Below are 52,434 nucleotides of genomic sequence, written 5' to 3'. Positions count from 1 at the left end.
AGGAAACACCCTGTATATACATATATATAGCTTACACATCTTATGGGATATCTTATAAATATCTTATAGATCATAGGATTCAGGAAGAAGACTGCTCTGCTCACGCATCTGTGAGAACGACGTGCACGCCTCCTAATGTACGGAATGGGTATGCAGTGCTGTGCAGTCTACCCTTGACATATTTAAGGTTTGTTTGTTTTTTTAGCAGAGAGACAAGGAGACAAGAAACAGACAGGAAGGCTGCGTACTCACAACTAAAGGAAAATTTTATTGTTGCACACTTAAATAGGTAATTTGCATGGCGTAGGCATATCACAAACCCGTGAGCACTAGGAACAACAACAACAACTTTATTTCGGGATGATGGCTGGGGAGTTTCGTCGCCGGGGACGATACTCTACCCCATTGCTGGAGGTGAGGCGGGGAATGAAATAATGAGTCCCGTCACAATAAGATCTTCAACAGCTCCGCAGTGGCTGCAGTGGGGAGGGGCAACTTGTCTCAAGCCATAGCGCCACTGTGCTGTGAAGGCCACGTCAAGGCGCATTCGATGAGCATTAATGCGGCATCTTGACGACACACACACACACACACACGATGGGGCTGATGCCGGCCAGCAGGCTGGGCGCTGCCCCAGTGCCACTTGTACGTGATGAGAGAGACGATGATGGAGATGATAAGGAGTCCGGTAATCAAAGAAGGGGCAAAGGCCTGTTGATGACAGGAAATCCCAAAGGTGACGGAGACCTTGGTGTGCATGAGCGGTACTGGACTATGGGCCCAGCACCTTGCCTATGGTAAATGGGCGATGATCGATCGCATGCAGTTCGTGCTGCAAGATCTCCTGCTCCCGCTGGTAGTCCGGGCAGTCCATAAGTAGGTGGCGCAGGTCTGCGGGTACGTTGCATGATGCACTAAGGTCCGAAGGCGCACGGCCAAGACGCTCCCTCATAACTGGTGTAAATGCAACATTCAGCCGCATGCGGTGAAGAAGGGATGCGTAGTGTCGTGGAAGGCGATGAGGAAGCGACAGTGAAAGAGAAGGATCCACTGCGTGGAGCAGAGAGTAGGGTGTAATGTCATGCAGCCACTGTGATCTTGTCTTGTCTGCAGAGAGAGCACGGACGAGGGCCTGACGATCACCTTTGGCATATTGTTGAATGCAGCAAGAAACAACACAAGGAAAACGAAGTCGACACCACTGCTGCTTGCTCACAACTGACAGAATATTTATCCTGCGGCGTGTGATCACCTTTGGGCAAGATGATAGAGTTGGCTGAAGCTATATGATGACCCCGCAGGGCAGCCCGGTCAGCCTCTTTATTGCCGTGTACGCGGACATGACCGGGTACCCACTGTAATACTATGCAGTGGCCCAGGTCCAGCATCTGCTTGTAAGTTTCAAGCACGTCAGCAACAATGGACATGAGATGACCTCGAATGCCCATTGTTGCGAGGCATTGGATAGCAGCTTTCGAGTCTGTGTAGAAGACCCATGGCCGAGCTGAACATTGCAGGATCTTGCGCATGGCAAAGAGCAAAGCATGTAGCTCAGCACATGTTGACGACGTCAGATGCGAGAGACGGAGGATACCAGTTATGTCTTCGGACGGAATAATATAGGCGCATGCAGAGCTGGCTTTTTGGCATCTTGACGAGAGATATGTGCTGGCATGCGGAAAGCGAGCGCTGGGTCTCACTCTGCTCAGCATGGCAGGGGGTAGCACGTCAGCGGTCCGTTGGCGGGTAGCCAGAGGAGTCACGAGGCGTCTAAGTATGCGTCTAGGAACATTAGGGCACGTGAAGACTAGGAATCATTATCGAGATACATTATCTCAGCTTGCTTGACATGTCAAATGAAAGCGTTGGGTTTCCCTCGCCTCTTTACGTCTCTAGTGCGTCGTTTACAACCTAGCGTCGCATTCACCCCTGCACTCCGGTATAGGCTGGGCCACAGCACCACGGCGCTGTGTACAACTTGTGGTTTACCGGCAACAATCCGACACATTCTCGAAGACTGTAGCCAGTACGTACGCGAGCGACGGGCCTTTAAATCTCAACTTGAAATGCTGGATCAGAGGCCATTCAACATCTGCAAAGTTCTCGGCCCATGGAGTAACCCTGGACATCAGTGCCGTGCACTTGGCGCTCTTCTTTCCTTTCTGAGGGCCACCGCCCTCCTTCACGAACTGTAGGGATTTCCTTCCCTCGTCATCCTTTCATGTGAACCTTTTTGGAATGGGGTAGGGTCCTGCACTCAACGCAGGGAAACATCCCACATCATCATCATCCATTCATATATGTTGTTGTTGTTGTTGTTGTCAGCTTGTTTGAGATCAATAGATGGTGTGCTTACACATTTATCACCTGCTTTGTTAATCAAGTAGGCTTCAAGGATACCCCTATACGCTTGTGTATAAAAAAGTACCTATACCGTTGCGTTTTTTTTAAATAGTTGTTCACACCCGCAGTTTTTGCAGTGAACTGGCAGATGACCAGATAGGGTGTTAGATTTTTGGGGAGTAGTGTGTTCGCTCAACCTTGTGTTTACACATCTGCTCGTTTGACTTATGTAGATTTTGCTGCATGATAAAGGGATATTGTAGACAGCCCCTTGTGTACATTCTACCCAGTTATTCTTGGCTTTGTATCTGACAAGCTCTAACCGTGTTGTCGGTTTTGTTTCTGGCAGGGCATAGGGCAGGTTTGTCCCCTCAGATGACGCACCCTTGGAAGTCGCTGGGGAGGCGTGTTAGCTTAGCTTAATTGGTAGAGCCCTGGACCGGTAATCCAGAAGAAGTGGGTTCGAGTCCTACAGCTGGCTAACCTTTTCAGTGACTTTCATCTTTCATTGAGAAGTTTATTCGGTGCCATGGTAACCACGGGAACTGCGTGCCTTTTTCCTATTTTTTTTTTTTGAAATTGTGCGTGATGCTAAGGATGTAAGGTAGCTTAACAGGTCTCATCCTCGCTTTCTGCTGTTGTGTCTTATTCGAACCTTTTAGCATGGTTTCTGCTATCTCTAACAACTAGGTTTCTTGGTGCCCGCTCCTTCTCACTCTGATTGCATGCAGAAGCCTTCATTGAGGGTATGCGTACATGATTTGTCCTAGGCTGCCGTAAGCGCGGACATGATGATAGCTCTTTTCACTATCCTTGAGTGACCCAAGTCATGTGGAAGAATACCTTTTTTGTATCTTGGGTGATAGGTTCAGAAGAGGTGATCAACCTCCCGCGTGATGTTGATGTCCAAAAATTGAAGCTTACCATTGTCAGGTAACTCATGTGTAAATTTCATTCCCTGTGCATACTGGTCGAAAAGATTCATTATATAAGTAGCACCACAGTCTGAATTGGCATGCGAAGTGTCTCAGCACACCAGAAAGTCATCTACATAGCGAAATATTTTCCATTTTTTTCAGTCGCGTAGGGCGTTCCAAATTCGATTGTCCATTTCCCCCCCAAAAAATTTCACACATAACTGGTGACACAGAAGACCCGATACGGGTACCTCCTTTTTGAATGCAGTGTCGAATCCAGCAATCTCCACAAAGGAAGAGAGCGGCATTCCCACGTTGTTTCGAAGGGAATTGACTCCTGGCACTTTCAGTAGCTCTTTGTAGATCCCTGCACCATCGGCGGATATCCGCAAGATACTTGCGGTTTCGAATGTAAATTTAGCACTTCCTGCGCTGTGCGGATCGGATGCGAATGGCTCGAGGTTGGATGCGGATGGGATGCCGATGCGGAGGCAGCGGATCGGTAGCGGATCGGATACACCACGTACTGTAATTTTTCCGACAGCAATTTATTTGTATTGCACGCCGACAGCGAGCGCAGGCTCGGGTTCGCCTTTGACAATGCACGGCCAAGACGGGAGAGGAGGGAGGCATTCTGGCGTCTCGAACAAGGCGAGCACTGGCGAGGAATAGTGTTCCACGCGTTCCTAAAGTCTCCCTATATAGCGTTTGTTGAAAGGTTTACGTTTCGTTAGCGTCGTGAGTCATTCCGTTACAACATGGAGGCATCCGAAATTATACCAACATGCTTCTGGCGGTCTTTACGCGTCCTTCGAAACGTGCGGATTTTGCGGATCGGATGCGGATGTTGCGTTTTGCTCAGCGGATCGGATGCGGATCTAAACGGTTGTGTATGCTGCGCATACCGATCAAATGCGGATAACGTGTGCGCAGATGCGGGTCGGATGCGGATGCCAATGAGCTCATCCGCGCAGGGCACTAGGGCTTTTGGGGAAGTGAATAAAACATATGCTCTATATCAATGGAAAAGAACTGCCACGCGCCTCTTCGTGTTGTAGGAAGTAACTGGTGAAGAGTCCTTGACCTTGAATGGGTCCACTATTTCCAATTTCCTAAGATGATTCTTAAGGTATCAAGATACTACTTTTGGCCAAGTTCCGTTCTCTGTGACGATGACCCTGAACTGTACATTGGGCTCGTGTGTTTGGGCCGTATAAAACGGTTGCTTTTTTGCTTTTTTTATCCTCATAGATAAATTCTATAGATTATTCTTCTTGCATAAGTCCATGGTGTTTTTCAAAGGCTAGTTTTTCTTTCACTTTCGATGTTACCTGGAAGTGTTTGTTGAGGGCTTCTTCACATTTTTCTTTGTAGGTGTCGGAATGGATAGCAACAAAGCTACCTTCTTTATCAGCTACTAACAGATTGAGCCGTTTTTCTTTAAAAAAATAACCAGGGTGGTGCTTACACGTGCTGATTTATTGTTATCCGTCTTTAGTTCCTGTACTCCTTGTGTGATGCACCCATTTATTTCTTAATCGGGAACATGCCCGGCTATTTCTCTAACAAGGCCCAGCAGCGCTGGTTTCTTGAGGGAAGGTTGTATCGAGAACTTCGGTCCTTTTCTTATTATTTTTTTAAATGTCGTTGACATCTTTTGGTAGTTCAGTATGTGTCATGTTGATCACAGGCTGGGGAGTCCAAGTTTGGTGCTTTTTTTTTTTAAGAAGGTGTCGAAGTCTTACCTTCCATATATTATCCGCATGTTGGCGGCACATCTTGAAGTACGCTGAAAATCTTTCTGAAGATTTGGTATCCGGTTCATCCGGAAGGTAGCAACGCACACGTAGTTCGTCCTGGGCCAACTTGGCTGATTTCCAACATTCTCCCTTCAGGATTTTTGCTATTCTTCTAGCGCATGGTTGAAAGATGGTGTAATAAAGTCCAAGATTTGCTGCACCTCTTCTGGAATATCACGCTGGTCAAGGGAAAGGGCGATGAATCGAACTGTGCACGTAGCGATGGCTGATCCGTGTATGCATATCGAAGAAGCGTGCGCTACGAATTATCCTTTCTGTCGGCCGTCTGGAGTCGGTGTCGTTCGCTTTTTCTCTTTTATCTGTACTTAATATTTTCGATCTCCGTGATTATAAAGTTGCCCTTCTTATGCATAACTTTTTCTACAGGTCTTTTGACAGACAACAACTTAACTTTCAAAATTTCGTTCCACCATATTCCCTACGGAACGTGTCGCATTCACTTCAATGTTCGGCCTTTCGCTCTAATTTCGGTTATTTCTCCCTTTCTTCTTTTGGAACTAGGTTGTGGAGTGAACTCCCACATAACCTAAGGTCAACAACTAGTTTTCTCGCTTTCAAGCGCTCTTGCAAATTACACTTTCAACAGCGGCATTAATATCTTTATTTAGTTCAATGACATGTCCATTTCTTCATTGTAGCAACGTACACCGTTTGTGCATATTATATGTATTGATGTGTATCATCTTGTATATTTCCTTGTTACATTATGTGCGGACTACTACCTTTGCATTACCTCTCCCTCATAAGATGTATTTGAATAATATGTTTTCTTGCGGGACCGTTTAACAGGGTTTCCCCCTCACGGTCCCTTATCTCAAGTGTGTTCCTGATTTTGTGTAGCACTAATAAACAAATAAATAAACAAATAAACAAAATAAGTATTAGGCACAAAAAAAAAAAGCTCTAGTAGTAAAGTCACGTTGATTTTGACACAAAACAGAAATTTACTCGCTTTTACCTTGCTCACCTTAACCAAGGGAACCTTTTTTTGTTGCGCTGGCGTTCTCGTCCTAGAGGTGCCCCCGGAGAAGAAAAAATAAGTGGAGATATAGTGGTAAATGGGAGAAAAACGTTACCATTAATCGCGTTTTCCGTTCTGTACTTGGCTTCCGGGTATCCACTTCCGGTCTAAACCCGACTTCCGCTTGACCATTTCCGGTCTAAACCCGACTTCCGCTTCTCCAGCTCCGGTTCTCCAACTCCGGTGAATACCTGACTTCCGATTCGGCACTTTCAATTACTATATGTAAGCTCATTCCATTAACTTTTAATTAGCCTCAGTTACTTTCAATTACCCTTTAATTACCGAAGGTAACGGCAGGTTACCTGAGGTAACCTTGAATTATTTCATTTGAGTTACGTTCACTTGCCTTAATTAATCAATTTCCCTTTAACTGACGTTAATTACATTTAATTACCTCCGCTAACCTGTGGTGACCTGCGGCAACCTTTAATTTCATGCAATCTTTCTCTTGATTACATATATCTTACAATCATTACCCGTAAACTCAACTTTCCCGCTTTAGTTACCTTTAATCACTCTTAATTACTCTCAGCTTCTTCATTTTCGTGTCATTCACCTCCATTTCCGTTTACCCTCTTCTATCCCCTTTACATGTTCCCTTATACTTCTGTCTCGATGAGACTTGACCGTCTCAAACACAGACACAGCGCACACGTGCAGCTTTCTTCCATTTTGACACTCCCAGTGCCAACGCATTAAAAACTGTGATGTTTAAAGCAACGGTTAGATGTACAAGCATCGACCCCCGTATGTTCGAATTAAAAAGCACGGGAATGCTCGCTGTCTGTCGACGCCAGCCATCATTCCTTGAGCGTCCTTGACGTGCGCGGTGCCAGTCGGGCTGGCGCCCCTCTGTTATGCGCCGTGACTTCTCAACATAAGCTGCGCAGCTCCGCTGTAGTTTGTCGAGAGAAGCTCTCCTGCGAATACTATACGTACCACAGACTTGTGCCCGTTACTAAAAAAAAAAAAGTAATTGATTACCCTTACTCTTGTAGTAAAAGTAATTGATTACATTTACAAATTACTCGACTCAAAATGTGATTGAGTAACGAGTAACAAGTTGCTCGGACCGTTACTTTCAATTCATGCAACCCCCCCCTCCCGCCCGCACGCCCACTGTGCGCTTTGAAAAAGAAAAAAAAAATGAAGAAGACAAAAGAAACGAAAACCAGCTCCCAAGATATTGCGACAGCTGAAATAGCGCGAAAGAATGACGTCCTACGAAGGACTCGCGCGTGAAACGTAAATATTTTTTACCCCGCTTACTACAGTAGAATAGACCAATTAAGACGCTGGAAATTTGTCACAAAGCACTGTTACTTGGAATCAGACTTTATTTTAAAAGTAATTGATTATGCGGTAATTGACTGCTCAAAATTGTAATCGAATTACTCGAAAAATTACTCGTTCAAATATATAATTGATTCCTCGAAAAATTACTAAAAACGAATTCATTACAAGTCACGCAATTACTTCTAACGCGTTACGTTCAAGTCAGCCAGGCCATACGGATGGCTGTGTACTGAAGGTCACACACGGGCGACACGGCGATAGGAGAACCTGGTTGAATGGCATGGGAAGCGGACCAAGATGGAGTTCAAGGAGTTATTCCGAAATCCTATGCTGTTTGGAGAAGGCGTTTGATCGAAGGCCGCTTGGTCGCAAGCCGTTCGATCGAAAGCCGGTTGATCGACGCCGCTTGTTCGAAAGACGTTTTTTCGAAGGGAGTTCGGAGCTCGCAGCGTGCTCTTAGCACCTCTTTTTCTGTAACTTTTGACTCGAAGATATGGAGCATGAGGCAATCAATGTCCTCTCCTATTTGTGTTTGTTTGTTTCTTGCTTTTTTTTTTTCAAGCTGAAGAGGGGAGACCACTGGTTATTTGCAGACCTTTGTCGTTCACAAACAGCACAGCCTTCTGGTTTTTTACTCTCTCCATCCGAAAGGAAATAAAATCGAATAAAATTGAATTGAATTGAATAGAACAATGCGGAAGTATCCCGCGTAGCAGTAGGACACATACCGAAGAAAATGTCTTCAAGTTGGGAGCAGCCAATAGTCTGTACTTCCTCTGGGCACCCTTTTCATTGCTGGGATCCGAAATGGGGTAGTGATATGTGCACGAAAGGCACTCGAAGTTCGAATGCTAACAAGGAAATTTCGCCATAGTATAAAATACAGATATTGTAGTAACAGCCATAGAAAACTTTAGTTCAATCTTGTATAGAGTATGCATCTGCTCCATACGAAGCAATAAAAAAATCAATCAAACGACCGCTGCCGTTTCGATCAAACGGTGTTCGACCAAATGGCTTTCGACCAAATGCCCCGCGTTCGATCATGGCATTCGGTGGCTTTCGTTCTTGCGGAGACGATTCCTCCGGGGGACATTTTTCCCTGGGGACGGTTCTTCCTGGGGGCATTTTTTTCCGGGGAGGAAAATCCGGCATCTCGGGCGAGCTTTGATTATATGAAACGACTTCTCCGTGATCATTCCTTCATTTGGCAACTAGCGCTCATATTCATCTCTGGAAACCCCAATTTTGTAATTGCGTCTGTGTTGCCCTTCAAGAATAGTGATTCTCCTAAAATACGCATAAATTTGGCTCACATGGTGTCCAGTTCTTCAGCTTTTCCACGACCGAATTTCACGTTTTCAAGTTTGGATTAAATTAACTGAGACCTCAGCATCCAACACAACGAAATCTGGAGTAAAAATTTACGCTTCAGAAGTTCTTCTAAAAAAAAGAAAAGAAAGCATATATTATCCTGTCCCACATAATAAGGAGGCCGAACTGCACTTTTTTGCAACACTCAAACAAGAACCTGTTATGTTGTCAGGTGACCATTGTTATTATTTTTCTACTCTGTGTCTTTCTATTTTTTGTCGAATCGTTCCTCTTGGCGTCCAGAAACAAAAAAAAAAAAAAGTACTGCGTTGGGAATATCGCGACTCCCGCTGCGAGGCCTTGCCGCTCGACCATCCCATATCTTATTTGGTTGGTTTCCGTGTGTGGACCCGAAGCCTTTATCGCCCTTCACCTGATTTGTACGGTTTTGCAAACTGGCAACCAGAAGAAAGGGAGTCCCCTGTCACTGGGGTTGTCGACTGACATCATTTTTCTGAGCGGGTGTAAGGTGAAAGAAAAAGAAGGGAGAACATGGGGGAAAGGAGCCTTTCAAATATGTTACTGAAGTTTCCGGGTAATAATAAGAAGTCTGTTCTACGACGGAAATTTTGAAAAGTCTTTTGCACCAACGCCTTGTAAACGAATTCAGATATTTGATAATGCTTACTCACCAGAAATATACATATGAAAATGTCAGTTTTGCATGACTAATAGAGTTATTATCAAGGTAAATTGCATGTAAGCGAGTGCAGAAAAAAAAAAGAATACCGTTTCGAGCACTAGATTTCCCAGACTCGCATTGTAAGCGATGTGTGTAGGCAGTGTTTATCGCCTAATTTACAGCCGCTGGTAGATCCAGTTGAGAGCCTCCGAGATACCGGCATCCGTACTATTCGATCACACTTGTACGTCGGCATACAGTAAGTATTCACTAGTAAAACAATACGAAGAGCAACTAAAAATTCCATAATCAGTCAGTACCGGCGCCAGTAACCTGTGAAAACAATAATTGGAGCATAAATATATAACAACAAAATAAAAATAAAGTACTCATATAGCTAAAGGTGACAAGCAAAAAGACGTGAATGTCTCGAATCGAACTGCGGACCTTTCGTGGCAAAGTCCGACACTTCACCTCTCGACAAACAGCGCAGAAGGCGCTGGTCGCCTTAAACTCGCCAGGTCAAAAATGCACAATGGGGATTATTTCGCGAGTCGGAGGTTAACGGCGTGATAAGTACGGCGAGCGTGGCGCCATCTAGAATCGGGAAAATCGTGAATCGGAGTTGCTCCCCGACTGGTGTGGCCTCTTAATTGTCTTTCTTTGTTTCCTATACCTCTATGGCTAGAGATAAGCGCCGAAGTGGCGCTTTTGTCCGCGGGGGTGTAGCGTGTATTTTGCAGACGGTTGGCATCCAACATATTGCTCCGTAGATGAAAGCGTGCTGGGCGAACGCAACGCATCGTGGACAAGACACGGTTTCACGTCACAGGACGCCAGTGACCAGCGGTCAAGCCGTTTGTTTACAATGCGGTTGCTGTTTCTGTGCGACATTTTGAATGTCATGCGACAACGGCAATTATTTTTATGAGATAATCTCGCAGTCAAGCGCGCAGTTTTGCACGCGAGGCTTCGTACTGTTGACGACTTCCAAAGATGTGATGACGACCGTGCATTAAGAGCATAGGTGGGGAAGTTACTTTTATTTTGTAGTGCACTACCGTTACCCACTACTTTTTTAAAAAGTAACGCGTTACGTTATTCGTTACTGTTGTGGTAGTAGGTAACACGTTACTAACACCGTTACTTCTGATCAGTAATGCCGTTACTTTTGCATTACTTCATGAGGTTTTGCTTATAATATGTACCATTTTTGGTTGAGTCACATAAGTGCATTCCGCAAATTAATACAAGCAATGTTGGGCACAAACAAGGGTCACGCATGAACATAACTTACATGTGCGATTTATTGCAACGCAGAAGTAGTTGATGTTCAAAATTTTCATCTGTGAGCTTCGCCCGTTGGGCTGAGAGGATGCCTAATGACCAGTGAGTGCCCCTTGTCAAGGTTGATAAAGAGGTGACCTTTTATCTCACACAGTACAAATCCAAACAGCCAATCCCTTGGTACTTTGTTGCTTGTTCAGGTAGAGGCTATTTTTCTGCCGCTTTTGCCCCCCCCCATTCGTCCGAAAAATACCAGAGGGAGTGAAAAACAGAGGTGGTAAGCAAAGGTGACATCTCAACCAGGGTAGGTCAATAACCCTTCCTTTGCGTTCTTCGTAGTTGTCGATGTGACCTTCTTCTCATTGTTGAAGATGAATAGAAAAAATCGGGGATTTTCCCGGACTCTGCAGGCACGGTCCTCGCTCAAGCATTCAAGTTTAGACGATGAAGCAATGTTCCCGAACACGCAGTAACGCATAACGCCGTTACGCATTAGTTATTAAAAATGTAATGACGTTACGTTACTCATTACTTTTCTCCCAAATGTAATGCGTTACCACATTTCACTACTCGAATGTAACGCGTTACCGGTAACGCACTACTTTGTAACGCGTTACTCCCCACCTATGATTAAGAGTCACTGAGCTGATGCGATGTACTTAAACTAAGGAGAAATGGGCTACCATGTTGCGGAAGAAGCACCGCATAGTTCAATCTGGGAACCCTGGGAACCAAGTGGTAGTCTAGTAGACATCCAGACCTGTTCTAACCATAGACTTTAGTACATGTATCTTGAAGCGAGGCGACAGAATGAAAACAACACAGACAAGACGTCGCAACTTTCGACCACCCAAGCTGAAAGTCGAGTGCAATAGGGGTGGACGGTATGTGCAAGGTAAATATAAATGGTAGCGAAGTTTGCATTGGCCACCACGTCTTCAAGGGCGGCCATGATAAAGACCGTCAGCGCCATCCATCCGTTGCGGGGCAAACTACAAATTCCGTCATACTGATGTCACCTGGTACGTCACCATTACGTATAGAGCGGGCCGTGCGCTCGCGCTGCGCGTTCCTTCCGTCGCGATGTCGAGCCGTGGAATATCACAATCTCTGTTGAAAGCAAATCCAAGAGCAAAAACTCATAAGCAATTTGTAAACTGGGAAGAATGAACACTAGCGACATGCGTGGGCAACAAAGGACACAGGAGACCAGGTGGGGGCTTTCTTTCTTTTATCACAGGTAAACGCTATGCTGTTGTAAACAGTATAAACACCCGCATGAGACAATTGACGTTCTGAGGCTGGAACACAGAGACTTTTCAATGATTTCCATCTTTCATCATAAATACCCACGACAGAATAATGTGCAAAATAACCAGTATGACAGTCCATGTACTGAATAAGCACGAAAGGATGTGTACAAATTCCAGCAAATACAGGTGGGGCCCAGGACCTTAATGTCCAATGCATGCTGCTATAGCTGTCCTCATGCACATCTGGAACTTTCCACATATCTCTCGTACAAAGAAGGTGGAAGTGAACATATTTAAACTTGAGAGAACTGATGTTCTGAGGTTGGAACAGTTCTGCTGGGTTCGAGTCCTACAGCTGGCTAACCTTTTCAGTGACTTCCATCTTTCGTCATATTTGCACCTGAAGATCATATTATATGATATTTGCATACTGTGTGGTGCTATGTCTGCCCACAGTTTATTGTAACGAATGCTATGGGGGAATTAGGAGGCACAAGTCTATTAGCTTGGTTTGGAAGTCTGTGATACAATCTTGCAAAACAGCCACAATAATATCAGCTTCCAGCAATGACAACCTTGTTCAGTGTGTACACACCCTGCCAATGACTACTTCTACTTTGATTACAACAGCATTTTTGTATTAAAGGCATGTCAAAGCATTGACAATGTTCTGTGCTTCTGCAATTTTGTGCACATTTTGCCATGTGGTGTAGACTTTCAAGCTGCACAGAGTGCTTAGCCCTGCACATAGCTGCGCCTACATACTGGCGGCTGTGCACACAACTACTGAACTCAGTGCAGGATTCAAAATATAAAATTACGTGCTAGGGATCTATGTACACAGGTATACACTTAATACGTATCAACGAATAGGCAAACTGCTAATATTCAAAATAGAAAATGTATGCCAAATCGTATGCTACACAGGAATGAAAGGACTACAAGAGATCATGTGTAATCTACAGGGTGTGTGCAGAAAAACATGACCCGCATTTAGGCACATAGCTTGTTGCCTACCTAACTAACGAACTTCCGGTGGCGCACGATGGCGCATTTATGCGTGCGAAATCTGTAGAAAAATTGTGGAAGCCATACCCAGCTTAAAAAATAAACGGAACAACGAAAACGTCGGCTTCCGTGCATCAGAATAGGGCAACATGGTGGACAACAGGGTGTATGTGAAAGGGCAACATGGTACACGTAGGAGAGTTGTGTTCAAGTACCGCTAGGGGAGCTATCGGTGCATAAATCGAAACGACGTCCCACATGAATGCTCATCGGTGGTACCCCTAGCGGTGCCTGCACATAACTCTCATGAGACGGAAATGCACTACAATGCACTGTCATGACCGCCCTATTCTAATGCATGAAAGCCCGTGTTTTTGCGCTCTGTTTATTTTTTTACACTGAGTATGGCTTCCAGGATTTTTTTGTAGCTTTCGGACGCATAAATACGCCGTCGTGCGCCACCGGAAGTTCCTCGGCTAAGTAGACAACGAGTTACATGTAAAAATGCGGGTCATGTTTTTCTGCACACACCCTGTAGATTACAACTGAAAACACTGGATAGATAACAGAACCATGCATATATATCCTTTCGCATGGAAAGAAACCTTCTGGTTACATCACAACAACGTGCAGAGATTACGAACTTAGTCTCGCTGCCTGCTGCAGTGCCTTCTGACGTAACGTACGACTTCGCACTTCCTCATTTCTTTGCCGTGCAAACCAGAACAGTCGTACCCTCAGAAAAAAGTGAACTAGATCATCATACACAGGTGAAGAACACAAGCTCAATGTCTTTGGCACAAGTGCGTCTAACACTTCACACAGCCTTGAACCTGACCCCTTGGGAGGTGAGGAATGTCTTGACGTTGGCTTTGAAGGCTTCCTCACACGCACACACAAACGTCGCAAAGGCAGGAAGAGGAACCGACACCTCCAAAGTCAGTACTGTCCACATTCTTGACACTCAAATAAAGCAACAGCTGACTACTGTCCTGAAATGTGGCATCCCTCCGAGGAATGTCCCATGTTAGACTTGGTGGTTTGAAATTGAAGAGACGACGACGAAGAAGAAAACGGCTATGAACAGTCAGCGTGCGGCAAACTAGTGCGCAGTCAAAGTGCGCAGTCAACGTACGGCAAACTAGTAGCTAAGAACATGGAGAGGGACAGGAACCGGAAGCGTACTCGGCTCTGTCTATAATCTTACGTATTACTGGCAGACCGCGCGAATTGTTATATTAAAAACATGCATATTGCATCAGTACACACATTATTCGCGCCTCCGATTAAATTATTTTTGTTTACCTTCGTAGTTTGCCCCTCAACAACCACGCTCGCATGTGTATCATGAAGGGCGCAGGGTTGCTAACACAGCTTTCGTATTTTTTTCCCGCCTTCGCTACCATTTATATGTACCTTCCCAAGCAGCACAATGTACTGAAAGTCGAGTGCAATAGGGGTGGACGGTATGTGTCTTATCAATGTTCTCTAGTTTCATCAGTCTGTTCAAGGCCTTCCACCTACCCGTCCACCCCTATTGCACTCGACTTTCAGTACATTTTGCTGCTTGGGTTGGTATGTGTCTTATCAATGTTCTTTAGTTTCACGAGTCTGTTCCGCCTACCCGTCCACCCCTATTGCACTCGACTTCCAGTACATTCCCAGGCAGCAAAGTGTACTGGAAGTTGAGTGCAGTAGGGGTGGACGGGTAGGTAGAAGGCCTTGAACACACTCGTGAAACAAAGAACATTGATAAGACACATACCGTCCACCCCTATTGCACTCGACTTTCAGTACATTGTGCTGCTTCGGCATTTACTCACACTGAAATGAGGCTATACGAACTCAAAAATTTTACCCGACACTCCCCCACATGATATTAGGCAAAAGATAACACCTGATGTCAAACACCGATATCACCCGAACCAACAACCCTCCTTTATCACTTCTTCCTGCTTCTTTGTAAGCAAAGCGGTGAGGGCACTAACACAATCTTGACCTTGTTCTGCAATGAGTTGGGTTTCTACAATCTGCCTGACGTACACATTCTTTGACTTATACTTTACCTCGGTCGCTTCAAAATTCGGCTCACAACCGCAACCCATCACATGCCCAGCCACATGCGAGGAGCTGCCCTCTCAATTCAATAGGCCTGTTGCACTAATCAGGCGGCGCGCTGCGATTTCCGGACACATGCGCCACGGGCGCCCAGACACGAATAACCAGTGATGGCTAATAACTACTTCTAAAGTAGTTTAACTATAACTACTAACTACTTCGCGACGGAGCAGTTTAACTAGTAGTTCAACTACTTTTCAGGGGAGGTAGTTAAAACTACTTCTTTAACTGCTGCAATGTATTTTAACTACATCTTTAACTACTTAACGTTGTCCATCAACACCAATCCCATTCTATAGTGTTCTTGGACACCTAAATATGAATCACAAGCAGCGATAAAAGTGAAGATTTAGTACACAAGCACGGCACAATTGCTCCACACCTCCGTTCTCATCAAACAAGTAGCTCGAGGTAAAAGTCGGAAGCGCAATCGTGCCGTAAAGCTTGCGGCAAAATCGGAAGTAGTTGGCGCCTGCAGTAACCTAACTACTGTAGTTAACTACTCGAAATAGTAGTGTAACTAGTAGTTGCACACTACATTTCTGCAAGTAGTTGATAACTACTTTTTAACTACAATCAGGTAGTTTAACTAGTAGTTTAACTACATGTAGTTAACTACTGGCCATCACTGCGAATAACTTCCTAGTTCTCCGGCGGTCGGTCGTGCTGGGCATGATGTGATTTCTCCGTGTAGGACGTTTCTGCCATTTTTACTGATGTGCAGTACTGTACAAAATAAATCATGTGTTAGTCAACATACACTTATGTGATGATGTGAAGTGTGAGTTGGCTAGAACACGACAGACGATGTTGAACACAACACGACGATGGTGAAGGAGCCTCACGCGTGGAAGATGACGCCACAGTGCCGCCTCATGCCCTGGAAGATTAGCTTTAACTTGCGGAAACAAAACAAAAGCACATGTATCGGGTGACGCAATCGGAACTGGTGTTATCTTGGGTTGCATTTTCTGTTAATCTTATTCCAGTACGCAATAGGCCACCAGTGTGCTCTTTCCCCCTCTCACATTGTGGGTGAGGGAAAGACGCGTCTCCGAAGATGCGCAATGAACAAAATAAAGAAAAAATTGGTGTTCCCTCACGAATTTTTTGCAGACGATCTACCGAACGGATTTTTGTTGTGAAAACGGCTACGATATCAGGTCACCGAAAGGAAGAGATGTTCTCATTGGGACAACATCGTAGCTTTTATGATAAAAAAGTTAATTAACGATTTTTAGGCAATTAGTGATTTGACGGTTGAGCAACATATGGCCAAGAACGTCCGCCGGCCCAGAGATGATAGAAATGAAAACAGCATGTCTATGGCCCTTATAGTTTCGCCTGTATCTGTATCGCCTAAAAGAAGACACCATGTACATTGTAATGCTCAATATTGAACATTACAGAAGCAACCTATATAGGTTGCTTCTGTAATATTACTAGTGACTGCCTGTGTTACATTTGCAGCAACCTTGCGTAGCTCACATCGCCACAATGTTAGAGTAATTGTACTTCAAAACTGGTAAAATGTCTGTCAACATTGCCATAAGCACTAGCTATCAACACTGCAGCATATAGGGCACTGCATCATCAACAGTGTTGGGTTCCAATTCCCTCTCAACACAGCATCTGAGGGGGGGGGGGGGCATGTTTATTTCTGGAAGGTCAGCCTGACCCAAGGTCGGCTTGCTATTCCTAAGCTATTCCAGCACCTAGCATTCAAACAGCATCCAGAGACAAAAGTTGCAGCAACATCTTTTTTTCTTTTTTTTGTTGCAATCTGACTTTAGCAGCAGTACAACTACGTACGTTTTGTGCTAACTGGGCAAGCATCGTGCGCATACGGTGCCTGCAGGTTGGACCTGAGAAAGCACGTTGATAGCGTCAAAGGCGTCTGGACTCGGATCACCATGGGAAATGCTTCTAGTCGTATACTATTAGTTACACCAGTGCACTTACGTTTCCAGATTCAGCCAGTCTTGTTTTCTGAACAGCGACAACAGAAGCTCCGCTCGCTCTATCGCCCCTCTTGCCGTGAATGATTTGCCGGCAGCAAGATTCGCGGCCTCGGCAACAGCTGCCCATCTCGCCGCGGACACGTAGGGATTCTCGGCAAGAACCTCTTGAAGAAGGTGCAAGTCGTCCACAATTGTGAAATGATTACGCGCAGCTCAAGTTGCAGCAGACATTCCTAAGCTTAAACCGTCGCGGACGCGGTGATGGCATCCTCCGTCCGGAGCTCCGGAGCGGCGCGGTCCGGAAGACGCCAGAGGCGCATACGCGGTTTCGTGTCTCCTCCGACGGTAGCACACTGTACGGGAGAAGATTGTCCGCTAAAACGCTAAAACTCCCTAATAATCGTTTCCATTACCTAGCGTTTCCTTCGGCGGTCACCTGGAGTACTTCAGGATTCACCGTCCGGGTTTTCCCCCAGTCTGTTCCATAATTTCTTTGACACGTGACCAAAGCATTAAAACAAGCATCGCACCGAGGAGTATACGGAGTGGTCTTGTTGAAAGGGCAACTAGTTACAGTGCTGACGACAAGGTGGGACACGAGCGAAAGCTGCGCTGCGATTACGTCAATGAGAACCCTGACTTTGAGGTCTCCACATCGTCCCGCGGTCGCGATGCAGAGCTTGTCGCATGTAAGTACCAGGCTCCCACAGCTCCCCATAGAGCCCATAGTTTGAGATAATTCAGGCAACACTGGGCATGCAACCAATGAAAATGAACTATGATGCCTACCATTCGGCCGATCAGGAGTTTCTCAGTTTGGCTCGCCTTTCGGCCCGGCACTGGCTACCATATCGGCTTTTATTTTTACTAGTTTTCATGCCCGACGCTCGTTATTCCGTATTCCAGAACTACTAGGCAAATTTTGTACAAAATACACATTTATTTGAAACATCGTACTGATTCAATAGTCTGACACAAATATTCACCGTGCGTACAGAGTCCAAGTCGTTGCGTTCGTTGGCCAAGTTCTAACTCTCAAAACACACTCCACTCTACTCACAGAAGCGAGCGACGCTCACACGAATCCATGCGATTTCATAGTGAGCATCTCCTTTCGTTGGTCGCAGTGCGAATGTTTCAACGAAGCGGGAAATGCTTGTCGCACGGACACCGAATCCTGTCTCCGTTGTGACTGCATTTGAAAATGCGACGGCGCTCACAAGTGTTCCTCAGGCGTCAGCTCACCACTGCATTCCAGTTCTGAACTCGAGAGACTGTTCGTACGTAGGATACTTGTGTCGGGAAACATCACAACACGCGCTGAGTTACTTTGACACACTAACAAATCTGCGACTTCTCTTTGAACAATGCCATCATACCGTGGTGTCAACTGATGTCAGTGGCACCGGCGTCTCGCATCTCGACGATGTCGTCGAGATGCGAGACGCCGGTGCCACTTCTCTCCCTTCTCTTCTCGTAACTGCCCGCCAGACAGGCAGCCCGCGAAAGAATGCTCTTTTGAAACTTTGCCAACCAATAGCGGAGCGCGCAATGTCCTTCGGCCAATGGGTATCAACTATGATGCATGACGGAGTAATACCACGTGTTTATGACGTGCAAACATTTTTTTAGAGCCGCGAAGAGGGGGAGCTATGGGGGCCTGTAAGTACTGCCGCATAACAGTGAGCAGTGCACAAGGAGAGGGTCTATTTGGAATTTTCGGAACTCCCTAGTGTGCGTCGCACGAAATGCGTGGCTAAGCTTGTGTCTCTTTAGTGTATATAAGCAACAAATGTGAGAACAGTGTTTTCGCTGCACAACTGTGCGTGCGTCGTCAAGTTTTCTCCAAATTTCGCATATTAGCTGAGCTGTCAATCATACACCCCGAAAGTAAAAAAAGCAATAAACTCCGAAAAACATCACGCGGTAACTTCCAGAAACAAACTTCGAAAGCTCGGAACCCCAGGTATAAAGTATTTATACATTTTCGGGAGGTATAACTTTATACCCTGATATGTACGAGTTACTGCACGGGCGATTTATACCTTAAAAGGCGTAAATGTTTCTAACAGCGAGCTGCAGCAGCTTCATCACCGAAAGTACGTATATGCGCGAGATGGAAGCCACATTTGCTCAGTAACGTTCGTCAAGAGTGACGAATTTTGAGCAATTAATTCAGCTTGCATTTTCCTGTAATGGTATCAAGACGGTCAAGATGAATTTCTTGGAAGCATTACTACGTATGAAACGTGGGTGCATTACGCAAATGGGGGTGGGCCCTCGTCAAGCAGCAGTCTTGCTGCTTTTAGGCCATCCCTTGTACATAGCCAGTGTAATTTACATTCGCATAGCTTGAATAAGTTCAATTCAGTTCAATTCAATTCAAATGCCGAGACAATACACCGTATGGAAGTCGTGGTGGGCGCCCGTGTGGAAGCACTCAGAAGAAGGTAAAACTCGCGTTTCGCCTGCAAAGGTTATGCCCACCGTGTTTTACGACTGCGTTTTTTTTATTTATTTATTTTTATTTATGCGAATACCTCAAATGCCCGCGAGGGGCGTTACATGAGGGGTGTGTGAACTAATAATACAACAAGCACTATCACATAATGAATATATTAATATAACTAGTACGCGAGGTTACATATGTTCAGTAACACACAAACAAAATAATACAAGTAAATGAGACACACTTTATAATTCAAAAAAGGAACACAACTGTCTGCGAAATGCAGAAATATCAGAGATGGTGGCAATGGATTGGGGAAGGTCATTCCAAATGTCAATAGCATATGGAAAGAAGGAATTGAGAAACTGGGATGAACGACAATGGATATGCTCAACTTTGCATGTGTGATCAGTCCGGGCGGAGACGTAGTGTGCTGGCGCAATGAAAGAGGGTCGGATGGCTTGATTGATGTAAAACTTGTGAAAGAGACACAAACAAAAGTATCTTCTACGGAGTGCAAGAAGGGGAAGATCGATGGATGACTTTAACAAGGTAATACTAGACGGATATGAGTAGTTGTGTGCAACTCGTGTGCAACATGACGGTTGTGCGCAACTCGTAGATTACCTGACATGCGCGAACACGAATGCAGAGATGTTCTGTGACATCCTTGGCAGGCTTCGGAATGCAATCAAACAACAATGCACGGAACACGGAAGGGTGTTGCGTACCACGCTAACGCTGTTTCCACTCGTCTCGGAAAGCCCAGGATTTGTTCCAAGAAATTCCGTTACCCGCGAGGAGGAGTTCTTTCTACATCGTTTTCGGCTGAACGTTGCCCTCACCCGTTCACTCCTGTTCAAAATTGGCCGCGTCCCATCTCCCACTTGCCCCTGTTGCGCCGTAGACGACGATATCTCTCATCAGCTCCTCCACTGTCAGCGTCACCACCATCCTCGGGCCGTGCTCTGGCACCTCTCAGAGCTTGGGTGCACGGACGGACGGACAGACGTTCCTCTCGCAACACTCCTTGGCCCTGTGCAGCGAGCAAGACAGTGGAGTGTCAAAAAAGCGGTGCTCCGCTTTCTGCGTGATACGGGCCTCCTGGGCTCCCTGTGAGCCGAGTGTCTGTTTTCATTTTTTCTTGTTTTTATTTATTCATTTATTTATTTTTGTTATTTCCTTTTTTTGTTGTCGTTTAGGGAAGAGCAAGCCGGCGTGCTGCATGGCTGACCTTTCTCCTTTCTTTTTTTCCTTTCTCTTATTTTTTTCTGCCAATAAATTCCCGCCCCTCTAATCCGTACATTTGTTCAATGTCATTCTGTGGAATTATTATTTTGTTCACAGTAGTGAAACTTGGTGAAACTGTTGGATGGCCCCCATACATGAAGGGAATTCTATATCCTCTTAAGGCCTGTTCCGACATATAGCTGCGCGCTAATATAGAGCTACAAAACAGCACGCAAAAACAGCGCTCACTGTTATCGGACGGTTCACACTTGCAAAGCGGCGCAAGTGCTATAATTTAGTGGAAGTTATCTTTTCCGGTCTCTCCCAGCATGACGCCTCCAGAGTTCGACAGCGACGGAAAAATTCGATCAACTGACTGAACACCTTATCAAGGACAATCAGAAAAATTATCAGGCATTTGGGATGACGCACTCGCCGGTTCCAATGCGGTCGCCATGCCGTGAAATGCGGAAGCAAAACAGCTCCACTGAAGGGCCTCCTCATTGGCCAACACGAATGTAGTGCTAATATTAGCGCTGAAAAAGTTGACTGAAGCTCAACTCCGGCAAGCACTAATTTTTAGCGTTTCCGAGCACTACGAGGAGGAAAATATCGCCCTATTTTGTAGCGCTATATATCAAATCGCTATATGTCGGAACAGGCCTTTACTTTCCATCACACGTGTGTGAAGCAGCAAATAGAATCTGTTTGCAAATGGCCATACTGAGGTAATCGAACTGGGCTCGGTGAAAATTTTTAGAAATTATGCACGAATGGACCACATTAACTTCGTCCGATTATATTATGACAAAGTGGATATGTAGTTTCCGGACAGCTGTATGCCCATATATTCGAACAAAAGATCAATCACGTGAATTGAAGCCAATGTGACTGAGGTAGATCATATTAATAATGTCCATAGATATGATGATGATTCGAGTTCTTCGTTTGTTTTTGTTTTTGTTGTTTTGTTTTGTTTTCCTTTTGTTTGTTATTGTTGTTTCTTTGGCTCATCGACTTACATATCTATTGCGTTCACGACTGGGAAACATTACCAGAATCGAAGTGTTGTGAAGTACTATGTTATTTGACTAAATATATTTCTTTTTTTGTTTGTTTCTTTTTACGAAATTGCGCATTTCTTAATTGGGGCTATGTTTCTTGAACTAACGTTCCTGATAGTGTTATCGTTGTTGGTAAACGTAAATTTTGTCCGTCAGTAACTCCCCTGCAGATGATATACCAAATATAAAGAAATTACGAACAAAATTATCTAGTCATTGAAACATTAATAAAAAAAGTCGACGACTCCTAGGAATCGTTCAGAGCAAGCATTATAAACCATAGCTCTATACAGACACGGAAGCACTTTGCCCGTACTGTGAGCAACAGATGGCAGATGATTGCTTACTGCGCATCATAGGCGACATAGGCGACTGCGGGGGAGGCTTGGGGGCACTGAGCCCCACGGAACTTTCCTAAGGGGGGAGTAGCATGCCCCCACCGGGAGGTCACTCAAGACGAACTTTTCGAAGGATATCCTAAGAATCTCGTGTTTCGTGCTAGTCACCATTAGAATCCTGTAAAAATTTGCCTCACAACGTCCCGACACTGAATTCCCGATGCCCTACCTGACCTTTGTGTGTGAAAAAAAGAAAGAAAGGGGGCGTTGTGCCCCCCTGGCAGATTGAAGACTCTCCGCCAATGCTGCACATAACGTTTTTGCACAAGCTACGCTACTGCAACTGCAAAAAGGAAACTGACGTGACTCAGCCTTCAGGGCCCCTCAAAGAACAGTGAAACTAGCCATTGTATCTAGTATTTGAAATCGCTGAACAGGCAATGCACTAACTATTAGCACATTAGCTCAATAACTAAGTACCAGTGTTACAGTGCACTGATAAAATGGTTCGACAGCGATTTCCAACACAGAATACTCCGCAATACTCTTCGATACAACGATGGCGTGATGATGATGATGATGATGATGCTGGTGTCACTTCCGCTGGATCGGCATATGTGTTATTTAACATTTCAAGGAGCGGTCTAAGAACGAGAAGAAAAAAAAACGTTTTGATCGTGACGGAATGTCCGATAACTAAATAAAGTTTTCGCGCAAGAAATATGAGCCAGGCCCCCACAGCTCCCCCTCTTCGCGGCTCTAAAAAAATGTTTGCACGTCATAAACACGTGGTATTACTCCGTCAGGCATCATAGTTGATATCCATTGGCCGAAGGACATTGCGCGCTCCGCTATTGGTTGGCAAAGTTTCAAATGAGCATTCTTTCGCGGGCTGCCTGTCTGGCGGGCAGTTACGAGAAGAGAAGGGAGAGAAGTGGCAGCGGCGTCTCGACGATGCCAGTTGACACCACGGTATGATGGCATTGTTCAAAGAGAAGTCCCAGATTTGTTCGTGTGTGAAAGTGACTCAGCGAGTGTTGTGATGTTTCCCGACACAAGTATCCTACGTACGAACAGTCTCTCGAGTTCTGAACTGGAATGCAGTGGTGAGCTCACGCCTGAGGAACATTTGTGAGCGCCGTCGCATTTTCAAATGCATTCACAACGGAGACAGGATTCGGTGTCCGTGCGACAAGCATTGCCCGCTTCGTTGAAACCTTCGCACTGCAACCAACGAAAGAAGATGCTAACCGTGAAATCGCGTGCACTCGTCGCTCACTTCTGGGAGTAGAGAGTGTGTGTGTTTTTCGAGTTCGAACTTGGTCAACGAACGCAACGATTTGGACTCTGTAGGCACGGTGAATATATGTGTCAGACTATTGAATCAGTACGATGTTTCAAATAAATGTGTATTTTGTCAAAAATTTGCCTAGTTGTTCTGGAATGCGGAATAACAAGCGTCGGGCATGAAAACCAGTAAAAGTAAAAGCCGATGGTAGCCAGTACTGGCCAGTACCGGGCCGAAAGGCGAGCCAAACTGAGAGACTCCTGATTGGCCGAAAGGTAGGCATCATAGTTCATTTTCATTGGTTGCATGTCCAATGTTGCCTGAATTATCTCAAACTATGGGCTCTATGGGGAGCTGTGGGAGCCTGTATGAGCGTAGCTGAAAAATATCGCGCGCAGCAGTCGTTTGATTCTCACGAGTGCGGAGAGCTCTCTGCTACACTCGTGGAAGACACGTGAGAAATGCCAGGCACTCCATCACGATGTAACATTGTACGTTGTGTCACCTTCTAGGGCCGCAAGTGGCCTCGGCTGCGACCTGACACCGACAGCCGTCACGGTGATGGCGGGCGCCTTTCGTGCGCGTTGTTCTGTCGGGAGACGCATGCGCATCAGAAACAGCTTTTTTTTTTCCTACAGAACATGGCGTCGGAAACATTCGTCTTCTGATCAGTCTGCCACCAGTGAATTGTGCAGAAGGGTGGAAGAGATATGACGTTCGCTGTGAGGCGGAGCCGGTGTGAATCGAATTACAGCCGAAAAGAGCCTGGAAGAAGACCGAGAGACAGGGACACAGAAGACGACACGTGAGAAATTAAAAGGTAAAAGCTTAGCTTTTACCTTTTAAAAGGTAAAGGTTAAAAGGTAAAGCTTAGCTTTTAAGTTGAGATGAACCAATACATTATTGCTGTGTTTGAGAACTTACGTGTGCCGTCTTCTGTATCCGTGTCTCTCGGTATTCCTCATGGATCTATACCAGCTAGCCTGCACCATTACCCTTGTTTGGAAAGAGCCGTGCCGAGCATTGCTCCTTAGGCGGTGTCCAGCATGGAGGAAGGAAACACAGACGCCCCGGGGGGGGGGGGGGGACTAGCGTAGTCACCCTCTAGCGGTCGCTCGAGTCAAAATCGCCACGTGATCCCCTCTAAAGTTTCGGTGTTTCAAGGCCCTGTTTCTCGCGCTGCTCTCAGTGCGATTTTCCTTTCCGAAAGTAATTTATTGTGAAAATGTGAGCACCGTCGTGGAAACGACATATGGTGATGTCTTCCTGCCCGGCTGCGGCTCTCGTTGAACCGAAAGCAACTCTGTCACGGAAACACGTTTTGTTCGTAAGTACAAGTACAGTTGTTTTAGTCGTCTGTGTGTGTTCGAGTCATCTTGAATTGTTCGTTTGGGACCTGACACAGTGCCGCAGATTCATTTTATAACCTCTGTTGTTGTACACATCTGAGTAATAGTGTTCTGAGTCATGCATTGTTTACCACTTAATCCAGGACAAGACGTCCTCCCAAGCAGCAAAATGTACTGAAAGTCGAGTGCAATAGGGGTGGACGGTATGTGTCTTATCAATGTTCTTTAGTTTCAAGAGTCTGTTCAAGGCCTTCCACCTACCCGTCCACCCCTATTGCACTCGACTTTAAGTACATTGTGCTGCTTGGGCTGGCGTCTCCCGGCTTTTTGAGTATTTTTGCACTTAATCCAGAGACGTACAATACGCTGGAAGTCACCGAAGCCACACGTGATCTTTCCGGTCCCGCGTATTCCTTTTGCGTTCTGTACACTGTGACCCGCCTTCTAATAGAAGAAGTAAACATTCGAACGTACAGAAATAAAGTGCAAGCAGGCGTTCAGCGAAATACTGCAATCTGAACTGTGACACCACTACAGCTTGCATCGCCTGCTCTGGTGGCGCCATGCTGCCTGGAAAGACATGTGGTAGACAGGAGCATCCCAGTATGCAATGCGACGCCGCCTACGCTTGCCGATGTGGAACACTGTCGGAGGCAGTCGGAGGGACCGCTTCTTGTGTTTCCCTTCCCCTGGCGGAGAAACTGCGCAAATGCTCCGAGTGACGTTTAGCGCCGCCAGACGACGCTGCGCCCGTTTGCGTTCATATTTCTTGCCAAGGTTCTCGTATAGGATTGCTTCATATTAGATATAGTGTGCCTAGTTTTCGAGCAGGCGCTTCTTCATAAGGGTAAAACGTGTGTAATTTTTACCACATAATTCTCGTATCGTTGTTGGCATTCAGGCAAACCGTCTCAACAGATCGACATCCAGTTTGCCCGATGATTCTCCATTTCTCAAAACTCGTGAACCCGTGAGAAATTGTTTCTTTTTCAACAACAATCAGCAACAATTTTCGACAACTATCATGGGCTTTCGAAGAATATCCGTATTGCTGAGTGCACATAAATTATATTCAGATTGGTGGGCACACTCGTTGGGAGATCTGGGATTATTACAAAAGCTAATAAGGCTTGTTAGTCTCCCTTCCTATTGATACCGATGAGGTGGAAACAACATATTTACAATAACGATATGACTGAATGTCGCTGTTTCGCGGCGCTCAAACTTTACTGGGTCTCTCAGAAAGGAAGATTGCACTTATGACTAGAGGGGGTGGGTCAACTCTTGAACAACAACGACAACAACCTTATTGTGAGACGGTAAATGGGAGGGAGGGGGATATATTTATTAGACGAAAAAGGAAAAAAAAAACGGAGGAAAGGTCAGCCAAAGGGAAGTTGGCTTGCTATTCCGGAAATAAATAAATAAATAAATAAAATTAAGAAATAAGAAATAAATAAAAGTAAAGAGAATTAGGAAATAAAGGATAAACTAACAAATTATGAAAGAAGCATGAGGTAGATTAAAGACAAAGATGACAAAAAAAAAGATGACGAAAAAACGGTGAAAGAATGATGAGATGGGATCACAGAAGATGACTTTAAAAGGAAAGCGTGAGGTTAATGCGTTGAGGGTGAGAGTGGGGCACAGAAGAATGAGATTGCACGACTGAGTTCACGATAAATGGGGAGTTTCATCGCAAGGTGCGATACTCTACCCCATTGCTGGTGGTGATGCGGAGAATGAAATAATGAGCCATTTCACAATAGCAATAGACTGTTGACTTACACTTACAAGACCTATTTCATACACTACCGCGTATGTGTGCAGATGTAACGGGTTAATTGAACTAATGCGTTTAACTGAGCTAGAAAAATAGCACAAAAGTCACTCTTTCCGCCACGCGTCACTTCATGCTTAGGCGGAGCGCAACGCCATCTATGCGGTTCTCACGCACGGAATGCGAAGATGGAAGTGTTCCTATTGCAATAGTACAAGGTAATGGACCAAACAGTGCTATGCTTACTTTGTGAACTTGCGCCTATAGTGTGGCGAATATCACAACGTGTAACAACGTATTGGAGAATGTTGTTGACGATGCCAGTCGAACTGTGTTTTTTTGACTGTTCATGTGAGCCACGGGGGCTTGTCAACCAGTTCATGTTATGTAGGGGGCGCTGCACCTGCACCCCTCGCTGGAACGTCCCCGAATGGGTCAGTGTAACCCTTTACCCAAAGCAACGTCTTCCGAGAGGCGCATATGGTGACTGTTTCTTGTGCCTCTCTCTCTCCCTTCTTTTTGTAAATAAAATGGGCGTCTCTTTTCAAAGCTACGAAGTGGTCGTGTGTTTTCTGGTCTCTGCGAAGTTCGGGCGCCCCCCCGACGTTTCAGTTCGACGGACTTACATTTTTATCAGAAGTGGGATAAGGACTGATTGGACTGATGAGCAGGTGAACATTTTCATCAATTTTGACTCATCTGGACTTTAGCCCTTAGGCACCGAAGGTAGACAATGCCGGGATCGCAACGAAGACGCCCTCAGGGATCGGAAACTAACGGCACCGAAGATAACGTTACGACCAGCGACGAACACCAGCAGCAGTCTGGTTTAAGTGACGAAGACGGCTCGTCAACGATTATCGAAGCTCACGACGGCAACGACGTTCCAGCAAAAACGATGACTGAGCTGGAAAAACTTATCAAGTATATGCAAGAACGTGACGAAGTTCGTGACAAGATGTTCTACGACTTCATCGAAGAGGACCGATGGTCAAGCCCCTTCTGCACGCATCATGCCGGATATCTCCAAGGAGGTCCATGTGTTCGACGGCGCCGGTGACGAGAAGCAAGCAGAAGAGTGGCTAGAGACATTTAAGCAGCTGTCCATCCAGTGCCAATGGACTGAGCCTATGAGGCTAACCGTGATACAGACAAAGTTAAAGGGACCTGCAGCAACGTGGTATCGCAGTAAGTCAAAGGAATGTGACACGTGGGAACATTTTGAGTATCATTTTAGGAATATGTTTGTGCCTGTTACTAATCCCGTAACTAAGTACGAAGAAATGCACAACAGAGTTCAAGTTAAGGGCGAATCAGTGCTTGGTTATTTTATGGATAAGATGCATCTCTGTAAACGCTGTGAGCTAAAGGACGACGAAACGAAGGAAATGATCCTTCTAGGTATTGCCGACAGGTCAACATACCAAATGCTTATGCCTAAACATCACAACTCATTAGAACAGCTACTGCATGATCTAAAGCGTCACGTCCGATTCGAAAAAGAAAGAAATGACATGTTTGGCACAGGAACTCAAAAATCAACCCCTGAAAACAAGAAAAAAGTCGGTATCAGTGCAACTGAAAATTCAATCCAGACTCGTAAAGGAGGAATGTGGGCCCCTGCAAAGGACTCGCAGGGCAACCAAAAATGTTTCAATTGTAACGAATACGCTAATCACATAGCTAAGGACTGCCCCAAAGAGAAGAGGATAAAGTACTGCACGACATGTAACAAGTATGCTCACGGAAAACGAGAGTGCAAGTCGCGAAGTGAGAAAGCGACGAAAGAATCCCTCTGCGTCGGCGACAATGGACCCAGCAAATACGTAAAAAAAGCCGTCATCAACGACGAAATATTGGTGACATCATTTATTGATCAAGGTAGTGCCGTAAGCATGATTACAGTTTCCGCAGCAGCGAAATGGGGATTGACAATTTTTGATGTCGCCGAGAAGGATGCGCTGTACGGACTCGCGCAAAAGAAAACTATGCCAGTTGGAAGGACTATCATTAAGATATCTATCGATGACATCACAGCTGAAGTCCCAGCCTATGTTGTGAGCGATGATGTGATTTGTTACGATGTAGTCGTGGGACGAACTCTGCTCGATCTTGACAGTGTTGTTATGATTAAGGCGAAGAACTGCATGAAACTAATCGACAGTCGAAAGGACGGCCCGTTTAAGGATTTCACACTGGACGATAGTGACATTAAATATACTCTGAGGAACGAAGGCCCTATTAAAGTACCGCCAAACTCCGTGCAGTTGATAGACGTTAAGGCCGAAAACAGCGATGATTCAGGAACTGTTATGCTTAACTTCTACGAGCAAGACATCGGATGCCTACTAGAGCTACAAGATGGAAGGACGCGAATTCCGATTGTAAACAGAAGCTCCGATGAAATAACAATGAAGAAGAACTTTTCATTCGGTAGAGCGGTCAAAGTAGACCCAGTTTCCACACACGTTTGCGAGCTCAACGACGTTGACGAGAGCACGGCACAGGACATAGAACAAGTCCATGATGTCTCTCCAGTGCTCACAGTCAAGGATGCCGTAGATGCGCGATGCACCATGGAACACGAAGTACAATGCGGACCGACGGTAACACGAGAACAGAAGAGCCAACTGATCACATTATTGACATCTTACCGAGATTGTTTTGCGTTAGACATCCACGAACTCGGAAAAACAAAGATGGCTGAAATGAAAATCGAAGAAATTGATGATACTAAGCCAGTCTACAGCAGACCGTACAGAGCAACGCACGATGAAAGGGAGCACATGAGCACCATTGTTCGGGACCTCAAGGAGGCAGGAATAGTAAGGGACTCTGTATCGCCATACGCCAGCCCATGTCTTCTAATTAAAAAGAAAACAGGAGAGTATCGCAAGGTTGTCGATTACCGACGGTTGAACCAACAAACGAAGAAGGATCGATTTCCCATCCCTATCATCGATGACCAGTTAGATCGCCTAAGCGGCAACGTGTTTTTCACAACCCTCGATTTAACGAGTGGCTACTTTCAAGTACCCATGGCAGAAGAATCAATTGAGAAAACTGCATTCATAACTCCAGATGGCCACTACGAGTACTTGTACATGCCGTTTGGTTTATGCAACGCTCCTAGTGTATTCCAACGGCTGATAAACACTGTACTAGGACAGCTCCGGTTCAACATAGCTGTCTGTTATCTTGATGACATCCTAGTGGCCGGGAAAACGTTCGAAGAAGCCATAAGCAATCTTGAGAGCGCATTGAAAGCTCTACAAGAAGCAGGATTGACTTTAAAGTAGCACAGAAGTCATTTTTAACACCCAGTTTTCTTCCTATAAAACTGTTAAGTTTGCCAGTAAGATGCAGCATACGAAGTAATTTACACCACAGAGTCATAATTATCACAGAAATTGAATTTAAAATACGCCGCAAAAAGCGACAGTGCGCAACGGTGGTGAAGAGCAGTACCAGCCTGTGATCTGCCTGGAACCTCGCGCTGACGCTATAAGGAGAACGCTCGCTGATTGGCCTAGAGAAATGTTGTCTGCTACTCCGCTGTCGTCTGCTACTCGGCCGTTCGGGGTTCTGATAAAGCCTTTCTCCTTGCTCGGTAATGCTTCGGCCGCTCCTTCTATCCCTAATTCTCCGGGAGAACTGGCAAAACAGGTTTACGGCGGCAAAGGGGCAATGCGCTGACCCCCACTGACCGGCAAACCAGAACGAGTCTCCTTATGCCGTCATCGGTGACGTGCGGTCATACCTCCTCATCCTCGTTATAGCTGGAGTGGCGAGTTAAGGGTGAAGGCGCGGAGCTATGTTTTTGTGAGTTTTTTTCTGGGAAAAATTGCACACATCAAAACCCTTCCCGCTATTCGGTATAATGACACACACACTTTCATCAGATGTCTTAATCTGAATTTTTTTTTGGATGGCCCTCTGTACTCCTTTAAAATTAAGCAAATGTGCATTTCTAATGCCCGAAGTACGCTTCCTAGGATTTCAGATCACAAGTTTCGGAATACAGCCAGGTGAAGCTAAGCTCGAAGCAATCGCCGAGTTTCCACGACCTAAAGATGTTCACGAAATTCGAAGATTTCTGGGCCTTACTAGTTACTTTCGACGATTTATTCCGTATCATGCTACCAAAGCAGCTCCTGTAATGGAGCTGACAAAGAAAGGAAAGCCCTTCGTGTGGAGTGAGAAGCAAGAAGAAGCCTTCACTCAAAAGAAGCAAGATATAGCAAAAGCTCTCGTTTTGGCTCTCTACGACCGTCATGCCGAAACTGAGTTACACACGGACGCATCAAAGGATGGATTGGCAGGAATGTTACTGCAAAGAGGTGATGATGGAAACATGCATCTGGTGTTCTGCATCAGCCGTAGAACCACCGAAGCCGAAACACGATACCATTCGACGCGACTCGAACTAACGGCTGTGATGTGTGCAGTAGACAAGCTACGCATCTACTTGATAGGCGTACACTTCACGATATACACGGACTGCCGTGCCATAGTCTACATGAATGCCGCGAAGACGAAGATACCTCTGATAGCACGGTGGATGGACTACATCCAGGAATTTGACTTCTCCATCCACCACCGAGAGGGAACGAAAACGGAGCATGTTGATGCGCTTAGTCGAGCTCAAGTTTCAGTTCCAGAAAACGAAAACTTCGAAGACAGACTTGACGTCTGGTACTCTGTCACCGAGGAAGAACATGTTATTGCGATACAGCATGCAGACGAATACGTTAACAGAGTAATTAAAATTCTGGAAAGGAAAGCCGAAGACAGGACAAAGCGAGAAAAAGGGGAAGTAAAAGGTTTCACACTCAAGAATGGACTGCTCTACAAGGTTGAAGAAAACGACGGCGCGAAGAAATGGCTTCTTGTCATTCCAAAGAGTAACCGCAAAGCGAAGGTTATCAAGCACCATGACCTCATGGGGCATAGCCATCTCGAAGAAACCGTCGACAAAATTAAGAGGCGGTACTGGTTTCCAGGATTAAGGAAATACGTTGAGCGGCACATTTCACACTGTTTGGAGTGTGTAATCCACAAAGGTGAAACCGGGAGGAAGCCTGGTAAGCTGAATCCGTTTCCACCAGGCGCACAGCCTTTTGAAGTGCTTCATTTGGACCACTTAGGACCTTTTCCTGTAAGCAGAAGCCGGAACCAAGAACTCCTTGTAATAGTTGACAATTTCACGAAATTTGTACGACTCTACCCATCACGAAACACTGCAACTTCGAACGTGTTAAAAGCCGTGGAACGATACATAAATGACGACGACGTCCCAAAGCGCATTGTAACTGACAGGGGAACTGCGTTTACCTCAGGCCAGTTCAAAGCATTCTGTCAAGGCAAAGGCATCCAGCACGTTCTGGTGTCGACTCAAAGACCTCAAGGAAACGGACAAGTCGAAAGGATACACAGAACACTCATACCAAGGATTGCAATGTCGATTGAACGACCTGATCAAAAGGACTGGGACCAACACCTAGATGAAGTGCAACGGAACCTGAACCAAACACGAAGCAAGACAACTCAAAAGACGCCATTCGAGTTGCTATTTGGTTTCACTGCAAGACACCAAGACTGTCGTTTGCGTGACTTAGATGTCGACGAAGGATCAAGCAAAAGCATACAAACCATCCGCGAAGAAGCAAAAACAACAATAAAGCAGCAACAAGAAAAGCAATCTCGACACTACAACTTACGAAGATCAAAAGCCCGAAGATACGAAGTTGGCGATATAGTCGCAGTGCGAAGACTACCCGTAAGCGGCGGAAAGCCAACCAAGGTCCAACCAAAGTATCGTGGTCCCTTGGTTATCGAAGCAGTGCTACCTAACGACACATACCGCATCACTCGTCTGAGCGGACAAAAAGGCCGCCGTTATAGCACTACGGCGCATGCCGACCAACTCAAGCTATGGAGTTCGCGTTCAGGGAATGAAGATGATGATGACGACATAGACTCGGATTCCGAGTAAACGTAAGCGTGTAACATATTCCATTTTACCACGTATGTTCAATTGACATTGAAGTGTTTTATTTTTGATGCTATGTTTCAAATGCTATGTTAATCAATGAAGGCATATAACCTGTTCAATGTTTGGCGTACCCACCATGCATTTAAGAGCATAGCCTGTTATGTGTCTTATGTGTCTTCATTTAGCAATGTATAACTCTACGTTTTTGCTATGATGGAAATTTCGAGGACAAAATTTTATAAGGATGGCCGAATGTGGCGAATATCACAACGTGTAACAACGTAATGGAGAATGTTGTTGACGATGCCAGTCGAACTGTGTTTTTTTGACTGTTCATATGAGCCACGGGGGCTTGTCAACCAGTTCATGTTATTTATGGGGCGCTGCACCTGCACCCCTCGCTGGAACGTCCCCGAATGGGTCAGTGTAACCCGATACCCAAAGCAACGTCTTCCGAGGGCGCATCTTGTCACTGTTTCTGGTGCCTCTGTCTCTCCCTTCTTTTTGTAAATAAAATAGTCGTCTCTTTTCAAAGCTACGAAGTGGTCGTGTGTTTTCTGGTCTCTGCGAAGTTCGGGCGCCCCCCCCCCCCCCCCCCCCCGACGTTTGAGTTCGACGGACTTACAATATTAACTTCAACTAACCAGATCAGATCGACTTACACGTGCCGACCTCTACATTTCAGAATGGTTTCTACGCTCACTTCGTTTGCCCCAGAACACACATTTTCCGTTGAATTCCCCTCTTGCCACAAACTCAAATTTCTAAATGTGACTTTTAGTGCGATTTTGGCTTGCGTTGGTATTACGGCGGAGTGGAAGCAAAGCCCCTCTTGCCTTATTCAAGCTCCCATCCTAAAACTGTCAAACACGGTATTATCTCTTCCTCCCTGCTGGAACTAGTACATGTGATTCCACTGACATCTTCCCACAAGTTTAATGACATTCAATGAGAAATCAGACTGCGAATACGCCCACCGTGTTTAAGTCGACTATTTCTCAATGCCTGAACTGGGAGTTAAGCAGAGAAGCTGCCTTCGCGAAACCATGCTCCACTGTGTTGTGTGGCGAAGACCACGTCAACGGCTTACGGAACCAATTTTAACGAATGTGTTTCATTGGCGTCAGTGAGAAACGCTGATTTCCAGTTGATTTTGTGAGTTCCAACACGTTGTGTATTACAGACTGCACCAATAGAAGGAAGGAGAAACCAGTTGGAGGAATCGGCTTAAAGGAGCATTAAAGTGGTATCTAACATGCCCAAAAACTGCTGTCATCTTGTAAAGCAGTACGTGAAAAGCATTCCTACAATATATTTTTGTCCAAAGTTGTTTCACCGCCGCGCAATTAATTTGCCAAAGTCGCCCACCCATTCTCTCAAATCACCCACTCTAGTGTGACGTTTGCGGTAGAGAGCCCCCTCATTCGTTGATAGGAAAAACAGTCTGCTACGAACATTGCGAGCTGTTTCTCGTTGACTTCTATTCTTTATATTATATTCTTTATATGATTTATATCATGTTTTCTAAAAAAAAAACGAAGCATATATGCAGCCTGACAAAATGCCACCGACACAGATGACAAAAGAGACCTGGCAAATCATTACGAGAAGCTCTTGCACTAACTCAAGAAAAAAATATGAAGATGAAGTTCTGTTGCTAAAAGGACTGCATTATGGTAACCTAGAATTATGGCACCCAAGTACCACTATGGAACCTATCCCGCCATAAGTTCATTATTTACGCTGGCGCCCTCCTCGTGGTCAAAACAGCGAATCATCACTTTTTTGGAGCTCCGGAAAGAATGGTTCGAAAAACCAGGGAATTGAAGGCCACAAAAAGAGATCTGAAGCCAAATATGAGTACTACTCAAACGACTCACGGCTGTAGGACCATAGGCTGGGGTCTTAATCGCTTCATCGTCGTTGCGTTCGTTACAATCTAACGAGTGGCGGGAAATTCAAAAAGGTGGGCACGTGACACATTGCGCGTGACGTAGGAAGGGAGTTGCCTCAGGACAGAAGCCGCCGATATTTCGAACAGAGACTGTTCTTCTTCTGGGCACCGTCCTCATCATTGGCATGGTATTTAAAGGGTTAGGTGTGACGTGTTTAAAGGTTCATGCGAATTGTGGGTCAACAGCCCGGAGGGAAGAAAGGTTCGTACGGGTTTTTACGGCGGGAGTGAATGGCTGCTTTGTTAGAGTGTGGAGGGGATTATGTGAACGTAGTGATCTAGGCTACAGACCGGTTGCAGAAAAATGGAACTTTAAACACGTCACACCTAACCCTTTAAATACCATGCCAATGATGAGGACGGTGCCCAGAAGAAGAACAGTCTCTGTTCGAAATATCGGCGGCTTCTGTCCTGAGGCAACTCCCTTCCTAGATCTCTACCGGTTCGCTGGATTTCTACCCATCTACGTTGCGCGTGACGTGTATCACGGCCTTAACGTATCGCGCGAAGAGCGCCGTGCACGTGTTTTATCACGTGCCCACCTTTTTAAATTTCCCGCCCGCCTTTTTGAATTTCCCGCCACTCGTTAGCTTGTAACGACCGTAACGACGATGAAGCGATTAAGCCCCAGGGTGGTGCCAGGGTAAGCCAGGAGGGTGCTATAAGGGCGTAAGTATTGTATAACGTCCGCAGTATGCTCCAGGAAATTGGGGGGTCATGACGCCGTGGGGTCCTCCACTCTGCAACTCAGTTGCTGATACGGATTAAAGTTTGTCGTTCATCATGCTATTCTTCCGACAGTTTCAAAAAACACTCGAAAAGCCACCTGTGACGCCCCCGCATGTCGTGGAAGTATTGCTCCGCGCCATTTCAAATGTCTCGTATGATGGATTTAAAAATTCAAGACGCGCGATAAAAAAAAAAAAAAAAAAAGAACGTGCTGCAGATACCTTCAGTATTGCTAGCCGGGTTAATGATGAGTACCTCGACGGTGAACTCGAATCCGTAACTCGTCCACCAATGGCCTTTTTTGGACGCCGAATTTGTCGATAGTTGCTCAAAAGGCCAACTTCGCAATTGTGTAGAAAATAAACCATTTGTTCACATGACCTAAAATATCTTTCTGTGCAATGTAATCGTACTTAACTATCGGACAAAAATACAATCGGAAACTCGCTCCCGGTTCAACACCAGTTATAGCGACACCTGCAAGTCACAGGATAGCATATTAACATAGATAGCATAGAACAAGCGATGCAGGCTCGAAGTAATACCCAGTGGTAGAGACAGCCTGTGAAATATCGTGGCGTTGCCCCTCCTCTAAACCAACCTGGCAGGCTGGCATCCCACACACACACACGTATATGGGAACATGATGTGGTGGGTCATATACCCCGGCATCCTTCTATGGAACTGCATGGAGCGGCATGGAACTATGGAAAAGACACTCGTTGTGTCATCCCATGACAGCGAACATTTCACCGCGCTGTCTATGTTATTGCCTAGACTAAGAAATCAGCGGTTATTAACTTACCCACGTTCTGTAGGCGTCCGTGCTGCGTTGGAGGATATCCGCAGTACACGCACCAACCCATGTGGACACCCTTTTGGTCGTCTATTCCTCATATACTCCGTACAATGTCACTCACTGTACCAGAAGTGAACAACATTTTCACACAAGCCCAAGTAACTGTTCGAGGCCGAAAAGTGCCAAGCTGGTCGAAAAGCGTGCGAACGTCAGTGCATCCAAGTTCCTAGCTATCAAATGATCAACGGATGCGCAGCATAGAGAAGAGAGTGTTTAGCATTTAGCTCTTCGTTGTTTTACGGGTGACATCAAATCATATGGGTGACGAGCTGTTCGTAAGGGTGATAATCCAAGGGTGACATCGATGAAACGTCATTGGCACCCTTCAAATCGCACGATCCAGCTCCGTGTCACCCTTGGAACGTACTTTCCCTGGCACGGGCAGACGTGGCAGCGACGCCTCGTTTTCGACGAATTCCGCCGCACTGAATCAACCCAAGCAGCAAAATGTACTGAAAGTCGAGTGCAATAGGGGTGGACGGGTAGGTGGATATCCTTGAACAGGCTCGTGAAACTGAAGTACTCTGATAAGACGAATACCGACCACCCCTATTGCACTCGACTTTCAGTACATTGTGCTGCTTGGGAAGTATTGCGCGCGGATTGTGTTTGTTATTGAGGCGTCGAACATTCCGCAACGAATGAAAACTGGCTTTAGCTACCTGCATAGCAGTTCATAGAAAGGGTGCGACCTTCACGTAGGCGCATAGGTCGCGGTACTTTTCATCACGAACAATCAGTGTCACAGTTATTTTCAAAAGAATGAGGTGCATAAAAGGTATCTAGGCCACTAAGTTCAGCGTGCCCACCTAAAAAGGCGTATGATGTAGCGGTATTTCGTTTCCAGGGCAGAACAGGTACAGCTCTCGTCAACCTCAATAATAACACTGAGAAAAATATGGTCTCGTTTTCAAGCGCGATTACAGATACCCCTCGGGCCACAAGGAAATGTTGGTTGAACAAAATTATTGTGTTAATTTACCGCAAAAATTTTGTCCACTTAATATCCCCCCCTTCCCCCAGGGTGGCCGCTATCGCGCTCGGAAATGAGACTGAAATTTTCCGAGTGTTATTATTAAGGTTGACGGGAGCTGTGCAACTTACTGCTTGTTTCCCGAGCTTCCGCAAATTCGGCAGTCCTGTTCGCATTTCAGTCAAAATGTGAAGTGTCTTAAGTTTAATTTCATATCGTACTGAGCAACAATCAAGTTAGGATTTCCATGAAATATTAAATTACTATCCAGATAACGTCAGTTTTTCTTACTACTTTCGTTTGAGGCATGCGTCCAAAGTGGAAATTGGGCTGTGAATTACTATCGCCTTTTCTCCATTTGGAAACAAATGCTCCGTCTAACGTACCGGCAGGGACCCTTCGCGGACGTTCATGCAACAAGACCGCAATGAAAGGAATACCAAACTATATTTTACTGCACGGAAAGCCCAGTACGTGAGTAGATTCCTTTCAGATCCTTTGGTCCGTATCTTCAATATTCGTTTTTAACTTGTACTTTCTGTTTGTAATCATTTTTGCAATTTATGCTGTTATGTGTAAACACTCCTTGTTATGAGCAACAAACCGGGAATTTGATTATTGTATGTACGTATCAAAATGCACAATGCAGTATTCAACTAATTTTCTTTTCCTACGCTTGTCCTCCGGTTGACGACCGCAGGACGTACGCAAATGACCATCACTGGAAGCTCTTCTGACGACAGTCTGTGGCCCTCCTCCAGATATCCCATCGCGGATGGGGACGTGATGACACTTTGAGGAAGTCCTGAGCTCCGCGGGTGTTCTTGAGGGGTAGTTAAGGTACGATGGCGTCAAACCTAAGGCACAGTTCAGCACCAGGAAGCTGCTCGAACATTTTTTCAATCCGTCGACATCGCCAATGGATCTTCAATGTCGACATCGCCAGTGGATCCTCCAGCAGCACCGGAGGTACTAGCTCCGTAATTGTCGATGGAATCGACTATACCCTTGTAATCCAGCGAAAATGCTAGATCCCTCGCCGTACGATTTCGTTTGTCCTTGAGGTCGACGTTTGAGTTCTTTTCAAGGAGTAACTGAACAATCGCTCCGTCGCCAGCCATAGTCGCCCAGTGCAGCGGTGTGTAACCATCTTTGTCTTGAACGTTAATGTCAGATCTCGCATCGAGAAGTAACTTCACGATTTCTGGGTAAGCCATATAGGAGCACCAATGGAGAGCTATCCTCTCGAACTCATCATGAACATTCACGTCGACTTTATGCTCTATGAGTAACTCCAGAATAGCCTTGTGTTCATTCGTCGCGGCTACGTGCAAGGCTGTTAAACCTTTGTTATCTCGAGCGTTTATGTCTGCACTAGCCTCGAGAAGCGCTTTCACGGACTCCGTGTTTCCATTGTACGCTGCCCAGTACAACGCCGTGCGATTCTTTTCGTCCAGGGCATCCACGTTGGTGCTCTCAACTTCTTTCATTTTCTTTATGATCTCAGTGTGTCCGTTTGTGGCAGCCCACTGTAGCGGAGTCTTCCCTATTTTGTCCGGTGCATTCTGATCTGCATCCTTAAGTAGGCCGACAACCTCCGTGAACCCACGAATCCCTCCCCAGTGCAGGGGTGTCAGCTTATTTTCATCGCCCACGTCCAGCTTGATAACTTCTTTCTTGATGAGCAACTCTACGACCTCCTTAGCATTGCTGGCAACTCCCATGTGCAATGCTGTCAAACCGTTCTTTGCTTGGATGTTGACGTCGATGTTTTCTACCCTGAGTAGCCTTTCGACTGCTTGAGGTTTGTCCATAAATGCCGCCCAATGCAGCGCAGTTCGATGGTTCGAGTCTTTGGCGTTGACGTCTGAATGGGGCAGAAGCATTTCCATAATCTCCATGTGACCATTGTACGCCGCAATAGCTAACGGCGTTAATTCGTTGTCGTCTCCTTGTTTGGCCAACGACGGGTCATTTTGCAGTAGTCCCTCGACAGATTTGATGTCGTTCATGTACGCGCATCTGTGCAGCGGTTTCCAACCACTTTCATCCGCCGCCATTGTGCAGTGTGGAACGTGCTATCGGCTGATGTTAGGGTGCGACGCTGGCAGATCAGGATGTGGCCGTAGTTTGACATTTGAGATGATCCTGCGGAGATATTGCGTATGGTATAGTAAGAGCCCATGTCGGCGTAACAGTTGATCGCGTTTAAAGTGGTTGGCTACACACCCTTTTCATGCATATAATTATGGAGTGCGGTGATTAATTGCAGTCCTATAGAAGCAGTTCTTCTAGCAGTTTTGAATGATAACACACTATGATATGCTATGCATGAAGAATGCGTCATCTAAAGCATTAAGGAAAAAAATACAGTAGCGAAATAATGCTCAAAATATTCCAGGCATTGCAAGACACGCTAATACGAAGGCTTCGTGGCGGTCATAATAACAACGAAGGCACCCTAACAGAATTCATTATGTGCTACCCGGCAACAGGTGTGAGAAAGGAATACAAAGTGTCACCTAGAGTTAAGAATCGAAGTGTGAACAGCCGAAGTCAGTACAAACCGAAGTAAGTGTACAGTAATTAGAGCGTCAAAATCGTTATAACTATAATTGTCCCGGTGTTTTTCGGGAAACCAATATCCCTGCAGGAGCTCATATCCGACTAACGCGTCCTTTCTCTCTTTCCCTTTCTTTTTTTCGGTCTCGTAGCGGCTTCGGAAAGCGACACCAAGTCTTGGTGCCCAAGTAGCTTGCACTGACTTCCCCCATGCAAAGGCTCAGAGTATGATCTACTTCTTCAAGTGGCAAAGAATATTAATGGCCGTAATCACCACCTCATGAAATCTGCTTTATTCATCGCTAGTGTGGGGAGAATGAATATAATTCTAACATTCCTTCTAGCACCGTGTGTCGGACGTTTCCGGCGCACGTCAAAAAGACCCAGGTGGTCCAAGTTGCACGCGTAGTATCAGTATACAAGAACGGCGACCGGTCACACCCACGTTTAGAGTTATCGTCCCATATTCTTTAACATCTTTAACCTCTATCACAGGTAAATGCTTGGAACACATAATGGCAAAGTCTTTAGGAGACTTTTTGTGCTGACACACCATTTTGTCAGAATATCAGCATGGATTCCGGCGGCGATATTCTAGGGCAACCCAACTAGTAACGACGGTTCACGAGTTCGCTACGGTTCTAGATAAAGGGGGACAGGTAGACGTAATTGTTCTTGACTACTCCAAGGCCTTCGACGAAGTCCCCCGCAATAAGCTCCTCATAAAGTTGCAACGTATGGATGTCCCATCCCTACTCATTAAGCAGACTTGAGTGGCCGCACGTAGTTTGATGATATAGACGGTGTATGACGGTATGATGGTAAAGAAGTAAAATCCGGAGGGTAGCATCTCATCACGGCCGAAGTCTCATTACGGCCGAAAGTCTCATTACGGTCGAAAATCCTTTAATCCCCAAGTGTCTCGTTAAGGCCAAAGTCTCATTACGGCCGAAGATGTCTCATAACGGCCAAAAAAAAAAAAAAGAAGCATCCACCGTATTAGCTCTGTATATACTGTGTTTTATGCTTCCCAAAATGTGTCCGAGGCGGTGTGCCTCCACGGCTTGTGTCACACACAATGGTTCATGCACACAATATTGCGACAGTGTTTCATGCATCCCTCGTGAAAAATGTTTTTATTGTCATATGTGTCACACGATATTTGTATGTGTTACGCGATTTTCTCTCAGTATTCAAGCAACATCCTACTCGTTGGTTCTGTGAACAAACTGTGTGTGTGTGTGTGTTCTGAAAAGTACTTCACAAGGGAGCCCACTGGGAGCTCCAGGAGCCACATGACCTATGACCATGATCTTCTCCCCCACTAGCTGGCTTCTACAATTTACGTCCACCTGAAATTTAAAAAAAAGTACATACGGCACTGAACAAAATGACATATGCTCTTGTTTGATGGTGACCAAAAGACATATGCTGTCAAGCAGACTCTTTTTCCATATATTCAAAACATATTCAAGAATTATGGACAAGAATGACAATTACGTCATAATGATGCAGCTGCATATTCAGGAAAATATTTCAGGAGGCGTTTTATGAGGCTTGACAAGGGGTGGAGGAGTCCCCCTCGTCAGTGCTTTATCCAGACCCCCTAACTTTTTTGCCTGTGCACCCCCTACAGGGGGTGCCCTTGCGATTTCAGCTTCAGATACGTCTGTAATGATATGTTAAGCTGTAATGACGTAACTATAATGATGACCTCCCCCCACAATTTTTTCCAACACCCCTCTCGTGCTTGGGATTCTGGATAAACCACTGCCCCTCGTTCATTTTCGTGGGGCACTACATTAGAGCTTATGCCACTGCACTGATGTCACAATGTTATAAGTGTGTGTCACTCTGGGCATTCGGAATTCCTCTAAGCTACAATATGTAAATTCAGAATATCCGAAGGGTAGGCATCAGATGTCGCCTGCGGGCTTCATGCTGAGACGCGTGTACGCAAAACACTTCCGCCGTGGTCGGCGACGTCGTTAGTGTAATCATACACGCAAGACAATTGCGGGCACATGGACTAGTTGCAGCAACCTGAAAACGATACATTTTCTTGTTATATATGAGTAATCAAAAATATACATTCCCACATGTTTCGTTTTGTGGTTTGTAGGAAGCGCTACTAAGGGAACAGCACTTGGTTGGTCACATGCAAGCCACAATGCGAGAGGTGCCGATATTTCGATTACGCGATCGAAAATTAAAAGTCTAGAACCATGCACACTTCCCCATGCAACTACTTCCCTAGCATCGTGAGACATGACACCCATGACATGACACCACGTATTCACGTATAGTGTAATGTGAAATGATATGCAGGAATGAAAAAGATGCCAACATACCTGTAATCCAGTGTCCCATAAGTTTGATTCGATTTTCTGGCAGCTACCATGAAGAGCAAATGCACGATTCACAAGTTTCCTTTCGCCATTTTCATTGCTGTTAATTTCGCAAGCGTCAAGCAATCCCACGTGACCTCCTTTGGATCAGTGAAAAGTGAAAATTACTCGCGTCATGAACATATATGTTCATCTCAGCGCAAATCACGTTTTGCATGCTATAGAAGCAGGGGGGATCAATACTCTTCCTTTCGTGTTTCGATATCTTGTTGTTTTGCCTCTCACTTTGGAGTTCGGATGGTGTCTAGCAACGTTGGGTGGTGAGCGAGTGGTTGCTGTTTACGACGTGTTCATATCACGACCTACTAGATTATAACGACCATGTCAGGCGCACAACCTACTAGATTATAACGACCATGTCAGGCGCTCCCCTTCTATGCGCCGCATTTTTGGAAGGTAGCGGTGGCGCTTCTGATCGTCCCAGTTATTGCTTCCTCAACTTCTACAATACTTTGTACTTCAGCTTACCTTAGTATTTCTGTACAAGCGGTGGACGTACCACAGATGTTTCATTCTGAGGTTGATTATCATCATCATTCTACGCGTTTTCATAGGGGTTATCGCCGTCGTCTGCTACGGTAGTCGTACACACGCTTCTGCGCGTTCAGAATTCAAATTTCCATCGTCCAATCGTGTTGTGCCGATCAGTAGCGCCCCTGGCGGATCGTGCGGACAGGCTCCTCATAGGGTTTTCTGATTGTGACATGGTCGTTATAATCTAGTAGGTCGTGGTTCATATATCGATTTGTAGTGCTGTAATGTGCGAATTAGCGGACTTTATAGCGGCTCTCTATTTTCCGTTGTTGTCTTTCGAGCAGCGCCTGTTGTTCCGGTAAAAATCGAGTTGAAGGAATCGCCACAGCCCCAACGTATATCGCGCAGTGTTGACCAAGACCAAGTCTAGCAGGAATTCTGGTGAGTAATGCTATCGTAGATTGTCTGGATTAGTAGTGTGCTGTCCACGCATAGTTGGATTTTCATACGAGTAATTTAAATGAATCAAAACAGCCGAAGTGCCTGTAATAGATGTAACTCGCAGTGATGGCCAGTAGTTAACTACATGTAGTTAAACTACTAGTTAAACTACCTGATTGTAGTTAAAAAGTAGTTATCAACTGCCTGCAGAACGGTAGTGGCAACTGCTAGTTAAACTACTATTTTGAGTAGTTAACTACAGTAGTTAGGTTACTGCAGGCACCAACTACTTCCGATTTTGCCGCAAGCTTTACGGCACGATTGGGCTTCCGACTTTTACCTTGAGCTACTTGTTTGATGAGAACGGAGGTGCAGAGCAATTGTGCCGTGCATGTGTATTCTTCACTTTTATCACTGCTTGTGATTCATATTTAGGTGTCCAGGAACACTATAGAATGGGATTGGTGTTGATGGACAACGTTAAGTAGTTATAGATGTAGTTAAAATACATTGCAGCAGTTAAAGAAGTAGTTTTAACTACCTCCCCTGAAAAGTAGTTGAACTACTAGTTAAACTACTCCACCGTAGTAGTTAGTAGTTGTAGTTAAACTACTGTAGAAGTAGTTAGTGGCCATCACTGGTAACTCGGTATCTCTTCGTAGGCTTGCGTCGTTTCTAGTTGGTTGCGCGTTTAGGAACAACAAATTTATTCGAAGACGATGAGATACCGACAATGCATCACCGTACAGCACCATTTACTCGTATCATTGTGAGCCAATTTGTCGTCGTATTTCTTCAAAAATAAAAGCGCAAGTCGGCGTACTTGAATTGATCTCCTTGAACTGCTTACGTCGAACGTCTGCAAATGTTGTACTTATGTGCCTTCGCGCACCATACTAGGCACAAAAGCATATCTGATTAGAATAAATACTTCAAGAGGAAGTCATTCAAATACATTGTTATTTATAGCTGGTTTTCCATTCCAGGCATGGTATGTGGCTGCACGGAGGATTCCTGAAAAGAAAAACAACAACATGGCTAATAGGATATTGCTGCCCAGGGAGTCCTGGCCGAAGAGGTGAGCTGTTAAGATCATCATAAGGTCCTGTTGTGAAGTGAGAAATTTCGTAGTAGTGCACGAATGTTAATTCGTGCACTACGTTTATAACAAAGAAACCAGAAATGGAAAGCTTTGCATGCATCATTTCATGAATTGTAATGTATCACTATTTGGTATTCACATGTTTCCATTAAGGGAATGAACTACTAAACCTATATTCATATCATGGTCATGCTTTGTGTTTACCTGGAAGTCACATTTTTAAGGCTTGTCATTCTTTCGTCTAGATGAAGATTTATGTTAACCTTGTATGAAATAACAGACACGTATCAACACATGTGCAGCTTGTGCACATTAAAACCAACCATGTAGAGACAAATGCTTGTTTTTTTTTAAAATATTCTAGCCTATTCATGGTTGCTCTTCGCTTCTTGCAGGTTTACTCATTCCAGAAGCAAGAATTGTACCATTGTAAGGCGAATGGAAATAAACTGACATCGACTGAGATAGGTGTTCCGTCTTGGCCAGTGACTGTAGGATGGCTCCAAAAGCGTCACAACAAAGCCAATATTCAGCTAGCTCTCTACAAGTAGCTAATTCCACATAGTAGCCTGCTTCACAGCAACATCAACACTACCTTGTGGGAGTACACATTACACAATATGTTGCATTGTGCTGTGGTATGATAACATACCGTTTGTCTCGCAATCTGTGTATATAAATATGATAAGGGCCCTAAGGGCACAGTGCATGGCTTATACCCTGCTGAATATATATCCATACCTTGCTGCGACATTGCATATCAATGCAGATTACAATACACATTTTCACATTTGGCCGTTATGAGACATCTTCGGCCGTAATGAGACTGCCTTCGGCCGTATTGAGACTTTGGCCGTAATGAGACACTTGAGGATTAAAGGATTATCGGCCGTATTGAGACATCGGCCGTAATGAGACTTTGGCCGTAATGAGATACAATCGAATCCGGAGTACCTCAGGGATTGATTGATTTGTAAAAGAAAAAAAATGGAGATGTTCGTCCCGAGCCAATCGGAACTGGCTACTCCAGGACGCGTTATTCAGAAAAGAAAGGGAAACTACACTTAGAAACGGAATGCATGAAAACATCACCACAACACTTGGCACCAAAAGAAACAGTGTACACTCTTAAATTTAAAACACCCTTTAGGGTGTAATCCGGGTGTAACTGGGGTGTAAACTAATTTTTACTCCCAAATTACACCAGCTCGAAGAAACATCCTGGGATGAGGGGTGTTAAATGGGTGTAATAATAACGTAACACCTTATTTACAACGCCCATTGAGCTCGGGTGTAAAAGAGGCGTAAAATGGGTGTAGCGGGCATAGAGCTTCTACATGAACTGTATTTCTTTTGAAAGCACAATGATATGCTTCATGTTACCTACAGATGCATACAGTAGGGCAACTCAGTAGAAATTTTGAGTCGACACTCTAAATCCTGTGACGAAAATGTGCCGGTTAAAAAAGTTCCCTCAGAAAGCACAGCCGGTACACAGCCGTAACCGTCTGGAAGCAGCCGTAACAGCTATCAAATAGTAAGCTCAACGATCCTTATCGCCAAATATGTGTGCTCCGCAGAATAATATGTGTGCCTCCTGCGCCGTATACTCGTGCGCTTGTCGAACAATCCGTGTGCCGGCTGAATATGTGCGCCTTCGCCCTTCGCTGGAGCGTACTACGTTGTTCCGCGCTCCGCCCGTGAGGAGTGACGTGGCACCGCGTATTCTACCGCAGTGCATTGTGCATTCGTCGCTGCGTTCGTGCCTGTTATGTGCGCTGCAACCTCGCCTTTGAAAGGACGACAACCTTGCTTTTTAATTACAAGTTTAATGTTTGCTTAAGGTAAGTCAACCTGGCTGTGATGCAACGTACGACGCCTGCGTTTTACTTGTGTTTAACAATTGTTCTGTTGCAGACGATGGACACATTGCAAATGACGGCAGGAGTGGATCGGCTACATCGGTGAAGCGACGATTTATATTATAAGCGAGGCTAATTGTATTCTTTCGTTATAGGTGAACGTGTGACTGTATCGACTGCAAGGACGTGAGTTACAAAAAGCTGTAATATTCTAGCATTAACGTTTGAACAATACCAGCGTGATGTTCACTTCGGTTTCTTTACAGGTAGTGTCCTGTGTCAACGGTCACGCATATGCGTGCAAAACTGCAACTGCTTCTCACATCGAAGAGGGGTCTGGTGCCACATGCTCGGGCAATTATTCGTCGGCCATTTCGTTTGAGGAACTGTCGTGTTCGTCACTAAGGATGACCTTGGTTGAGCTTTGCAGTGCCAGCCTGGTGCATCGGAGGGGTTGTGCCCATGCAACGTGTGCTCCATATGTGTGTGTTGGGATTAGTGAACCGTGTGTGCTTTCCATTCGGCCAACGATGATGTACTGGATGAAATTTAAAGGTATGTGCACGCCAATAAAATTTTGTCTTTCAAGTTTAATGTCCTTGGTGCATTTTTTCCCCTATTTTCTTCTTCTTCTTTTTTCTTTTTCTTTTTTGCGAAGCCTGGAGATCATTTTCTTTAGAGAACTCGAGAGGCATAATGTGTCTCGCGTATTAGTTGGTACAAGTATTCCTTCATTACGTCCTTTACACTGTGGCTCCTGGCGTCTGCAGCGATGTCGTACCAGTTGTTTCAGGGGGCACAGGGCACCTACAGGTTTCGCAGGCTGCCTCTTGAAGTCACCTGGTGCACTTTTTGAGAAATGTGCCAGTTGATCAGGCGGCACCTATCCGTCAATGGGTTTAGAATGTACATTGTACTTATTTGAGACGTACTTGTCTGAAGTTTGAGTTTCGGGCTTTCACAGCATTCTGCAGCCTCTGTGAAGAGTCGTTGCAAGTAGTAAGCAGCAGGCAGGTCGGGAAAAATCTGCTGTGCCTGTTTTTTACTCACTACCTGCTGCATGCCGCAGAAAGCAGCGAAACCATGAAACCCAAATGACAGACAGTATGTCGCCAGCAGTACATGTCCAGCTCAATATGACTTTTTTCAGAGCATTCAAGAAAACCTGTGAAGCGAAAAAGCCGCTGCTCCTTGAGGGCACATTAAGCTTTGGCACACTTTGATATACTGGCGTCAGGAGTTTTAAAGCAGTGTTGCCCAGCAGGACTTTACATCATTCTTGTTGAATGTTTCTTTTAAGACCCCAGAACTAAGGGAGACCGAGCTTTGTTATGCAATGCACAAAGCAGGTGCTTTGTATCCTGGCAAGCAAGAGCTTCATGCCATATATAGCTTCGGTGGTAATTACGGTTCTAGTATTGATATGTGGTGTTTGTCTGGTTTGGCCTCATTAGCAATACAAAGGATTGTAACTGCGGTAGCAATTGGACCTCAAGCCCTATGAAATAAAGAACCTGTATATTTGACCTACGTCTGGACTTTTCTTTTCAGGTGCATTTCCCAAATGCTGCAGTGGCTGTGCATTTGGTCCTCGTGGAAATTTCTTGTGTTCACAGTAATTAGCAGAGAGGCACTCCCCTGAATTATGTATGAGTAATTCAACTCCTCATTTATTGGACTGCGTACATGTGCATAGATTCACAGTTTCGGGCTACTGGCATTTGTGAAAACTATAGCATCTATCTCTCAAGTAGCACACATATTACTTGACAGATAAACAACACCTTTTTGAAGGGTGTAATATTACCAGGGGTGTTAAATTACACCCTAAAGGGAGTGAGTTATAGCACATTTGGATTACACCCTAAAGGGTGTTTTTGAAGTAGCAAATTACACCCTTTTTTGAGGTTGTAGCCGGTGGAAAAGGGTGTAATATTACACCCTAAAGGGAGTGAGTTATCGCACTTTGGGATTACACCCTAAAGGGTGTAAAAAAATTAAGAGTGTAGGAGAGTCCACGTGGAAAATCTCAATGCACAAAAAACAAAGAGCGTCACAAAGTGCCAAAGAGGTCCGTCGAGACGAGGAATTGCACAGGGGCGCGCATGGCAGGCATGAGCTTATTTCGAGGATCAGTATTAAGGTCCATGCTACTCTAGGCTTATATAAATGATCTGCCTGAATTTTTGGGCCATGGCGTCTCTATACGTGTGTTTGCAGATAATTGCATTTTATTTACTCAGGTTTCAACCAATTCAAGACCAGAAACGCTTAGATCAATGTCTTAAGCATTTAGAATCTTGGTGGTTCGAGTGGGGCATGAGACTTAACCCCGCTGATAGTATACATGCGCGTAACGACAAAAAGAGGACCTCACGGTTATTCTTATAATATTTGTGACACACTTATTAATAAGGTTGACGAGTATAAGTACCTCGGCGTAAGCTTAACCAACAAATTATTATGGTCGAAACACATACATATCATATGTTCACAGCAAGAAAGAAATAGCAGGGCCGGTGCTAGGGGGTGCAGGGCCTGAGGCAAAGGCACATCGCGGGGCCTGTTTCACACCAGCAGTAATGAAAAGATAAGAAATGACAAGATTTTCGCAGTGGGAGATTTTAGCAGTACGGGAAATGGCAGCAGAAGAGAAGGGTACCGAATCCTCGGTATATAGCTTGCAGGGTTGGCAGATTTTTCTCATCACATGACGGAATGGCACATAACACATTCTTCTCTCAATTCTGTTTTAGTCGGAGATCGCGCGTGTGTTTAAGTGCATACTTGATATTAAAAAAAAAGTAATCCCTGGTTGAGGGCTTCGTGCGCGGGGCCTAAGGCGGTCGCCTTACTCGTCCCACTCCCTTCCCCCTATCGCCGGCCCTGAGAAATACGTATTTACTACGACAAAAGCGTCCATGTCTAGTTTAGGTCCGCCACTCCATTTGAAACTTGAAATCTACATACCTGGATGGAATTATGCGAGATGCATCGTAATCCGTCTTAAAAATGCGGCGCTCGGTTCCACCATGGAGGATGTAAACGCGGGAGCGGCCCTGCAACACTTTTGCCATTGGGACGTGCGTGCCAGCTTTCGCATTGCATTCTGGGATGCTCCATGAGACAGCTCACGTGGCTCCAAGAGCCTAAGCACAGGTGCCCCAAACTCCTTCAGAATCGCCGTCAAATGACGGAGGCTGCCATATTGTGCCCCCGAGTTATCCGACCGGAGTTGATGCATCCCGCTAGTTTTGTCGAAAGAAATCTCAACTATGTAATGGTTCCGTTTTTCCTGCTTTCTCTTGCTCATACCAAAGAAAAGTTTCGTAGATGACCGAACAAAACGATTAGAAACAGAAATGTGCTTTGCGTACTGTGCATTTTACTATTTTATTTAGATAGACGTGGTTCACCTCAATGCAACTTTCGGTTTCCGCTTTGTGGCTGTCAGACCATAAGATGCGCCAAGGTAACTTTAATTAGCGCCTGAAGGCGTTGTTTGTTAAAACCGCTACAAAACACTCCTTATCGGCAATCATCTGCGTTTGCTTTCCGGTTTCCTGTGGCAATAAAGTGAACAAATGCGCCGTAGAGGACTGTAATCGAAGGTGGGACGTAAGGAGTACCTTTCCACAAGTAAGTACTGCACTTTCATGCACGTTGAATTGTTGCAGTTTATGTTTCCGTGAATTGGCTTCAAATGCCCGTGATTCTACGACGTATCATCATCTTAGTTATCCAGTGAATATATTGTTGCAAATTCGTACTACGCAAAAAGCAAGATATAGTTTCTATTAAAGATGAAAGTCACTGAGAAGGTTAGCCAGCTGTAGGACTCGAACCCACATCTTCTGCATTACCGATTCATATCTTCTTCCGATGCATCTTCTGGATTATTTTCTAGCCTCTTTCAAATATATATATTGTATACTTCGAATTTGACGGTAAGCACTGCTTGCAAGTTCATGGCACGGCTATGGGTACAAAAATGGCACCTAACTATGCAAATATTTTTAAGGGAGCTCTAGAGGAGGAATTTCTGTCTAAGCGCCTAAAGAAGCCGACGCTTTACAAGCGGTTCCTCGACGACATCTTCATGGTGTGGCCACACTCAGAAGATGACCTAATCACATTTATCAGCGACTTTAACAAAGCACATCCGGCCATCAAGTTCACGCATTCTTATTCCCCTCTAACTGTTAACTTTCTCGATGTCCAAGTAAAGTTAACCAACGGGGTCTTGTCCACAAACCTTTTGTACTTCCCTCGACCTATATATATATATATATATATTCGAAGGGCGGGTTTTGTATGAGATATCTGTGGTATTGAAGGTTCTGATAATATAGTTTCCATTTCATCTGTTATCCAAACAATACAGCACGACAACGCTTGGATGTTGAACATAAAGCGCAATCATCAAACTGATACTGCGGCTTTGCTAACTTCTCTATGAATGTGAAATTCTGCCACAATTCTATGTGTATAGAAGTTCCACCTATATCAGTTATATATCCGGGTCATTGATGTACCCCTCCATGACTTCTTTGCCTTATTTTTATATTGCAGATCTCCAGAATTCCACACCCTTCATGCACTTGCGCTGTCATCTTTCCAGCTTGCATATGCTATGTACATATAAATGAACACATCGGTGTTTCAGACGGAGCTGAAATATGTGAATGTTGCTTTGGTGTAACATATATTCTGTGTTGGGCGGTACTTAAAGTATCTAACACTGAAATGAGTATTTGTACTTTACTTTAAGTACTTTTCTATGTCTGTACTTGGTACTCTGCTCCAAGTACTTTTACCCAGCGCGTTCTCATAAAATAGGGGCATTTGGGAGAACGGAATGCGGCGTCGACAAGCTTTGCAAGTTGAGAAGACATAACTACTGTGCTACTTTTAGTCCTTCAGCAATCTAAAGTCAGGACCATAAACATTTTCAGACGTGTTGTGCTATACTAAATGCAGTAGCTTTTTTTGAATAAAATCATGGTCACCATCCGTGATTTCATTGCTGACACTGTGCCTTTAGGTTGTCAGTACAACATACACTCTAAATCTTTTCACACCTTTAAAGGTGTAATAACGTGCATGGCGCACGCCTTTTTAGGTGTAATTTTGGTAACATCATAATGGAGCATGGTTTCGCACAAATTTTCTTTACTCGAGTGTTTTCTGTCCTCCAAAAATTCAGTCTTGCAACAAATCAACATTGTTCAACAGTATTGTAGACACTTGCGCGTGCTCGATTATCGATAGCGATGCATATATGCATTAGCTCGTACCTACGATATCCAAGACATAATGAAAGCAAGATTTGCACTGACACTTGATCTTTAGTAATGCTTTCCGTATTTTGTAAAATATCATCCTGGAGATGCAATGTTACGCAACGAGGTTGAATGTGCATAGCACACACCTTTAAAGGTGTGAAAAAGTTTACAGTGTACAGTTTGGTTTGGTGTTTGAAACAATAAAATTACCGAGTGAAGTAATCAGGATGATAGTTAACGGGAAGAAAAAGAAAAGCAAAGAGAACTGAATATAAATTAACATATTCCTTCAAAATGGACAACTTTTTTTTTACTTGTTCTGTGATGAATGAAAACGGGAGACAAGAAGGCACACATGTTTTTCTTTCATATTTTTACATTTCACCCTTTTCATGTGTAGCACAAAGGTTGTTCTAAAAACGGACGCATCAGATATAACGTTCCAGGCTTTGCTTCCTGCATTTTTTGTTATGCTGTAGAAAGCCTGTAGTACTTTATATGAAATATATCATCCTGATCTATTTGCTTGTCTCCTTTTTGTTCGAAATTATGTCCTAGTAGTCCATTTAATATTCAGTGATCAGTACTAGGATCCTATGCTCTAGACATATGGGGAGTTCGGGAAATAATATCTTGTAGTCGCACAAGTGACAAGTCTTGTGAGAGTGGAAATGCCAGTTGAATGTGTGTGTGTGTGCATCAAGGGAATAAACAAGAAAATTCCAAACCCAGAAAGCTTCAAGTGAAAGTGGCAAGATAATTGTGGTTGGTATTTTTTGAATAATGCAAATCTAAAATGTGTCCTATGCACATGTATATCTACTCTACATGCATACGTTGTTAGCACCGTGTTAGGGTGTGTCTAATTCAACGAAATCCAGGAAATGAATTCTCACATTTTTAATATAATACCCCAAGCACGGAGATTTGGTGAAAAAAAGACAGAAAAATATGTCTACGAGTGAGATCATGATGGCTCACAATGGATAGCAGGTAGGATGTATTGGCTTAGAATAACCAGGTATAACCTGAACAGCTATGGTTGTACTTATTCTGCTGCAAAGCGAGCACACTCTTAGAAATAATGTCCGAGTTGACCAGCATTTAACACGACTTATTAGTTCTCCGATTACGCTGCTGACACTGTCACGTGAGGTATGGTGAACATGTTTCTTGAATGGAAGACTAAGTTCATGTCCACATCGTAACAAAATTGAAGCTACACGATTTGTATGAGTGGATAGAAAAGGGGTCTAATATAACTATATA

The 52,434-nt window shown here is 44.9% G+C and overlaps 1 protein-coding gene across 1 annotated transcript; it reads right to left on the bottom strand.

Annotated features, from left to right (window-relative positions):
* Nucleotides 1–37,647: 37,647 nt before the first annotated feature.
* LOC135374177 (serine/threonine-protein phosphatase 6 regulatory ankyrin repeat subunit B-like) lies at nt 37,648–39,167 on the bottom strand. The gene has a single exon (XM_064607192.1). It carries the CDS (start codon nt 39,089–39,091, stop codon nt 37,931–37,933), a length of 1,161 nt encoding a protein of 386 aa, XP_064463262.1. The 5' UTR covers nt 39,092–39,167; the 3' UTR covers nt 37,648–37,930.
* Nucleotides 39,168–52,434: the final 13,267 nt, after the last annotated feature.

Source organism: Ornithodoros turicata, unplaced genomic scaffold, assembly GCF_037126465.1.
Source record: "Ornithodoros turicata isolate Travis unplaced genomic scaffold, ASM3712646v1 Chromosome45, whole genome shotgun sequence".
Classification (NCBI taxonomy): Eukaryota; Metazoa; Arthropoda; class Arachnida; order Ixodida; family Argasidae; genus Ornithodoros; species Ornithodoros turicata.
Note: the sequence above shows the minus strand (reverse complement) of the source record. Positions and strands in the feature narration are given on the sequence as shown.

Bases quoted from the DNA above. Each gene is read 5' to 3' on its own strand.
- LOC135374177 (XM_064607192.1), bottom strand. From the start codon at position 39,091: ATGGCGGCGGATGAAAGTGGTTGGAAACCGCTGCACAGATGCGCGTAC.